Source organism: Balearica regulorum, chromosome 2 (assembly GCF_011004875.1).
Source record: "Balearica regulorum gibbericeps isolate bBalReg1 chromosome 2, bBalReg1.pri, whole genome shotgun sequence".
Lineage (NCBI taxonomy): Eukaryota > Metazoa > Chordata > Aves > Gruiformes > Gruidae > Balearica > Balearica regulorum.
Window position 1 is genome coordinate 103,482,460 of NC_046185.1, and position 72,089 is coordinate 103,554,548.

Here is a 72,089-nt window from a genome sequence, read left to right on the forward strand (position 1 = left end):
GCTTTTCCTAATACTGGCCTGTTTTATTGGGTTTCAGCTCAGGTGACTTGCTTTCTGGAATTTTTTTTTTAGGATGAACCTCAATGGGAGACACCTGTCCGAAGAAAGTACCTAAAAGACGATATTTCACCAAGTACCTCAGATTTACATAGAATTAATATTTTAGTGATGGATAGTATCAGACTATTTAGGTAACTACAGTTTAGATCAAGAGGCAAATTCTCTTCATGGTTGTTTGGTTGGTTGTTTGGTTGGTTTTTAATGCTCTTTAAAAGATAGCAAGTGTGGGTACACCCCAAAATGCTGTTCAGTGTGGCCTGTGAAGATTCAAGTTTTGCAACAGTGGGAAGTGAAAGGCACATATATGAGGTTGTGCCTTTCACTGTGGGACCACTGCGGGACCACCGCAGCTGCATTGCAGCTCTGAGTTCATCTTACCAAACTCAGAATTGGAAATTGGTGACAGTTTCAAATGTCTTTTTAGCAGATTTAGAAATTTACATATCCACAGGTAGTTCTTACGCTTTTCTGTTTACTGCCACCATTTCTTTCAAATCTGTAATCAGATCATCAACTGTTTGGCTCTCTGGTCTGAGTACACAGATGGAATCTGGCTACAAGATTGATGTGTTGATGCACACAGACCTTGGGAAAGCACAGAGGCTAAGTTTGCACTATGAAATGAGGGTATTGGTAAAAATGAATCTGGAAATTTTCTGTGCTGATTCTCTATAGTATTGCTCCCAAATCTTTGCAATGTCTTTGTAAACTTTGTTAGGTACTACTTTTAGTGATATATTTCCTTCTTGCATCTGAAGAACTTAATTTCCTGCAGTTACAATACATTTGCCAAAGTAATTATATCAATGCTCTGAAGATTGGTCAGTGACCCCAGTGTGCCAAGCACATATGTTATTGCTGTACTCTTGGCAATAATAAGCATACAATCACTGCTCTGCTCTAGAAGCATTATGCTTTTTTTGGTTATTTTTTTATTGGGCACATGAGAGCATTCATATTGTTCTAATGTCTTGCTCATTTATAACAGAATAATTAAATTTATAATCTGCAGCTTTTAATGATACACTAATATATAAAGAAGTTTTCAAGTGACTTGTTAGTGAAACCAACTTCTAATTGAAAACAAGCTTCACAGTGTTTGTGGCATAGAAGCCTGAAGCAAAACATCAAATGAAAATAAACAGTTAAGGGTTATTTTTCTTTTTGAAAATGTGTGATTTCTTGCTTCTTGTTAGATAACCAAGTGTAGAATCATCTGGCACATAATCGCTGAACTTCATGCATGGTCTGAAAAGAAAAGTTTCCTAAGGTAAATAATCAGAGAGAAGCTTATTTCAAAGTCTACCTGGGTAAGTCTACAAGTCTTAATAAACTGCAGCAACATGCCTCCATGGGACTTCGGTTAATTCAGTTTTCAGTGACTACAGGTTCACTTTTACCATTGAGACAGATCCCATGCCAGAGAATGGTAAAGACTTGCTGTAATCAACTTTAATTCAATGCTAAATCCCACGAGAGACCCAGTTCTTCTGCAAGGTCTCCAACATGCTGCAGCAGCTGTCCTCCATCCAAGGGACTAAAGGCACGTCGTAGCTACCTTTTCCCAGGGTTTGCCTGGGGTTTGCCTGTAGCGGGGGGTTACAGGAGTGTCTTCCGCCAGAAGTTGCTAGAAGCTTCCCCCATGTGCAACAGAGCCAATACCAGCCGGCTCCAAGATGGACCTGCTGCTGGCCAAGGCCGAGCCCATCAACGACTATAGTAGTGCCTCTGGGATAATGTATTTAAGAAGGGGAAAAAAACCAAACCAACTGCACAAAAGCAATGGCAGCTGGAGAGAGGAGTGAGAATATAGGAGAGAAACAACTCTGCAGACACCAAGGTCAGTGCAGAAGGAGGGGGAGGACGTGCTCCAGGCACCGGAGCAGAGATTCCCCTGCAGCCCGTGGTGAACTCCATGGTGAGGCAGGCTGTCTTCCTGCAGCCCATGGAGGATGATGGTGGAACAGATTTCCACCTGCAGCCCGTGGAGGACCCCACGCCAGAGCAGGTAGATGCACCTGAAGGAGGCTGTGCCCCCATGGGAAGCCCACGCTGGAGCAAGCTCCTGGCAGGACCTGTGGATCCGTGGAGAGAGGAGCCCAGGCTGGAGCAGGTTTGCTGGCAGGACTTGTGACCCCGTGGGGGACCCACGCTGGAGCAGTCTGGTCCTGAAGGTCTGCCCCCCCGTGGAAGGGACCCACACTGGAGCAGTAGAAGTGAAGAACTGCAGCCTGTGGGAACTCAAGTTCATGGAGGACTGTCTCCCATGGGAGGGACCCCACACTGGAGCAGGGGAAGAGTGTGAGAAGTCCTCCCCTTGAGGAGGAAGGAGAGGCAGAGACAACGTGTGATGAACTGACCACAACCCCCATTCCCTGTGTCCCTGCACAGCTGGCGGAGAGGAGGTAGAGAAATCGGGAGTGAAGCTGAGCCTGGGAAGAAGGGGAAGGTAGGTTTAGATTTGGGGTTATTTCTCATTACCCTTCTCTGGTTTGATTGGTAATAAATTAAATTAATTTTTCCCCAGTTGAGTCAATTTTGCCTGTGACGGTAATTGGTGAGAGATCTCTCCCTGTCCTTATCTCAACCCACAAGCCTTTTGTTATATTTTCTCTCCCCCGTCCAGATGAGAAGGAGAGTGATAGAGTTGCTTTGGTGGCCACAGTTCTTCCAACCAAACCAACTAGACCAATGTTTTCATCACTGAGTACTTATAAGTTATATTCCTTAGTTAATTAGTGTTAAACCACATAGTTGTAGTAGTTTAGTGTAGCTGAATATTAGTAGTCTACCTCCTTTTCTGATACCCGCTTTTATCTTTATTTTCTCCTTTGTTTGCCCCTTTACTTCATCATATGCCCATGGAAAATTAATAACGATGCTCTGATGCACAGGGTTTGATGCTTGCCGCTACTGTGGATTGGGTTGGTTTTGGGGGCGGCGGGGGGGGGGGGGGATGTTGCCTTTTCTGTATTGCCTCTCAAGAAATATTTTGAGAAGCACATGTATTTCATCCATATAAAGAAAAAAAATTGATTTTCATGTTCATGTTTGAGAGCTAGACAGAGGACTGAGGAAGATGACAGAGAACTGTGATCTGAAAAACAAAGTCATGCTCTTCAGCCTTTTGTCAACTGTAGTACAGCTATTTTCTTGACCTTCCCAGATGTAGATGGCTTAAGATAAATTTCAGGTTTTCGCTCTGTCCCTATCATTGCTCAAAGTTTATATCTGCTGGCAATAAAGTTTTAAAATTGTTTAAATATCTGAAATTGTGTTATATTCTTCTTGAAGGATGAAAACTTTGAAACTTCCGTAGTAGGAAGAGTTATCTCAAAAGGCTGGTAACAGAATAGAAATTTCTGACACAATTTTATCTGCGTGATGTTGACTGAATGTGGTGCTAAGCTGACAATACAAATAGAGTTCTTCATGGACACAGGTATGCATCATAAAATACTGTTATCAAACTTGCTCCTAATCAGCACCTTTCATAAATGGCCTTCCCATGCACTTCTCTACTGCTCTTTTACAGCATTTCTTGCTTTGGGCTCAATTTGACTATATCTGATATTTTTTGTTCATGAATGAGATAAACATTTTATTAGACTCCAAGGTCTATGCTTTATTGTCCTCTTGTGCTCCATCTGACAAGGCCAGGAGATTAATTATGTAATAGACGCCTGCATGTTCCTCTCTTTTCTTTTGTCTGATGATACCTTGAGAATTGTCTCTGCATGCAATCAAATTTCTGAAAGAACCATTAAGGCAGAATTCTGCCTCCATCCAAAGAGATATTTTAGTGAAACTGCTCTATGAGATCAGATATATCATTTGCTAAACTTTTAGGATAGATATTAACATTTTTTTCTGTTTCTAATTTTGTAGAGCTGTGTGTTTATTTAGAATGCTAACTAAGGGAACTGTGTATTCCTTTTTACTTGATCTTTGGCAAGGAGCTGTTGACATTTTATGCACAATACTCCATCCACACACACTGGACACCACACAATTGTGATTTTTTTTTCCCCTCCTCAAATATAGGAGGAATTACTGCATCTCAACAATTGCTATATGCTCTGTATCTCAGAAAATTGGTGATTCTCTATATCCCCATGAAGTTATTGCTGGCAAATGATGGCAATTTAATTTGTAACCCATAAACATGTATATTGCACAGTGTAAGTGCCTTGGCTCTTATGTCTTTTTATCCATTTGTTGCTCTGCGCAACAAACATACTAATGGTGGTAGTGTTTCACTTGTATTTGTACTACCATCCTCTATTAATAATTGTATGTATTCAGACAGACATATACTTATTCATGATTTGGACAATATAAAATCAAATGGTCAAAAAATATGTAACAAACCTTGTTAAATCTTTGAGAAAAAAATTAATATTCAAAATATATAGATGGATAATCCCACCAACTTCTTATGGATATTGACCAGCACAATAGAAAAAGACATGTACAGTCTCTGAAATGATAATGGAGTATATCCCCAATGTAACAGTAGATTGCAAAAAGGAAAGATAAAACCTAAAACACCCAATGAATTTGAAAAAGCCCATTTTGCTTCTCCTTCTATTACTTCAAAGGTTAAAACATTGAAATGTTGTATGGCAGATGAGTCCTTAGTAAAGTGGAAGATGTTTTCTGTTCTGATCATCCTCATTTCTTTATGTAACTTCCTAAAGGTTTTCACTGAACACAGTTTCATATTTCACTTTCTTCTTCAGGCATGGCAACTTATGCCAAAGATCAGAAAAGCCACTGACTTTGTCAATAAGACATTTTGAAGGCCCTTGCATAATTAGAAGACAGTGACAGCAAAATTAGTGAAGAACATTGGTAGGGAATGTGTATTTGTTTAAGGTTCCTGAATCTTGGTCCTGTGGATTGACCAAGTAAGTCATATTGAGACCATGTCATCCATCATATGGTCCTCTGTATTATTTTTGAATACTTCAGATGTCATGCATACTATAATCAAGTTAGTCAACTGGCTATTGTTTTCAACATCAACTTTTCAGCATCATTTACTCTGTAGCTTCCTTGATGGAGTTTCTGCAGACTATGATGATTTGCAGCTCCACTGTGATGTTTATGGGCTCAATAAAGAAAAGGTTCTAAAAAGATTATGGGTACTGAAAAAGGAAATACAACCTTTTCTGCAGGAGCACAGAGCAGAACAGACTAAACATTTTTGGAATTTCTTGCCTGCCACAAACAGATGATGATTCCCTATAGACATTCTTACTCAGTTTATGCCCTCAACAAAAGTCTTTAGGGCTTGAATAAAATTTTCAGATATATAACAAGACATCTTCTCTTTACACAAGAAGTTTGATGTTTTGTGGCAAGATCTTGGAAGACAGGGAATATCTTATTTTCAAACTTTAAAGAGCAGCAAGACATAGTTGTAACTGATATTTAGGCATAGCTTTCACTAGAGGTATCAGTGAGCTAATGCAGACCTCAGACTTTCCTTTACTCCACATGTGAGCTCTGCGTGATACTTGCCTGGTGTTAGTTGCAACTGGAGAGACAGATCAGGGGAGGACTTAAAAACTTACCCTGCTACAGATGTAGTTTCTTCCAAGTGATTTGGAATTTAAATTGCAGTCTGACTATGTAAGTTTCTTGCACCTTATTTTCATGTCTTTATATATTTTACTGAACACACACACGTCCCCCTCCCCCCACTGTATAGCTTCTTTCATCTTCTGAGATTTAATTAGTCAAAGCAGTTACGGGAGACTACAATAGCTAGATTTACCTCCTACATCATCCACAGTTCTTTTGGGCTGCGTTTATAATAGACAGTGCCATGAAGGAAGGAAATCTCAGTTTTGACCTTTCTTTCCACATTGACTGGGAGAAGGGAAAAATGCCTTTACTTGTGAACTATGTTGTTGTGGAATATTTTTGAGATAAGCTACAACCAAATGTGTTTCTGCAGAGTCTGTTTTCTGTCTATGGTCATATTTAAATGGATCAGGTTATTCATAAGATTGTCGGCAAAGTTACACTGAGTTTCCTAAGCTGTGATGTGATTTGAACTGCTGGCACAGTGGTCCTGAAGGGTGTATGGTCATTTTCACAAAAGGTCATGCCTATGTTAAAGGTTTTAAGTGCAAGGTTCTCAGTGATCCCTATACTCTTGAAAGCTAGAGGAAAGGTGACGGGACCAAGATATCCCTCTGCCCAACTCCCACCTGCTGTGCCTGTTGGCAACAGAGGGTAAATATATACTGTTGGAGAAAGACCTCAGGAATCTGGGTGAACAAAAGTACCTTAAATCAACCTCAGCAGCCTGAAGAGCTGTTACGCTTTCCATTCTCACTTACATACAAAGATAAGGGCCCAAGACATTCCTGTATTTTCATCCCTTCATCTCCCAGGACCTGCTTTCTCAGCCATAAACCGTGAGCCAAAAAGCAGGCGCGCCAGCAAAATTTCTGACAGAGCATTAGAACCAGCAACTGTCTGGGACTGTCACCTCTTCTATAAATCAGTTCTTAACACTTAATTTAAGATGCATTATTTTCTTTTGCAGTTACAAAGAGGCAAGATTTTTATATACCAAAGTTACCACAAACAGATGTTATCGATATATTATAGATGATACACTTTCAACATCATTTTTTGATCAATTTAAAATATATATATTTAAACTATACTGATGCTATTTCTTCCCCTCAGACTTCAGATTTCACCGAGTTCTTCAAAGCTTTGTTTGAAAATGATGCTTTTGATTTTTTACTACTTTAACACTTGATGTTGATTATCATAATGCTTCTAGTGTCATGTTCTTACCTAGTTAGATAACCTCTATGCTCATATATGAGCTAAATTTATGAGACTCTTTTACAGTATTATCATCAATCTGCAGCCTTGATAATTTTTTTTCCTTGCATTTTTATAATTTTTTTTAAAAGTCTTTACATGTATTTCCAGAGTAGGAAATTGTGTTAATGTGGGGTCATTGTACATGACATATCAAAGCAGATGTCCTTTAGGAAAATGCTGCATCATGACTTTGAATCGTGGCATAGTGATGTAATGCCATATGAGCCAGGAAAATGTCAGACATGTCATGCTGTTTCTGGTTTATGCAGTTCTAATGTTTGTTTAAACCGTAAGGTTTAATCTAGTGTCAACGACTACAGAAGGATACACTTAATTGGCATCCTAGAAAGACGACATGCACATTTTAAGTAGGATGATTGCTGGGGAGCACATTCCCAGCAGTACATATCAATTATTCTGGATAAGTGGCACACCTAGTTTGTCGAACTGATGTGCCTATTGCTGTCTGTGGTACCGCTTCTGCAGGGCTCTTCACGAGCTGGTTTGCACATGCCTGCTGGTGAGCAAACACGTAGCAACAGGGGAACTCCGTGTGCGCAGGCAGCTGTACATGCTTTACATGTGCATTTCTACTTGCCAATGAGCATTTGGTGGCAGCTTTCTGTGGGAGGAGTTCCTATGGAAACAAAAGGGATATTTGGTTTCTCTGCCTTGCTCCTTCAGTTTGCATGAAGTTCAAGTGGTTTAAAATTAAACTCTTAATAATGTCAGCTCCTATCTCAAAATCTACTCGTAGTAGATTATGGGCGTGAAACAATATTATTGTAAATTCATATTATCATTGTTATTATGCAATGTGCAGCCACGTATTTCCTTGGTGATTCACTCTGAGAATGAATTCAGTTGTATTTATTAATTTTTTGCTTTTAAATCTTATAATCTTTAACTTTGTATAAAAATATATGTATCCAGGATTGTAGTCACCTATTAATTTCAGCTATCGCTGAATGGACAAATGTCTTTTTTCACATAAATAAGTATTAAATGGGACTCTGCTTTCTTAACTTGAGGTATTGAGAATCTAAAGTTCCAATACATCATTTATTAATACTAATAAAGTAATATTATTTGAAATAATTTGTGTCACATTTGTGTCACATTTGTGTGATAACCTAATCCTTTGCTGCACAAATGTTTCCGTTAAGTGTCTGCAGATCAGAATGCATTGCATGATATTAGTATGATACATAGGAAGTGTTTTTCAAATCCAGTATAAAAAGTTAGTATAGTGTTAGAAAAAGAATTGTTACTTACTTTTTCCTTTCATTTACTTAAGCTTAACAGATTGAAGGAGTGTGTCAGGTTTGGTTTGTTGGGGTTTTTTTCCAGGAAGATTGAATATGAATCTAGCATGCAGATGGCATGTAATTGCATTTCCTGCATTGTTACTGTATGGGTTTCATTACTTTTTCACAGCAATGCTCTGAGATTTAATCACCCAAGGCTAGCATTTGCTGCTAAGATGTGTGTATATAGCGGTCTTGCTCAATGGTTAGAAAGCTTACCCCTTGCCTCATACACTTCCTCCATTATTACTGCACCATATGTTCTTTGCAAATCCAAACAGAAGAATCATAAGCACTAAATTTACCTGGGAACAACAGCAGACTAAACTGAAGCATTTTAGGCAGTTAGGGGGAGGAAAAAGAAAGGTAATATTTCTCTTGCCATCTCATCCCAGGCCATTTTTTTGCCTCTCTTTTTTACCCAAGTAGTTATCAAACGTAACTTCTAGAGTGCAAATTAGGGTTACCCTTTTGTTGAGAACATACTTGCTCATTCTGACTACTGGTGAAATGAACTATGAAATTTGCTTCATCTCCCCTGATGTTTACACAGGCGAGAAAGATTTTCCCACACTTGTGTGTATCTATGATTTAACTACGAATGACATTGTACCTCTCTAACATTAACCCCTTAATCTAGTACATTTCTGCAAATAACCACCTGTAGTCAATTCTTTATTCATAAGCCTTATCTGTTGTTACAGTATATAATCTGTGAGAATGCCCTAATTTTTATCATTCTCTAAGCCTGTCATCATGGCTGAGACAAGGCTTATCCCTCTGAGCAGATGAGATTAGTCGATCATGTTGAAATCAGAAGAGGGATTATAATGCTTGTAATACACTGAGTCAAATTAAATGCATTTTGTTTGTACATCAGAAGATCTTGTTGCTAAGGCTTTCGTGTCTTCTGCTGATTGTATAAATTGCCAATAAAACATATGAAGGCTGGGCATGGAGATGAAAAGTCAAGCAAAAAGCAGAAACCAAAGATATTTGTTTTGTTTATTCAGCCTGATAAACTAGAGGCTTAACTGCTCTGATGTGACCATCATATTCTAAACACAGGGTTTTCACCAAAGACGAACTCTGATCTAAATTGCATGTTATTCATTTTAATTTATCATTGGCCAACTCTAAGGACATATTCTGAGTAACTTCTTGCCTTTTTGTATTTCTTCTTTTGTCCTTTCCCAGGCATGTTTCCTTTGTCCTGACTGTTTTGTCAGTATGCAGCATAAACACACATGCTATTTATGGTCTGCGATCCATAAGGAAGGACACTGCTGATATATATATATATATATATATTTCAGAAACTCAGCCATAAAATTATGAATCAGTAGGTCAGGTAATTCTTTCTGCTGCTCCAGCTGGTGCTTCTGTCATACCAGAGTGGTACAACAACAAGAGAAAGAATCCATTTCCCATTAATAGTCCACTAGTTTTTATTTGGATTCCTCTGGATAAACATTCAAAAGCTTGGATATTTATCTCAGCCTTCTCAGAATTATCTGAGACACATGAATCACAAAACTGAGATGGAAATATCAAGGGAACAAGATTACTCACTCTATTTCAAGCACCTCTGGTTCCAAGTCCCATTCACAAATTTGAAAATGAAAAATATTATAAAAAATAATCATGAAAACCAAAGGTAAGAATTAGTTGCAAAGTATGCATGTGGTAGGAGTATGTCTTCCCTTTTTTGCCTTGGGGTATAAGAATGGTCTATTATTTGGGGTTTAGGTAGAGACTAGAAGATGTGTTATCTAATTCAGTTCAAATATATCCAATTCAGAAAGGACAACTAGATCAAATGTCATGAGAAAATATTAGTTGTGCTTGTAATAATTTATGACAGTAAATTTAAGCACTGGACATCAACTGAGGAAGTAATGTCTAAATTAAAGGGCTTGAGGCTTCTCCCAAGTTTAGAAATCCTTGAGTTTTGGTAGGTTCTGGTGGAATGCAATCCCCCGCATGCCTGTTGTAAACAAAGGCTCTTAATTATCTGAATCTCTTGGAGCCTATAATACAATCCTTGTGGAGCTGTATTAAATATGTGAGAGCTATGAGATTTCTGCATAAAGTAGCTTATAGGCAGCTTGGACCACACAGGCTTGCTTTCATCTCAAAGCTCCTGCCCTGCCACCAGTATAACACCCTAGTTGGTGACCAAATTCATCCCTTCATGGTGCTTGTAATTTTAATTTTTTTTTTTTTTTGATAACTGAAAAGCTGTAACAATGTCTGTGCCTGCTCATAGATTTTCCAGAAACTGTCCTCTAAGGCCTTTCAAAAGCTAATGATGTGCCTTATATGCCCTAGGCAGAAGTAAGGAACCTCCTCACTTCTTACCTGAGTGACTCAGCAATAGCTAGCCTAAATAAAAATATGGACATTAACATTAGGCTACTGTTAATTTTTTTAAAGTTTTTGGTTATGGATCATTCTACTCAGAATCCCTGAGTTACACTATTGCATCACATCATACTGCATCAGAATTATTCCTGTAATGGGACCTGGTTTTGTTATAGTCTATGAGAAGTACTACATAGTATCTCAGGATTAAGTTGTTACAAAAAAGTGGGTTTTGTCAGCATTTCTGAGAGAAAGAAAACTTGTAGCAAAGGTCTGAATGAGTTGCAGCATTTCCAAATTTTCTGAGAATATAATTTACAGGTATTTCGTTAAATACTTTTCAAGATACTGAAAGTATGTCCTTCAATAAGCCCTGACCCTGAAAGAATGAAGCAAACATTTAACGTCATACCTTGTGAATAAACTTGTAGACTTCACAGATTTCCTTTGTTTCAGCCTGAGAGTTTAGTCAGATATTGCAGATTTATTTTATTTTTTCCAGCTGGAGCCAGAACAGTTGATGCTTCAGGTATCTGTTTTGCTGCAGTGGTGCTCCTCTGCTAAGAACGGGCACAACAGGAACCACATGGGAGGAGACAGTTCGTAGTGCCCAGTCCTGCACAGCTTTTTCGCTGCTTCATTCTGTTTGTTCACTGCTGCTACTCTGTTCATACCTTTAGTGAACTTTGCTTTAGCCTTCCGAACTCTGGCATTCTTGTTCCTCCTCTACTTTTTTTTTTTTTTTTTACCCCCACTCCCCAGTCACCTCAGGGGCTTAAATTTAACCAAAATGAAAAACATTTTTTTCATTCGTCATATTAAGTGAGGTTTTATTTGATACTAAAATTGCTTACACTGCATTAAGTGAAGTAGATACAAAGACAGAAAGATGGGATTCAAGATTTTGATCACTGAAAATGGGAAGACTGACAGGAAAAATATTATGTGTGTTTCCTTCCCCCCTCCCACCTCACCAAATACATGCATTGCCTACCCTACAAATTGTTTTTCATTGCCATCTCTATATATGTGCTGTGATCTTTCAAAGACGACCGTAAAAAAGATTTCCATCATTAATCTGCAGAGGGTTTACCAGCTTTGACTGTTCATTCCTTCTTTTGGAAGTTTATGCAATAAAAGGGTTGCTATAAATTACACGATATAGGTCAGTCTTAAAAGATGAATGAAAATAAATTTATATTAGTCTAGGCATTTATATGAATGTACAATGACCTCTTTGGTTTCATTAGTTCTAATACAGAAATGCCAGGGATATAAATCTTCACATTTCGGCACGTGCATGGTTCATTACCTGAGGTCAAGATGATGATTTCCTCCATAATGTTTAAGTATACAGTTAAGTACAGTTAAGTTTGTCACAGAAAAACATATTTTAGTCATAGGTAAGAGACCAGATACTGGTTGTATATATACATATATCTCAAGTGCTAATTTCTGTCACTTGATAATTTTGAGCTCCTTCCCAATTCACTTCCCTAGTACATACTTGAGACATGTCTGTAAAATATTTTGAAGACTCATGAAACTGTACTGCAGCATGCCAGAACTTGGGAAGAACAAAGATTACTTAATAGTTTGGTTACTGACACAAAAAAGATGACACCGTGCTAAAAGTAACGTACCAGGTGAGACTGGCTGGAGGATCACAGATGGTTAGAAAGCACACAGATAGTGAGGAACTGACATTTCTACTGAGTGTTTTCTGTAGGATCTGACTGTGAAAATACTGTGTATGCTAGGCTTGAGGAGGGAGTGACATGCAAGTGTCTAGTGGAATGACCAATGGTGAAAGCAGGTAAAACCAAATGCTTACAATTTGATATGGAAAAGAAAAAACCAAAACAGCAAACCCACCCAAACCAAACCAAAACCTTTCGGGCAGTAAATTGCCTTTAACAAATGTGTTGGTTTGGTTTTTTTTTTAAAAAAAAATTGGTGTCCTTGACCTAAACAACAAATATGCCACATTAATGTTTATGCCCAGATTCTCTCATGCCTTCAGCTCTTCTGACAGCTGCTGATTTCATTCACATCCATTTAAAAATGTCACTCAAGGAGGTACGCAGAATTGGCTGTTCTGCCCATCATACTCAGTGAACAGATGGCAAGCTCCCTGTCTTCCTCTTCCCAAGCTCTTTGAAGGCTTTGGCTGGGAGAGCAAGTTTCTCTCTCAACCCTCAGAGAAAATATTTGAACTATTTTGCATGGGGCAAAATAGTTCAACTCTGTTTTCTGCTGCACTGTAGCACAGCAGTATGCTGCAGGGATGGGAGGGGAGGGGAGGGGAGGGGAGGGGAGGGGAGGGGAGGGGACAGGATGAATGCCTTGCACTCCTGACACAGAGCACGTGCAAGGCGCTGTTAAGTGGTGGCTTTGCCATCAGGTGCTGTGAGGAGCAGGGGCACAGCAGTTTCTTCCTCTCGTTGCCTTGGCTGGGCATAGCTGTGAGCTGCAGGAAGGAAGGATGAACCTCTGGCAGATGAATGTTACCTGGTAATATCTGAAGTGCCTTATGTGGGCGAGCCAAATGCAATGTTAGAGTCCAGTCGGTTCAAATTAGATGCTTTCTGGTACACGTGCAAACAAGAATACCGGTCTACATAAAAAAACCTGAAGTACTCGCAAGATCTTTTTAAGCAGTCTTGTGTGACAAGAAGCCCAAGTCACAAAGGTCCAATTCAAGTCCTAATGTCAGTTTTATGGTTTGCAAATCCATGATTTTGGGCAGTGTGGATGTTGTATAATATTTAATTTTTCCACTTGACTCCGTATGATAAAGAAGTCTTTCTCATGAGACTGGTTTCATGTCTCTTGTTTTAGGGCAAGTGTTTTCTTCGGTTTTGGAACTATATCTTCAAGAGCTTTACTCCACAATGTGCACACTGTGAACATGTGACCTTTCTAGCACTGGAAGAAAAAACATATAATCCAGAGAAGGGATATTGGTATGTTTAGTGAATGGCAAAATATTGCTCTTCACTACATCATTAGCAGTGGTTTATTTTTTACTGTAGACTATTATGTGCAGTAGGTTTTAAAGGAATGTTCTTTATAGAGAGGAAGGGAAAACTGAACCAGGCTTGTCTACCCAAACATGGCAACTAAAGGGATGTTTCAAAGGGTTTCTGTAACTCCACAGAGTAACAATACCCATTCTCGTCTACCTCAGCAGCCTCTCCATAAATAGTTTTTTAACTTTCTTATGGAGGGAGATACTAAGAAAAAAAACTTTAACAAATTAAAGCAGAGTTTAGCATCTTCCACAAAAAAAAAAAAAAAGAGTGCATCTTCTGGAGATAAGGCAATGGAAATGTAAATAAATCAGTTTACAAATTGCTTTTGGTCCAACATCACTCACTTCAACAGCCACAGCTATGCTAAAGTATCCGTCACTGTCATTTCTTTTAGCATGCATCCCTTTCAGTCCTGCTGTCAAGCCTCCAGTTTGCTGATGACATTTTCCCTTTGCAGTGATGGGCATTTTGAATATGCAGAAACAGCAGTAATAAAGTGTAGTATGGATTTCAAGGGGATCAGTCCAAAGCAGCCATCAATAATTTCTGATCTGACAGAGGTGATAATTGAGGTAAGCTGTATAACTTAAGATTTCAGTTTGGTTAAAATCGCCCTATTAGCTGCTTAATAGTGTTATTAGTCAAATAAATTAGGCTAGGATCTTCCAAATAACCTTGGCACTGTGTATATTAACTATGCTCAGTCCTGTACTACATCCACTCTAACAGTGCATTACCAGCAGAGATGGTTGTCATATCGCAAAATATTCTGCAAGTGTTTGCTTTTGGGCAACAAAACATATTACAGATTTCAAATAACAGAGCATAAATCTGTTTTCAGATAAACAAATGACAACAAATCTGGTGGTAATTTATGGTACAAATGGTAGGGAATATCAGTGACTTTTTTTTTTGATGTTTTCACTTAGAGCTATAATGACACAGCCTCCTTTTAGCTTGCAATCTTGCCAAACTGCTCAATTCATGCTCTCCATATCAATATGTTACTAATGCACAAAGCACTATATCAGTGCTTTTCAAGTTTAGGAACAGATTTTAGACATGGTCAGTGACCGCTTTAAAGTGCAACCATAAAAAAAAAGACCCTAGAGAAAGGCAGTAATTTTTCATATGTTCCTAAGAGGTGATTCTATTCCTGCTGAAATCAGTGACAAAAATCTGTTATTGTATGATCTCTTAGCACCACGTGCTTAGTATCTCACAAGAGACATGTTCAGCACTATTCAGTATCTGACCTGGTACCTCAATATTCTAAGGAGAATCCAACACCAAAAATGCATATATTTTATGATGAAATATATTTATCTAAAAAAAAAAAAAAAAAGTGTATTTAGATTGTTTCTACTTCCCTTAAAAAAGACCCTCCAACATAATGTCAACTTGTGGGACTGGTTGGGAACACAGGAAAAGGAAGATTTTAATGCAAAATATAAAAACAAAATAGAAAACTAAACACACGTGGCAGAAATGAATGCTCATACCCAACATTAGAAAGCATCTGTATGCTAGCTGTACAAAGAATAAACATGTGTGCTGCCTTCTTAAGTATACAAAAGGATTTGTTTACAGATAAAAGAAGGAAAATGATATTTTACATCTTAGTTTCATATTATGTAGCCCAGTATAAAAATATATACAATATAGATTGTAAGGCTTCATTTGTATATTTGCATAACTCAGTGAGAATGGCAGTATTTTTCTTCCAGCCTTTACTTAACGATGGCTACACAAGCACTTTGAATTTAAAACTCTGTACTGTATGTAAAGTGAGGTGCGTGCTTTTACCGCTTGTCAAAACAATCCTGAAATCCCATTTTCCTTTAATAAAGTATAGTTTTGTCCTCCAGATGTATGCTTGAATAAGATGTCATAGTCTGTTTTTGTTCGGGATTGCACCCTGCTGATGTTCTTAGGCAGCAAGAAAATTACCTTATTGAAACATATTGCTGGTAGTGACTATAGTGCCAATTTTTGCATTGGTATTACACACATGACATATTCAGAGACCTTTGAGTAAGACCATGAATATCAAGTGATTGAAGAGATTATACATGCTTTTTCTTTGGGTATAAAAGGTTGTGGTTCTGGATGAGTGTCTTTCAGATCAATATAATTATGTCATAAAAACATGTAACAAAATAGTTACTTTGCAGCCTTTCACACTTGCCTGATTTCATACTAATTTTATTCTGAGCAGAATTGTTTTCCTTACATTAGTTGCACAGTTGTTATTTTAGAGGAGTGGGGGTTGTTTTTAAAATAGTTGCATAATTGTAGGTCCTCTGCTAGTATGTGAGTATCCAGATAGGTAATAAATGCTTTATAATGTTTGCTTTTCTAGAGAAAAGATGTGGACACTTAAATTACAATCATGGAGTTACATACCTGAATATTTGTACACAAACGCATACATACAATTTATATATGTGCACCCAAATTCATATCTGCCTGTATGCACAATGGAATGAATGTACTCTTTATGAACCACATATAAACATTTTAAGAGTGCATATGTTAGTACTAAAATGAGGTACTATAGAGGTCTAGTTCACTTTGGATAAAAATCCCTGAATTTCAGGCTGTAGCAGGTGTTTGGAAGCTGCAAGCAGTGTGATAATATTAAAAATTCATGATATCTGGGTTAAAAGTGTTATTTGAATGGTGTATTTTTCCCTTAGACAAATTTAGTTATGCATGCGCTAGTTTTGTGACCCTACAGAGTGATAACTCACTGCCAAAAATCATCAGAGGCAACAATTTGGCTGGCCTGGTTGGCAAAACACTGCCAATCTAGGAAGAAAAGTTATGATAGTAACTCCTGCTGGTCACTGGAGTGGCATCAGAGAGAGAAAGCGGTGATTAGAGAAAAGGGAATTAGAAATTTTAGGGGAATTTAGAAAAAAATGAATATAAATCTGATAAAACCACAGCTAGTTGCAGGTGAAGGATGAAGTGCTGCCCAGAGTGCTTCCTGTTAACATTTCATGTGCTAGAGAAGCAAGTCAAGATATCAAGAATGCCTTATTTTTCCACTAGCTTCATTTCTTTTAAAAGAGTTGAGCTCTTGACAAGCAATCCCTCCTAATACTGCAATGAAATTATTCCATAAAACACTCATGTAACCCCAGCCTGTATTTATCAAGAGGTGAGTGGGTGCCCATAATCCTACTTTGGGCTTCTCCAAAATTTGGACAAGAGGTTTGAAACTGGATCCAGAATTTGCCAAAGGGCTCATCATGGCTTTGGATCCCCTGGGTTAAGCACCTGCTAGAACTTGTCTGATATCTAAACCCAAACTGTCATCTTCGATATGTAATCTGGATCGGTCTCTGACAACTACTGGAGATGCTCCGGGTCGCTGTTTGCTAACAGCCTTCCAACAGGGGCAGGGCATGCAGAACACCAAGGGCATCTGAGTATAAAACCTTCATCTGTGGGTAAATAGGATTTCATGAAATGGTTTTCCATGATGTGTACAAAACTGAGTCAACACCCCAGGAAATCCTTTCCATAACTTTGTTGCTGTACACAGGCTGTAATGCCAGGAGAAAGGACGAGCCAGCCTTTGATTTTTTGTGAGCATTACAACACTGCCAGCAATCTGTGTGGAATGGCTTTCTAGGTTTACCCTTCTGAATGGTTGCATCTATTCACATTACAGTACTATAGTGTTTCAAAGCATTTAATTATACTGAATTTATGGAACATTGAAACACCTCACTTATTTGTTCACTCATCGCATAACACAGATGTCCTCAACAGACTTAGCAGAGAAAAAAAGTTAAGATTCAGATGTAGGGTGCACTAAAGAGATTAAATATAGTTTAATGCGGCCTCTTCCAAAAGTATGGAATTTTAGAGGTACAACTTCTTGTTTAATGAAATCCATTTTCATGCTTTGTAGTATTTTACTTAAAAAGCACATCGCTTCACTAAATTGCAATTTCTGTGCTGATCTCTGCCCTTTTATTTGGACTACTTATTTACATCAAGTGTCATCTAGCTATCTCCTACATATCCTTTGTATCTGAACTCTGAAGAGGAAAATTGTATACTAATATATGCAGCATGGGGAATAAACACAATGAATTAGAGATCTTTGTGCAGTTGCAGGGCTGTGATCTTTTGGGAATCACAGAGCTGTGGTGGGATGGCTCCCATGGCTGGAGTGTTGCAATGGGGAGGATACAGGCTTTTGAGGAAGGACAGGATGAAGGATGGGGAGATGATGAGAGGGAGTCTCCCTTTATTTGAGGGAGCAGCTGGAGTGCATGGAGCTCTGCCTGGGGATGGAAGCCAAGTGAGAATTTATGGGTTAGGATTAAAGAAAGGACAGGTAAAGGTGACATCATAGTGGGTACCTGCTATAGGCCAGCTGACCAGGAAGAATAAGATGATCAGTTCATCTACAGACAGGTAAGACCAGCCTCATGTTCACAGGCCCTGATTCTCATGGGGGACTTCCATCACCTTGATATCTGCTAAAGGGACAACACAGTAAGACATAAGCAATCTGGGAGGGTCCTGGATTGCACTGATGATAGATAACTTCCTCCTCCAAGTGATCAGAGAAGCCAATGAGGAGAGGTGCTCTGCTGGACCTCTTACCAAAAAGGAGGTACTCATAAGGAACAGAAGGTCAAAGGTAGTCTTGGCTGCAGTGACCATGAGATGGTGGATTTCAGGATCCTGAGAACAGGGAGAAGGGTAAAAAGCTTACAGTCCTGGACTTCAGCAGAGCTGACTTTGGCCTCTTCAAAAATCTGCTTGGAAGAGTCCCATGGGATAAGGCCCTGGAGGGAAAAGGGGCCCAAGAAAGTTGGTTAACATTCAAGGACCAGCTCCTCAAAGCTCAAGAGATTTCCATCTCAGTGAATAGTAAGTCAGGCAGAAATGCCAGGAGGCATGACTGGATGAACAAGGAGCTCCTGGCCAAACTCAAACATAAAAAGGAAGTGCAGAGGGTAGAAGGAAGGACGGGTAACCTGGGAGGAGTACAGAAACATTGTCTGAGCACCCAGGGACAAAGTTAGGAAAGCTAAAGCCCAAGTGAAACTGAATCTGGCCAGGCAACAAGAAGGGCTTCTGTAAGTACATGAGCTACAAAAGGAAGACTAGGGAAAATGTGGGCCTATTGCTTGAGATTCCTGGTGGGCACCAAGTTGACCATGAGCCAGCAACATGCCCTTGCAGCAAAGAAAGCTAATGGTATCCTGGGCTGCGTTAGACAAAGTATTGCGAGAGACTTGAGGGAGGTGATCTTTCTTCTCTGCTCAGCACTGGTGAGGCCACATCTGGAGTACTGTGTTCAGTTCTGGTCTCTTCAGTACCGGAGAGACATGGACATGGGCCAGAGAGATGATCCAATGAAGGGCCACAAAAATGATTAAGGGACTGGAGCATCTTATGAGGAAAGGCTGGGACTCTTTGCCCTAGACAATAAAAGGCTTAGGGGAAAACTTGTTAAAGTATAAAAATACCTGGAGATAGGGTGCAAAGAGGATGGAGCCGGGCTCTTTTCAATGGTGCCCACTGACAGGACAAGAGGCAATGGGCACACTGAAATACAGGAGGGTCCCTCTGAACACCAGGAAACACTTTTTTACTGTGAGGATGACTGAGCACTAGCACAAGTTTCCCAGGGAGGCTGCGGAGTCTCTATCCTTGAAGATATTTAAAAGCCATCAGGACATAGTCCTGGGCAACTGGCTCTAGATGGCCCTGCTTGAGCTGGGGAGGATTGGACAAGATGACCTCCAGAGATACCTTCTAATCTTAACCCTTCTGCAATTCTGTGATTCTGTGAAAAAGCAAAAGAGCCAGCATGAAAAAGGACTGTCTGAAGAAAAGCAACAGTAGAAGAGGAAACGAAGCAGAACAATAGACTGGCTTAGTCAGAACATGGGATAAACTCTGTCCTTCAGCAATGAACATGTTAAGTTTGAATGAAAATGAAAACTTCAAGGACCCTGCCTACATCAGGTCCTTTTGCCCTACTGTGAGGCAGTAAAGGGCAAAATGGACCAGTCACTTGTCCTGTCTGTGTTCATAGGTGATGGGATGATGATCTTGGGACACTTTAGAAGGAATTATCATCAGGACTGGCATTTAAATATTCCTCCAAGATTTCCGCTCAGAGGAAAAATTCAAGGTGAACCACAACAGCCACAAAGTATGCAGTCTGACCACCTCTAAAAGAAGAAACTCAAGGCATTTTTGGGTACTTCTCCATGTCCATCATTAGAGTAAACCTGGAGGTCATCTGCATAAAACCCTGCCCTTGCTTGGTCCTGATATCTATGAACTTTCTCATTAAGAATCTGGTAGACAGGGACACTGCTTATTTCCTTGTCCTACTTTGGGTCAACACAACCAGATACGACAAGGGTGAGTACATTTTGGGACTACCATCGCCTCTTTAGAAAGGCTTCTGATGAGGGCAGTAATGAAGGCAAGGATCAGTGTCTCAGAAGCAGTGATCTTCTCTTTCCTCTCATATGTTTTACCCTAAATCCATTCCTTCTGACTTGCAGAAGCAAGAAAGGACTGAGTCTAACTTAAGAGTGTAAGGCCAAAGGAGACCACTAGACCTGATGGCTCAACCTTCTGCATAGTATAGGCCATAATATCGTTCTGCCTCTCACCCAGTAAATCTCTGTGCCAAACCAAGAACTCAAGCTTATGCTGAGACGTTTTGCACAGGACTGGCTTTTGCCTTTATGGTATTGTTTTCTTTAGAACTACTGTTATAGACTAACTTAATATACAGTTAGTCTGATAATAAGGCTCTGTCAACTAGGTCACTGATCTAATAAGGACTTTGGCTACATGCAGAAACCCTACAAGTTCTCAGATTGATTCATTCTCTGTTCTCCATTTTATTCAGTTTGAGGTCCTGACTTCATCATAACCGTCGTTGTCCATATATTTTTATGGTAGTAATTTATTTTTGGTTATCCAGTGGATGGTATGGGGCAAAATACAGCATCTGCAACACCTGGACCAAGGAAATCATTGTGATGACCTTTAATATTGATGGCTCAAATGCCCCGCAGCTTCCAAGGAGCAGCCTGAGTTTGCTTCATGTCCTTACATGCTCGGCCAGCCCTTCATTTTTATATCATTGTCATACATTTTCTTTCCCTGACTGTCATTTCGCCAAACTGCTCAGAGGGGCAGGTCTTTACTAGGTAATATTTCTGGCGAGCAAAAATTAATAATATCATTAGGTTTCCCACCATTGTACTTCCTGCACTGTTATGAGTTCACTACTTTACAAACCAAGACCTACCATGCTTCCTGCTTCTGTAGATGTGGAAATTATTCCTTTATATGTCCTCCTCTTATAAAAGTGGATCACTTCACTGTATTTATTTCCCTTGTAAATATGTACCTCAATCTGTAATATCAATTCCTGTGCATTTATTATTCCATTATATTCATTTTATATAAATTTAAGTTCCTCCTCACTTCCTCTGCAGCAAGGAGATCAATGCACTACATGACAATTTTATTACATCAGTGTATTCATTTCCTTTATAAAAATAAATCACTCTTGTAGATTCACTCCCCCACAAGAAGGTACTCATAGATCACTGCATTACATTAACTCCCTGCATAAATAAAGACTGTATCATTTTGCTCACTTACTCTACAGGTAAATGTGAAAATACTCTCCTTTACAATATATATTTAGATGGTATTTTGTTCTTAGCCACTTCATTCAGGGGCTAATATGGCAGTGGAACGTGCTTATTTCTTCATAGCAGAATAATGATTCTCTAGAGAGCTGCAGCTAGTTTTTGCAGGACTTTGGACAAGACATACATGCACACTCTGCAGCTCCTCTCCCTCTTTCCCTGCTTTTGCTGCCTTTCTCCTGGTTTTTTGTTATGTTTTGGTTTTTTTTTCTCCTTAGCTTCCCCTTGCCGGTTGCCTCATTGTGTTTGCTTGTTTAGTTTTGTTCATCTCACAGTTTTGCTGAGAATTTAAATGAGGGCTGAGAACGACAGGAGAAATGGGGATCTGGACCTGAAAAAAACCTTTCCTGCCATCTCTGAGCTGGCCCCTCATTTTCATTTAAATTCCCTGTCCTGTTTGAGAGTGATGGCACTCGCTGAGGAGTCAGCCGTCCGTGTTGTACCGTGCTTCACCGCACGTGAGTCGCACCCTTCCCTCTGCTGCTGCTCCTCCATGTCAGTGGACGCGTCCGGTCCTCTGTGGCACACAACAAAAAGGGGAGCAGATGAAAGCATATTACCCTGCTTGAATCTTTTTTCTTTCTACTTCTCTGCCTGCTCCTCCAAGCCTTCCTTAAGCTCAGTCCAGCACAAATACACTCCTAAATACAGATTTCTGTTATACGGACCTGGATCTGAGTTAATATGGATTGATTACGTGTATTTCACATCCTCCTCCATAATCATAGAGCATCCTAATGTATGTGCTGACCTCAGGAGAGTCGCAAACCATCAGCTGATTTCAAGTCACAATAAGGTGATACAAACCCTCTACTTAAGTCTGGGAGGAAAGAGAGGCACATTTAATCATTTCAACAAGCTCTAACAGCACCAATGGAAAAACAGCTATAAAAGGGTTAAAAGTAAGCAACCAAAGAAAAGCATGAAAATCAAGCAACCAAATAAAACCCTCAGTCCTTGTATGTCTCTCTAGGGCTGCACACAGTCTGCCCAAGATTTTCTTTTATCCCGAGTTTACTACGTGCTCCCTTGTGTCTCCTTCCTGCTCCGTGAAAGGTCATATGGCAGCATGATGCCATCTCTGCAGTCTCCCTCTTCTCTAAGTTTAGGTCCAATGATTTCAGCATGTTTCAGACACAAATTGTTCTAAATTTTCTGAGATCTGAGAAAATGTAATACTTGCATTTCTCTGTATTTTGGTAACTGTCAAGGAAAGGTCTGCTCTGTTGCAAATTCTTCCAGTGTCTCCAGTATAAATACTGAACTATGCTTTTGCCGATCACAACATGAGAATTACAGTCACTCACACTGTATTTAGTTTAGCTTTGTTTGCACTGTTGCAGTTTGATAGTGTGGTATTTCTACACCTGAAATTCTGACACTCTTTTTGTTTGGTTGGTTTTAGCCCTTAGCAATCCCTCACAGGTTGAGGCAAAAGGTACAGGATCAGCATTCTGATTCTCTTCAGACAAGTACCACAGAGTCTGAGGAAGAGGAATATATTCACAGGAAGACATTAGTCATATCAGTTAAACTTTCATAATGTTTTGCAGTAGTATTGATAAAATTGCACTAAAACTGGAAAGGTTTTTTTCTGATCTCTTTCCCTTAAAGCCTAAGTGCATACAGAATTAACAGGCAACATGTGGAAAGCCAGAAGCATTCCTGTCCCTTTATCCTTCTAACAAGGCGGTGGGCACAGAAGAGGTCCTAAACAGCACTTGAAGCCTGCTACCTGTTCTGTTTCTATAACTGTTGGCAGCTGATGATTATTTTTTAAGTAGCTACTTCTGTTGGTGGGTATTCTCTGCCTTCCCATTTCATGCCATCACAAAACAAATAAACAAACAAACAAAACCCACCAAGAACTGTGGTCAGGAACCCCACCTGGGTTTTTGTGGGTTTTTTAGCCAACTCATCTGCCTTGTGCTGTATTTTAAAAGTATCATTCTGCCTAATTCATACAGACAGCCAAGTTATCCGCTCAGTGCAGTAACAGGTAAAGTAGCTGAGCCCTTCCTGCAAATGACACGAGAAGAGCACCTGCGTGCAAGGTGTGCAGAAGTGCCAGGTAGGAATCAGAGCCCCCAAAAGCCACTGCACCCCTGCCCTGGAGCCCCCGGTCCATATGCAGTGTGAAAGGGAGCAAAGAGAGGAAAGTAGAAAACTGAAAAAGAAGGTCTGTGTGGCTTTGTCTGGAGAGGGAGTTAAAAAAACAAACAGAAACCAACAACCTACAAAAGACAAACATTCTACTAAAAAACTACAAGACAAGTTCAAGCATTGGGGCCCTCACAGTAGGAAACTGGTCACATGGGTAACATCATGAAATTTTACTGCAAAATATCCTTTTTTTTTTCTTATTTGAAAAGACAAATTATTAGCATTTTTAAACAATTTCAATATGTTTAATGGCTGAAAGTTAAGCTCAAACTGTTCCGCTTACTGAATAAAGTGCTAGGTCTGTAAACAGGAATCTTAAGTTACCCCAAGAGTACACTCATTTTAAATTTTACTTGAAAGCGGGATGTACGTTTATTACAATTTCAAACAAAATGCTAATGCCATTAAACAAATGAGGTTTAGGCAAATTAACTGCATTTTAATATTCTGAAAGCCTATGATATAGGACATTGTGTTACGAAACATTGGCTAGAAGTATCAGTTGCAAGTGGGATTTTCATTGCTGTGAATCTCAGGAGAATATTTGTAATTAGTATCATTTGCCTAATACTTCAGGTTAATTAGAATATTTAATTGAATAGCTGTAATCTTCAGAGATGACTATATTATGATCAAATTAGTACCATCACAGCACACGCTGATCACTGCTGCAGCCTGCCTCACTTCTGCTAGCTATTCAGCCCTCTGGAGCGTTCAGCAACATAAGAAAAAATCTGTTTCTTACACTTTTGAATTTTAATGATCCATTTGAACTCTGCCATCAACATTTAATTATTCTAGAAAAAAAAAAGTCCCAACCATGGCTCCCATATGGCATGTTGGCAAATACACTTGCCCACATTGGAGTCTGCACCTCTCCAGCAGCTCTGTGAAGAGATTTAGCTTTTTTTTTATTTGAATGCAAGAAGGCCTTTTTTAATAGTGTTTGCAAATACAGACCATATGAAGCTTCACAGAAGAGGTTACTAGGATACTATTGAAACACTATTAGGAACAGATGAATTGATTTTTAGAATGTTACAATGGATTTAATCCTGTAATGTCTACTACTGGACTTTTGTATTGTGTCCAAAAGGTTTGAAGGAGTCAGGTGCCTCTGTAACTAAACCTTGTTAGCTAGAAATGCAATTAATTTTGGGGGGAGAAGGGTAAAGGAGGAGAGGTAGAACGGATGGAGCGTGCATACTAAAGTCTTTGCAGCCAAATCACAGATGCCGAGTTCCTGACCTAACCAGTTGCTGTTGCTCCTTTTTCTATAAATACATATATTTAGCAGCTGCAGATATTGTAGGGGTTAAACATTCACCGCTGTGGCAGCACTAGGGCCAAAATCTTGTTACGCTAAACTAGCTAGATCTCCCCATCCAATTCCTCTCTCGTCGCACAAGGGTATCACACACACACACAGACACAAAAAAAAAAACATCAAGAGAGCAAGCTGGGCATGCTACAAAGGACGTTGTTTACATAGAGGGGTCCCAGGGCTCGGAAAAGCTTTCCTCTGTCTCCCCCCCTCCACAAGCTGCTTCACGATATGCAGCTTAAGAGGTCAGTTCTGTACAATTCTGTAGACCAGCAATGTAAAAACTGATAATAGTTTTAAAATTCAGAATGGCCTTTTGTAAATGATGCTATGCTGCAAATTTGTCCACGATGAATAATCGGGGGCTGGGGGCGGGGGGGGGGGGGGGGGGGGATATAAATTTTAAGGCAGATGCCTGCAAGTGAAGAGAAGAGAAATATTTCCAGTTTTCCACTTGACAGAAACATGTTGCTACATTATACTTCTTCAGTGTGGATGTACACTGGGGTACATAAAGCTGAGACTTAAGGCTTAAATCTCAAGTATTGCTGTCCTACCGAAGACAGCAGAATAACAAAATCTTCATGGTTCTTTGTGGGACCATCTCACCTGTTGACATATGAGTGCATAAAAGAAGCTTACAGATGTTTCAGGGAACTGAGATGTACACAAGACAGTGTAAGTAAATCCTGCATGAAAAGTTTATCACTTTCAGTAGATAGGTAAAGTTAGCATAATCACTTCTATTAAAAACAAAATAGAAACAATTTTCAGGAATGTTTTTTGAAAACATTCTCCATTCTGGTAAGGAGCACATCTTTGCCTTGAAATTATCAATGGATTTTGTTTTACTGCATTGTAAGCACCATATTTTATTTATGCACTTATAAATATTTATTTATGCACTTACAAATAGTCATTTATAGATTGAAAAATTGTAAGAAATGCAAAAATGTTCAGTTTTATTATTAAAAGCATTTACATTTGTCTCACCCCCTCTCAGAAAATTTGCCTGGTTTCAAGTTTGCTGTGAGATATGGAAAAACCTTGAATCATGGTTAGTTTAGTGTTCCATTAAAAACATGTTGCTCAAGTTTAGCATCCAATAGATGTTTCATTCATAATCAGTAAAAATCAATTAGATATAAAAAGGCAGTCCTGTCAAACTACTGTCATTAAAACAAAAATTATAAAAGCTACAAATCCTATGTTTAAAAATTAATGTTAAGATTTCACTCATCTATATTTGATCTCTAAAAACTAAGCAGGAAAAGATGTTTAATTTTCAGAAAAGGAAAAGCTTTCTGTCTGGGCTAAATTTATCTTCTAATAAATAATGACAATAATATTAGTCAGTATTAGACAATAATACAGTCTTCCTAAAAACTAAAATACATTGAAACAGGGCAAAGAAAGAAGTTGTAATCCTAGGAAGAATGCTTTATTATCTAAGCTTTTGTTTTCATCCACCTCCTAAATGATGATTTAATATCCATTCTTAATATGCAGTTTAAAAAGCACCTTGAGAATTCACTTTAATGGCTAGTGTACTGCATAATTGTGGGCTTTCCTGTAAGAAAGCTTGCAAAATTGCTGATTACAGAAAGAGATGAAGAGTGTTGTAAGTACCCAGACCTATATATTGTGCTGCCATGAAAATTGGTCTTAAAAACCTTCCCACAAAACCTGCTTTAATATTCCAGATCTAATGCTGTATTATCTTTTTTTTTCCCTTTTTATATATATATGTGTGTGTGTGTGACTATATATGTGTATCTTAAAATATATATATTTACTTCTGCATTTTGCAAGCATCTGCTACCAGCAGCTATAAGCAATCACTAATCTTGAATAGCAGCATTGTGATGTACTGTTTCCTTCATAGAGGTGCTCCCTGAACATGAAAAACTCTTTTAGAATTAAAAAATCTGCTTCACTAATTGTAGAACAAATTTTCAACAGCCCTCTTTGAGAATCCCAGCTCTAAGTATTCTCCCATCTATTAAACAGATGGCAGATAAGATTGTAAACATATTTGCTTCATATTGAATAGATAGTTTCTGGCATAATACTAATTAACAAATTAAATGACTGACTTTCTGCATCACATTAGAGTTAAAACCACTTCGTAAGTTTGTCTTTGGTAGTTATTTACTTTGACAATAGCGTGCAGTGAAAAACTGTTAAATGTTTTCTTAGCAACATTATGCATTGAGTAGTTTTCTTTTTTAAAACTCTATATTTTATTATAATTCATTTGACTTTCATTACAGTCACTCATTATAAAATGTATGTGCATTTAATCCATTTCCAAGGGCTGCATATTTTTCCAATCCCATTCTGTATCACAATGATAATGTCTTTGGTGTATGCAAGTATGCATGAAATTTAGGCATTGTCTTTACTCATTTTCTGATAGTTTAGCATGGACTGTTCTGAAAGGAGGAAAGCTAACAAAATGCTATCATCAGTGGCAGATAAGAATATGGAGAAGGTTTCATTTTCCTTCCTCTAAAGAACTTGCATTGTGGCTATCTGTTTTATTATAAGTACAAATAGGATCATCTCCATGATGATGGCATGCTATGCTACGATGTGAGATTAATTCATATCTTCTTTGTTCTCTTCATTAATTCACGTAGAGAGCTGGTCACACCAGAAATTCCAATTCTAAATTTCTTTTCCACTAGGCTGTCATCAAAGCAGAGAGAACAACTGCATTTCCCATTTTGGTTTTGGAAATACTAGCATGAAGAAAAAGAGTTTGCTTTCAAAACCAAACTTGTCATCTGTTGGTGAAAATAATATCTTCATAGTCCAATTGTAAATATATACAAAATTGTTGCAGAACTCGTAAAAGAATCGGAAATTTAAAACTTTCTTTCAGAGGAATTTGCTGTTGTCTCTGTCTTCAGACAGAACATACCAAATACCTGAAACAAAATATAGTATTTTTAAACTTTGGAACTCACAATAAAATTTCTTCAAGAACACAGCTGTAAATGCTGAAACAGGTCAAACTCATTTAATTTCCTTCAGAGGTATAATAAAAGTAAACAGTTGTATGAATAAGGCGATTAATTCATATATGTTACAGCTCATGCCCAATGTTATTCAAAGATTAAAATACACCATAGAAGGCAAAGATGATAGACACCTCTTCCCCCTGCTCTCCCTCCCCTCTTCACAGCAGCTAGCAGTAGAAAAAAAAAGGATTTTTTTCAAATAACCAAAGCATGTTGATAGTGATGTTGAAAAGAATTCATTCTTCAAAGCCAAAACTTCTTCCAGGAAAGGCTTGGTATAATTTTAAAAAAAAAAATAATAGAAAATTAAACAAACAAATATACATACATAACTGTGAGAAGGCTTTGAAATTATTAGCATTGTTTTCTTCTATCGTTTTTGAAACTATAAACTACCTATTTTGACATGTAAATTCAGTTAAAATATACTTAAGCAGGGCCAAAATTAAAGTGAGATCTTTGAAAATTATTGGAAAAAATACTCAAGTTGGCTAATATCTAATAGTATCTAAAGTTGATTTTTTTCATGATCTATTTTTGAGAATTCAACTTCTTATCCTGCCTTGGTATGAGAAAACACTGATATCTGAACAAGTCTCACACACCAGCAAACTGTTTTCTCACTCCCTGAGGTTATTAGTTATATTATGAGCAACAATATTTCATATTTCATGTTAATATTTCCTATTATTTCACATTATATTTAGTAATTCAGTTGTTCTAAATATACTGTTATGCATTTTGAGTTTTAGAGTTATCTTTGTTCTCTTCTCTGTCATACTAAGAAAAACTAAAAGCTGTAATTTCTCAAACAATGTAATAGTTTTAGCCAAACATCTTCCAGTTTAAATCAGTAGCCTTGTTTTCAATGATGAGATATATGCTCCTAGGAATAATCACAAATTTATTACCTACAACTACAGCCCTGATTTTGCTATTGGTCGGCTTAAACTAAGTGTTGTGAATCATCCTATTTGACTTTGCTACTGGAAAAGCAATCAAGCATGTGTGTATTTCTCCTATAGTTTAGGACATAGTACTGCCTTGGCTTATCCTCCAAATAGAAGTTTTCTGAAAAATTATGACGCGTTGAGGTTCAGCTTCCTTACACATTTCTTTTCCTGGATGAAATCAAGTAAAAATCATTTCATCTGGCTGTGATACAAATTCATGGTCATTAGAAAGTTTTATAATCATGTGGTGTAGTCTTCTTGTAAAAGTGACACTGCATACATAGTGTGGCACCATTGCAGAGCCACTGTCTGAAATCCCAGAGGCGTTTTACCTGTGTTAAGGACTCAGGTTGAATTAAGCAGCAATTTCCTTATTCAGGGCTACTTAACTCTGGTACAGTTGTGCATCAGTATAACCATATTGCTCCTGGTTCTGGAGCTACACTGGATGTAGCTCATCACTACCTGTTCTCCAGGCAGGTAGGTTGATGCAAAATGTAGTCTACTTCTGGTACACAAAACCACAAGCTGATTTGAAAATGGTCTTTTTTACCCTATATTGCCTTAACCTCTCACACATGCAACTTCTTGAGGTGCACCAAATGTACCTTATAGCAGTTCAGAATCAAATGCTCAATGTCTGAACAGTTATGGGTGAAAAAATAATTCAAATTTGATCTTTAAGAATGACTTAGGTTGGGAACCAAAAATCTATCATGTCTGGGGATATCTAGTTCACTCTCCTGATCAAAGCAGGGCTAACTTGCAAATTATATCTTATTTGCCATGACCTCATACAATCAAGTTCTGAATATCTCTAAGACAAAGTTTTCACAACTTCCCCAGGGCAACCTGTGCAATTGCTCAACCCCTCTCACAGTGTAAGATTGTTTCCTTATATCTAAGTGGAATTCCCCTTGCTATATCTCCCTTGAGTTGCTGACTATGCTTTTGCTAATGTAGTCCAGTATGTTGTGGGCCTCTTCCTTGCCTTGAGAAAAGAAAGCATATTCAGTTTGCTGTTCAGGACCTTCAAATTCTTTTCTGCAAAACTCTTTTCTAGCCAGCCTGCACCGAGCATGTAGTGTTGCCTGGAGTTAGTCTGGCTCAGGTGTAAGACCTTCTATTTTCTCAACTTCATAAAAGTTCCTGTAGGTCCATTCTTCCATCTTGTCCCAGTTTGTCCTGAAGGCAGTCCTGTCCTCCAGTTATCCACCACCTTCCTTGATTTGAAGCCTTTTATGAAGTTTCTGAGGGTGTAATCTGTCCTGTTGCCCAGGTCACAGGCGAAGTCCCAGTACTGATGCCCGAGGAACATCACTATTGACCAGACACCAGTTATGATACTCTGAATCATTGGTCAATACCTTTTGATCCTGATGGCTGAGCCAGTTTTCCATGCCCTCATGCCCTTATACTCTTATTACCTCCCCAGCTCATTTAGAAGGAGACTGTGTCAAAAGCCTAGCTAAATTTAAGATAAACAACTACCACTTCCCTCCCTTTATCTACAGATCCAGTCAGAAAACACAACTAGGTTGGTCAAGTACCATTGGCCTTACTTTCTGCCTTACAGGTGGACGTAACATTTACCTTTTTTCTACTGAAAGTCACTGCCTTTCAGTAATGATGGAAAATGACTTTACTATGACGTTAGGAAGCTGCCTCAGCACTGCTGGATGCATCTCACCCAGTCCTATGGATATGTCCAGTTTACAGAGTAGTCCCAAACCTGGTGATCCTCTACTGCAAACAGTAGTTCTCTCTTGAACTCTGCCACTAGAGACGTGGGAGGCCTAAAAGCAGATGTAACATCCCAAGGCACAGAGGAATCCTCAGTTTCTTCCATATGACACATTGCCTCAGTGACCCTCCACATTCTTTAGTGGGCCCATGTTTTCCTTTGTCTCTTGATGTACGTGAAGAAGCCCATATGGTTTCCAGTTCCAACTCCAGCCAAGGTGTGGCCATCCAAATAGCATTGCTGCAGGTGCACAAATTGTTTCTGTATTCCTCCTAGGTAGCCTGTCCCCGATTCTACCATTCATGTATCTGAATTCAGTCAGGATCAGTGTTTCTGAACGAAATATAGTACATAGCCTAAAAGGAAAGAAAAAGAGGGGAAAAAAAAAAAGGTTTGTTTTTTTTTAAGTAACTTACATTTTTTCAGTCTGGCTTCTGTAGTTTTCAGGTTCCAGCTTGAAGCCTTTGATAAGTCTTAGTTTGGTCAATGCAATTTGTACTGTCTCACTCAAAGTAATTGCTTATTTGCACCTTTTAAGATAAGGTTAGTCAATGAGAAAAACTGAATTTAGTTTATTGTCAAACAGTTCTAAGACATGGACTAGAAAGATCAGGTGGTGAAACTAGCACAGAACTTAAGCAGAAGTTCCTGTCTTATATGGGTTATGTGCTCCTGTTTAGAATGAATTCAAGCCTCTATATAGCCTATATAAGCCTGTATGAGTTTATAATATACAAAAGTCTGAGGTGTGGCTGAAGAAAAATGAAAGAGAAATTCCTAGTACACATCAAAATACATCTCATAACAGTCTGTTAAAGTTCTCCCACTTTTTGTTTTGTTTTGCTTACAGTTAATTTTTATGTTATCAATCAGTTGAATAATGTAAAATTCAGATGCTAGATTACTAACATTGTGGAAGACAAACTGTCTTACATCAGATGGAAACGACCAGATATAACTTGTGTCTACCTTATTCCCACTATGAATAACATTTGACATACAAAATATTAAAATACTGAAGGTTCATGATTCAGGTTGCAAGATTGAGCAAAAAACACAGGACACAGAGTATCTCTTGCCCACAAGATTCTACTCTGTTTTTTCTACAAGACCTAGGATAAGCAATGCTCAAATTGCTTAATACATTACTTCCCTGTCTGTATGTGACTCCCAGATGTTACTGCATATGACAGAACTACTTACTACCTCTTTGGATTTTCTCATAGCAAAGCTGTATGAATTGTTCTTTGAGATTCATTAACTTCTTGTGAGATACATGGTTCTTTATCATTTCCGTTCTACATACAGATACCTAATGCTCAATAAAATTAAATTACAGTGTGAGATAATCTATGGATTTTAGTGTCTTGATTTAAGATGCAGAGCACCTAAAATTATCAGTTCTAGGCATAGCTTAATTTAAGTTCCATTATTCACAGTTTCAAGTTGTCATCTGAAAAGAAGGACAAAACCTTTAACATCTCCTTGGAAAATGTATTTCAAGTGACTTGGCTTGCATCATGTAGAAACTGTAGCAGCAGCAGTCTAGTTCTATATGGTAGTACTCGGTCTACTCATAAGAGCTAGTCAGCTCATCTAGAAATAAGAGAGGTGAGAAGACAGCCTTTTCCATCACAGCCTCCTGATTCAGCATGCCAAGGTCCAGAAGAAAGAGCAATTAATGGCTGCACCACATTCTCACACATGCAAGGAAGCTGGATTATAGTTGCACAGACAGCCATTAGTTCTGAGTTTTACTTCTTTGAAAAGCATACCTTGAAAACTTCGTAATATTTCAAATGGATTGTATGTGAAATTACAATTTGAAACAAAACTAAAACATTCTGTCTTGTGCTCCTGTAACAAAACACTTGTCCTGTCTTCAGCAGGACAGAATTTCTGCACCCATTGCATGTAAGATACAGGCATTAGTAAATTTCTCAGTAACAGATTATTTATTTGGATTACCACTAGAGCAGGACTGGTTCCTTGAGAACATTTGCAGTGGCATGATGTGACTCAGAGCTTCCACTTTGTTTTCTTGTGGATTTGGTGTAAAGAGGAATTGTCTCACCTCTCCTTGAAGTGTGATCCTTTTTTGTCTCACCCTTCTGACCTGTCCTATCCACACTTCTTGTATTTGTCAATGGTTCCTCACCCTGTTTTTTACTCACATTTAGTCAATCTCAGGCATCATGCTCTTCATCCCTATGTAATCTTCTTGCCCAAACAGCCCTCTTCTCATTCCTTCAAGTTATTCCAATCAGTATATTATGCCATAATTGGCCTGCTCCTTCTACTCATCTAGTGTCGTGGTTTAACCCCAGCAAACTTCCAGGCCACATCTCTGACCCATCATTCTTTTCTCATTTCCTCTTCCTCAAATTGCTTATCCCAAACTCTACCCAGTCCATGCCAGTTATCCCATTTATTGCTGGCATAGAATAAAAGTATTTAATCCTGAAGCCCGGTGTCCTTGCTTAGATAGCCCTTGCTTCTACCTGCCCCCAACCAGCTTCACTTTGAAAACTCACATGCATCTTCTATACTGAAAACTAGAAAATACAATGTTTGTGGTCAAGTTTAATTACTATAAAAAGAGTACATATGGTAACATACTCTACATCGTATATTGATTGATGTCTTTGTATTAATGATGTTAATCTTACAAAGCACTTATAAATGTGCGTAATTCTCAGCATTCCGAATAGACTCAGTAGAAATAGCCAGCTAAGGTCAATGGTAAATAATATTTCTGTTCAGATGTTCAGCTGTGAAATACTTAAAATAGAACATCTCAAAAATGTTTTTTAATATTAAATTAAGCAAAATGACCAGTTATACCATTATACCAGTTTACAAGAAATTTATGTATCATGGAGTACAAAGGAGATTTTGATACATGTATTTTCTTCTATATATGTACATGTGGTCCCAAAGCATCATACCAGTTATTAGTTCACTGAAAAGCATGTTTCCAAAAAGAACAGCTTAAAAATGTTGCAAATAAATAATATGAACTTTTTGCAGACACATGTATTAAGTCCTAAAAATAGAAAAAGACCGCGCAGATTCAGACTCGTTTCTGATGACTGAAATGTGTTGTTTAAAACAAGTAAAGGTTTAATATATTAAGGTTGTCCTGATACATCAGGACCTTCTTTAAATGCTGGCCACCTGAAATGTTTTCAGAGACAAATTGCCCTGTGAGATTCACAGCCCAAACTCTCGAGTCAGCTTGAGAGGTCACTGGCAAACAGCATTTCTGCATCTTTTCAGGTTCTTCTGTCAGTTCTGTAGCCTGAATACTTTTACTCTTAGCAGTTGCTACAAGGGCAGATAACATGGCATGCAAGTTGCTGGGAGATTGTTGGAAAGTGGGACTATTTTGTGGATAACTTCAGCTGCATGCTTTTGATACCCAGATCTGTCATGATCCTAATCCAGATTATGTGACCAAGTAATCATTGATTACTCCACTACTTCTGCATTTATCTTTTTTTATTTTTCTTTTTTGAGATGCTTCAGCCACTGACAGGGCTACTTTTGCATAAGGTCTTGACTCACCTAGTTACAGACAGGAAAAAAATTCTTGGGAAGATCCCTTGGCTCTTTTCAGCTTTGAAGTACCTTTGCAAATCTGTCTGTCAGGCCTCAATCATGCAAAACATACAGTATGAATAGGCCCATTTATTTTCAGTGCAACAATAAAGCTTGGTTTTAAGTCTCATTGAAATCAATCATAGGCATAAATGGATTGGCTGGACAGGAATGGACTGTTGAATTGTATTAAATACATTTTGGTAATTAATCATGCTGTTGCTCACCACATGGGGGAGGGAGTCAGCGTGCAGGTAAGACAACTGAGGCAGTTTTGACTCATTAACTTTTTGCAGAAAGCACTTGTCTTTCTCCTTGCACTGTTCCATTTACACAGAACTGAGTACTTGAACATGGAACAACTGGTGATGTAGTACACTGACAAAGTAAGGCTTCCCTAGAGGGGGGAGCGAACTCGTTACTCTTTCAGCTACGGTCAGTGTTACAAGGTGAAGGACCTTTCAAGAACCTTCCTTCTTTTTGCTTCTTCCCCATCCCCCTTATCTCTAGGTCAAAAATATGATTCCCTTTCCAGAACCATGATATACAACATTTCTTATTATGTTTAATGAGTATGGGAAATATGATTTATAGTTCCATATATCAACAAGTAATATGTATTCATACTACTGTAAATAGCAGTCACCTCTTAACATATTAAATGACTTTTACAAACTCAGTACTTGCGTGTATATTAAGAATTAGACAACTCAGTAAAGTGTATCTCTTAAAAGCTGTTAAGTATTAAATTACTTTCTTACAAAGCTGAATAAAAACCAAGTTAGTCTAGAGAAAAAAAGAAGATATTTACTCAGTATTGTGTGTCATCTGTCCTTATGCTTTTCAATTAAAAAAACCCAGTATTTATGGCATATTTTATTGTGACATAGATGTGAAAAAATAACAAAATCTATGTGACACAAGATAAGAAAAATGTAAAAGAAATGTAGAAGCGTTGATATTTAAAATGTTGCAGAGACAATTTCCAAGTTTGAAAATGTCTTGCCCACCTTCACAAATACAGAATTTCTTATTTTGAAAATCAAATAAATTTTGGAATATAAAGCCCCAGGAACTGGAAAACTTGTGTTGCAAATTGATCTTTTGTTCATTCTAATAGGAGAGGGTCCCATTGTTTATGCATTCAGTATACTGGAGAAAGTGAAATTATGCCTGGCACTTAAAAATACTTTCACACGTTGCTCACCCTGACAAGAGCCAGGCATTCCTGATGATTGAACAGCAAAGTTTCACACTGATTTCAATGTGCTTTCGATTTTATCCTTTATACATAAAATAATTTTGTGTATGGATATTGGATAGGAAATTCTTTCTGGTCTTTAGAAATAAAAAAAAAATATCCTTTAGTAAGAGCCAGAGGCTGTGATAATGAGATGAGGCAGAAGAACCTGGCTCTTCATGGGCTTATAGTACTTTACAGCACTACTGACACACTGGCTTGTGTATGAGGAGTACATGCCACACTGGTCTTGTTGACCACCTGTATCTGTACACAGAATTAAATCTTTTCTTAAAGAAATATGCCTACAGTTTCTGTAATTTAGAAAAGTCTGAAAGAGTGGTTTGAGAATAAAAGTGAGTATCTGCAACTTGTGAAGTTCTTCCTTCATCACACTGAAAATAGTTCAAGCTTTGCCAAAATTTCTCTTGGATACCTGGGGATGAGTCGAAAACTTGAGAAAAGTGTAGGTTTTAGGAATGATTAAATACAGTAAGAAACAGATTGACTTCTGCCACTAGAATTATAGAAATGAATCCTGCACCCTTTGGAATAATAAGGAAAACTGTAAGTTCTCAAGAAAGTTTTGAACATGAATGAGGTGTTTCTGCGCAGTACTGTCTTCATGCTCTGAGCTGTTTAAATGCGAGCTGCCCTCAGCATCTGCATGGAAGCTATGCAGAAACCATGAAAAAGGGGATGTATTTAGCTCAAGCACTACCTGATCAAATCCTTCCACGTGACAAATGCCTTCAATTTGAACACAGAAAATTACACCTGTATAACTACAGACATAATTTTATTTATTTGTTTAATCTTTCCCCAGCCTAGTTAAAATTCCAGCAGTTGCCTCTGTGTTACAAGAAGGTAAGGTGTGCATTACTTGCATAGTAATAGCCGAAGACATTATATACAGAACAAGTATAGAACATGACTGTCTTCCTTTAGAAGACCAGTGGGAATATTATATCCAGTCAAAACCTCCTATTTCATATTTAGAAAAACAAATGTTTTCTTTCCTAGTGTGAACTTTATGAGTACTTGGCTGCCGTGCAAGGTGTGTAGTTGTTGCCAGTCTTCAGCTCATCAATACACATCCACGTCTTCCACAACAGTAACAACTCTTCTTCCTCTTGCTGCATGGAGAAAAGATCCTTCTCAGAACACAGTATGTCACACAAAATAATAAGAGAAATAAAATATATGCAATTTAAGAAAAGAATCTTCATGGTAATCAGTATTACAAACACTTTATCACATATTTACTTAATTTTTCATCAAATATTTGTTGGTTTATATTGCTTGTACATAGGGTTTTTACTTCGTTTTATAATATTAGAAAAACTACAAATAATCTTAGCAATGTAATTCCCAGGTTATATGCCACAGTGTTCATCTATGTGGAATTGTTTCTGCACCAGAGTAACTTTATGAATGCTAGCATGTCTACTGTTCTAAGTGAAAATTCCATGATGAAAGTCACCTAGGCATATTTCTTTAATAAATAAGGTATAACACCAATTTTTTAGACAACGAAAAGAAGAAAGATGTTATTGGAAGGTTTTTTGGTTTATCTGTTTCTTCCTAAGATTCTATTCAAGAATACCCCTTGTATGAGGGAAGAAGACTTGGCATTTTGTGTCAAAATTATTCTAAAAAAAGTATATATGTAAAACTAACATCTTTCTTTGATAGGATTCAACTATCCACATGAGAGTTTCCCATATGTCATTTTTGTGGGAATACTGCAGGTAGCAGGTTAGGTTTAACAGAGCTTACAAACCCTCCCCCAAGAGCTATAAAACTTTTAACACCATAAACTATTACGTTGGACTGAGGACCCTGGCAATGAACCCCAATGAATCTGGGATGAATATGGACCATTGAACTTGTTTACACAGAAGGAAGGGGACTGAAAAAGACATGGGGGAAGAGAGTTAGTTCTGGTTTCCATTTGTCAGTCCTGAGATCTAGGGTCTGTTTGCTCATATGGTGGCCACACACGAGACACTAAAAATAGCAGCATTCTGCAGTAGTATATCTAGCTCTTATTTATCCTCTGGTCTCTGGCATAATACAGTAAAAAACACAAGCTATCAAAAACAAAACAAAGAGTGCAAATAACACGATTGGTTGAAAAATGCCAGCAGACCTCTGTGAAATACACAGATTTTGAGTCATACAAACTGCAGGCTTGAAGCAGTGGTTTTCCCACTTCTAGATCCAGCCATTTCAGTTTGGTCTGAATTTGTCTGGAGTTTCAGCTTCCTATGGAACCCAGAGACCAGTCAGGCGCCACAACGTAGTTCGTAACTCTTTAGTTGAGCAGCTCGCTCCCAATGTCCCCCGGGATGGTCCCTCCTCCAGCCTCTGGCCCACACCCACCTTTCAGTCAGAACTGTATGTTCCTCTCGTTGTCTGAAAGGAGGGGTAAAGCACTCTGTCTCCCCCAAAGCAAAGCCCACCTCTTGACCAGCTAGCGCAGAAGCATGTTGAAGTCAGTTGTTATCTGTAGAAAATTGAGGGTCTGTTGGTACTCAATTAATAATGTATATTGCATCTCATCGAATTGGTAAACATGTTTCGAGAAGCTAGAGGCTCTCCTGGATGACGTTTTTTTCCCTGGATTTTCGCTGACTCCTTATGTGATTATAGCCATTCAACTGATTAACTGTCAGCTGTGCATCAGTTTGTACATGTTCAATGTAAAAAAAAATCAGCATCCATTTCAGAGAAACTTGATACAGAAACATTTATGTTTAACTGTGAAATTGATTTGGGAAAGAAGAGAAAGATACAATACAGCTAGGACATCTGTTGAAAACTCTTATGTGGTGGTTGCCTTAGATTTAGAATAAGGACAGAGACCCATGAGTCCTCAAGGAGTAGGCTACCCAAAAAACTTCTGAGTTGCTCTTTCTTCTACCCATGAATATTTAATTACCTACACAAACTGTTCATAACAGGAGAAACTGAGTAGAGCAGGCTCATTGCATATCATTTCTGGTGTGTGCTTTCACCCATTGAACACCCTCCTTTCCAGTTTTCATTGAAACTGATAAATTCTCACAAAATGTATGAAATTAATCAACATTTTTCAACAGATTTTACTTTATGCAAAATACTTCATTTACCCAGAAAGACATTTTTAAAAATGGCTAAGAAAACTGGAGGATTTGATCCCATGGGTGCTATCCAGGAGTCAAAATTTACTATGTATTCTCATCTACATATGTGTAATCCTGAAAAAAACAGAAATAATTATATTTTTTATCTTCAGTTCTTCCATGATGCCAGTGACACCCTGTATAAATATGGGGAAAAATGTAAAAGAAGAGGTATTTTTTATGTGAATACTGTGCTTAAAATAGACAATGAAATATTTTTGATAAAAATTTAAATTTACATTACTAATTTTGCACTGCAGTTCTTCAAAGTGTTTTTTGTAGTCTATTAATATTTGAAAATGAAATTATTTTATTTCAAAACATATACTGTTAGGCTTTTAGTATTTCCCTACACACCAGTGGTCAAATTTACTGCTTGCCACCCACAACATAATTTTTTGTTTACACTGTACTGAATGTATACCAGTCTATGGAGACATCATGTCCATTTTCAAAGCCTTTGTTCTGGAAATACGCAACATGACTGCTACTGCAATATAATGCTTTCGGTCTATTTACGTGCTTTAGATGAGTAGTACAGATATAACTCTGTTTCTTATTTACAAAACAAAGGACACATATTGTCTGATTTCAAAATTTATTCACCCCCACATTTATTTTAAAAGAATATATACAAGCGAGTGAGTATTTCCTAGTCCTTTGTCAAACCACCTTCTTCCTCTAGAAGGTTTTTTTTTGCCATTATTCAGAAGTAAATAACTTATTTATTTAATTCATATACCCAGCAATATTTTTCATATAGTAACTAAATGATGCATTATACATTGTTATTCTTGACAAGTGAGTAAGTATAGTTTTCAGCAGCAAAATAAATTCAACTTTGTCAGGTTTTAGCAAAATGTCCAGAGAGCGAGGTGAGAACAGAAGGCTGTTTCTCACAAATTCAGAGATTTTGGAAATCTTAGATCTCTGATTAGATGACATATGTTGTGGTGATTCCAGTAATAATAATCTATTAATTCACCTTGACTGTTCTATTGCATCAGTGAAAGTCTTTCTCAGGTTTCAGCCAGCGTGTTGGAAGGATTCTAATTTATACCTGATGTCTGTTACTGCTGCTTTTAACATCATTGCACAGAACAACCCTTTCTCCAAAACTGAATTGGTTGTAGCACTACTGCACATGACAACAAATATGCTGGTGCATTTGAAATTTTTGAAAGGTATTTTTTAAAATTATTTTTGAATTTTTTAATATACAGGTAGGGTTTATTTATGAACCAACCACCACCTACCTCCTAAATGATAAATGTGGTCAGATTTCACTGAAAGCAAAATGTCAAAATGAGCTCAGAAGCTTGCAGGAGCTCTCCCATGTCTTTTTTTTTTTTTTTTTTTTTTTTTTTTTTTTTTTATTATTAATAAATTGATAAAAATTAAGTGGGGAAAAAAAAAAAAAAAGACCTTTCATAGCAAGAAGAGCCATCTTTTTTCCTCACCCAAAGGAAAAAACCATCCATGTTCAAAGACATCACATATTCATATCTTACCCTCCAAATCATTTTACAAAACAAACCCCACACCCATACCTTTGTTTTCTCAGGGAAGAGTACTTTTTAATCTCTGAAAAATTCTTTTCATCTTCATGGAAAAGGGGAAAAAATCACGAAAAGAACCTACCTCGGGGTGAGTCCCAAAATATCTTTTCTTTTGGGAAGAGAGTAATTTGGGGGGAATGCCATCCTTATTGATTGCCCTAGAATTGCTATTATAATTATTTATTTATTGTGCAGCTAAGAAAACTCTCCGTGGGTATGCTGGATCACCCTCTGTGATGCGGCAGTAGGCATAAAATCAGTGGCTTTCTGTAACTCCCCTGCTTAACATTCAACAGACAGGGAGAGGATCTAAATGTAAAACCTGGCTCCGAAACACCACTGTCAACTTCCTGCCCTCCGATAAATGGTCCAGAGCTACTCCACATCAGGATGGAAATGTGTTAGGCACTAAAAACCACTGCTTGCATGACATCATTCCATAACAGATTACACTGTAATGTTAGGAATGTAATCATTAGCATTTAAACATGCATAAAATTTAATTAACCTACTTACCAGTTTGCTTAGAACTTTTGAAGGGCTACCTAGAGTCCTCTCTAAGCATTTTATTGCAGAGTTTTGGAAAGCTCACAAAAGAGAGAAGTTCACTGGGATTTTTCTCCCTAAAGCTGATGAGCCATGACAGATGAGCAGATGACCCGAGTTAATTATTATTGAATTCGTTATTACTGCTTTGTTGTCACCCAGCTCAGCCAGGGTAAAATGATGACAGTAGGTATCTCATTAAAACAGCTGTTTCAATTATGTAGCGGCAAATATTTAAAAAGCGGGCCTTCCAAGTTTAAAGCTGTTAGCAAAGTTTGTTTGTGCTGGTTGTGCCAAGATTCTTTGACCGAAAAAGGAGGGGAGAAATATCGTGTCCGTCTTAATTGGTTGGGGTAGGAGAAGAGGGATGCTAAGCAGCAGAACATAAAAGGTTGAATATGAGCTCCATACAAATTTCCAGGGTTTGTGTGTGAATTTGTTTTTTCTCATCTTTGGCTAAATTCAGTTTTGTTTACTGTACATCAGTTACATTTAGACAGTGCGACAAAAGAGCAGTGTTTGTGTTGATTTCTTTCCAGCTGGGGGAAGTGATATGACTGTAAGGTTTGTTTGGGGTAATTTTTTTTTGTTTTGTTTTAAACTGTTTATTGTTTACTAGTTGCCATTCATATTTATTCATTTTAAAGCATTAGAGGTTTTACTCCTTCCTTCATAGACAAGAACAAGTCCTGTCTCAGATGCTGTTTCAAAGTCTTTCAATAGCCATTTTGATCTCTAATAGGAACAAAAAGTTAATTTTATTGCACTAACAATTTCCCTAATATGGTTTGCATGGTCATGTTCAGCCCCTTAGAATCAATGCATTTCTCTGCAATGAGTGCAATGACAACTCTGTGAACTTTGGTTTTACACCTTTCTGCCTTATTTCTTCAAGATGAGTATAAAAACACAGAGATGCTTGATATTGACTTGACTTGAACCATTCTTTGAAGAACATCCTACAGGTTATCATCAGCTAATTTCTGATTAAGACGTGTTCTGTAGTAATATAATTCCTCTGACAATTATATTACCAATAATAATCTCAAAGTCATCATTATTGAAGTAAATGGCCCAGTGTCTGTTGAGACTGAGTCTGCATTTGGCCTAATGTATCTACCCAAGGTGGTGGGGAACTGCTTCAACAATTTCTGTAGCTGCAGCAATCAGTTGCATGCACACAGCGACCTGTTCAACCAAAACCCACTTGCCTCCCTGGAGTTGATCAGAGCGAGTTGGGTGCTAAACAGCAGCATGCTGTCCCAGCCATGCAGCCGTATGGATTTTAGAAAGGCGAACACTGCTGTGGCATGATGCTTCCTGTTGACTACAGCTACCAAAGTCAGGATTTCCTCATCTTGTCGTGTTTCCCTACATGAATTCTATCTGGGTAGAAAAAGAATTTTTGGCCACTTTATTGGACAATGAACAGCCCAGTTTTAGAAGTTACTGAGTTGCTGGCAGCAAATTCTAGACAAGTGGTCACTGTGAATATCCAGATTATCTCAACAGCTTGAGCATGGTGTGTCCAACACGTCCAGAAGTCATGCCTAGGGTCAGGATATCAATTCATGGTAAATTCTGTGTATCCAGACGGCATTGGACTTACTGAAAATCGGGCAAATGCAATTAGTGCATTTAAACTAGCCCGTGTAGAAATATGACACCCTAATCACAGTCTCTCTGATGTTAGTTCAGAAGGAGCCTTATGAATTTTCCAACTCATAGAAACACGTAAGGAACATCTTTTGAAACTTATTGTGCGTAGATTTTACTGTCAGCCCAAAGGAGTTGAGGGAATGGTGTCTTCTGTTAAAAGGAAAGTCATGTACTTCATCAGAAGATATAAAGGGCCATGTATAATAATCCTGAAAGCAGAACTGTCACTGCTGTTCTTCTCAAAAAATGTGATCACTATTAAAACATAAGTATTTGTCAGAGGCAAAATAAAATCATGTTTACCATTACCACTTTTTTCTTTATTTTTAGAGTAAAAAATGCCTGTATAACTCCCATTTGGCATGTGCTTAATTGTTAATTGTTTCTGTTTCAGAGAATCTAATGTGATTGCTGCTGTGTGGCTCTTCTTTCCCACCAGTCCTGTTTTGTCTCTTAGGAGGAAAAAAGCATTCTCGGCCAAGATTTTTTTTTTTAACCTGTATATAAATTTTGTCACTGCAGTGAAAAGCTCTTACCAGGTGTCCAAGCATCTAAGTTAATTATAGCTCGAGGATAAAGCTCTGTATTCATAAAAGTTATAAACAAAACTTGGGCGTGAGGGGGAAGGATTGTCTTACAGGTATCATCATGTTGAAGCAGCTTTTGAGCTGAAAAAGAACATCTGAAATCTTCATTAGGAATTATAAATTTCCAAGTCTCATCATTCCAATTGCAGCCTTTGGGCACAAGTAAATATTCCAAAATGAAGCTCAGCCACTTTCCTCTGTTTTCTACACAGACTTCCCTATGGTTTAATGTGGTTCTTAGTAGTAATCACCATAATTCATCTCTCACATGGTAGCAAATATGCTGTGCATTTGTACTAAATTCAGGGGGGTGGGACAGCCTTTACTATATAATAGGAAAGAATTTGGCCCCATCTAATCCAAATTTTTATCTTTCAGAACCCTCCCAACTGAATAGCACATACAAGGTTTCCTTTACAGGCAGAAAAATTGCTTCATTGCAAAGAAGCCCTACAAAGACCTTCCGGGAGCATGATGTTGCTGGAGACTGATAGTAATGGGATAGTAATGTACCTGCCTTTCTGCTGCCTATGTACTAAGCAGGAAGGCAGCAATCCTGGGTGGGATTGCTTGAGGCAGGAGCATGCTGAAGAGAAAGGGCCATGCAGTGGGAGCATCGACACCCAGTGCCCTTTGCTGAGGAGCTGGATAGACAGACCGCTATCCCTTCCACTCCTGTGAAACAACCCGTTGTGAGAAGAGGGGGTCAAAGTCCCAGAGCAGTCAAGGGAATTTGTACCACTGATTGAAATGGGAACTTGGGCTGCTTCTTCATAGGAGATGCAGTCAGTTTTACAGTTTTTTTGGTTTGTTGTTTTTAGGGGTTGTTCTCCCCGGGCCAGTTCCCAAGAAATACAGATATTAGAAGCTCTGTAGAAGAATGGCAAAATGTAAAAGAGAGCCAAGGGTCTCAGAAAGAACTCTCAGCTCTTGCTTACATTTGGAAACCTGTGATTTTGTGTGATTTCTCCCAGGAATCAACTCAATATTTTTGTATGATCTCAGTTTTGAGTTCATTTGTTCCCAGCAACTTCAAAGTAGAATCTCAGGGATTTCAAAAGCTGTGGGATTTTGAAATAATTGTGAAGAGATTTAGAGATAATCTAAAGATTGGGGGGAGGAGGGGGTTGATGCTTTGTTGTGATTTTTGTTATTGGCAGGGTGTTCTCTTCCTTTTTATTTTAGTTTTGCACTTTCCTCTCTGCTCTCTCCAGTTTCCCAGTTATGAATTAGGGCTGTTATGGTCAAATAGGCATGTTTATTGGTATCTGGAATGTTATTATTTCTTATCTTAAATAGATTCAAAGCTTAAATCGGTATTGATTTTCAAGTTAAAAGTTTTTTTTAATGGTTTCATTCGGCCATATATGTACATTGATCTACAACTACCCTTGTGTTTTACCTGACACCTTTCTCCAGTAAAATTTCCCGTAATATTTTGGATTGGGTTTTTTTATTATTATTTAGAGGGCATCAACATACATATGAGTGAAGAACCTGCTATATTATCCAATCTGTCTGTCTCTTTTGCCATGACTGGTCTTTGTTTAAAAATAAAGAAAAGAAAAAGATTTTTAACAGCAAGCTCATCACATTATGGCAGTTTTACTTCTCAGTCTTCATTAACTTCTCTGATGAGTGTTTGGTTATTGTTTCCTAGTAGTTTTCTTCTGAAAGAATAGTGACCTCTAAGAGAAATTTTCAGAAATGTGTATAGGACTGAGAATTGTAAATCCCATTTCCAAAGCATTTTAGAAAACACTCAGGCTCTCAGAAGTGTTGTCTTTAGGAGGCATGCTTTGGTTTAGCTTGAGTAAGTATCCAAAGGGCAAGTACTCATCAGAATAAGTAACTCTGGGTTTAAAATCAGGTTAGCTATTTTATTTTTTGAGATATTTACAATTTCATTCATATAGTTTGATTAGCCTTTGTCTGAGTTTTATATTCTTATGTACAAGAAGAGCAAGGATGGCCAAAACTTCATCTGCATTAGTATTTTCTTCTTTGATCACTGCACATTTGTTTGGTGTTACTTTGTCAGAGATTTCAGTAGCACAGCAGTAATCGTGTGGAATGACTACATCATTCGGCAGGAGCAGAAGATGCAAAATTTAAAAATCAAACTGTTGTTGGTAGCACTTTCTTTCTACCACTTTATTGCTGCCTCTCTGCAAAGATGGATTTTACACATTAACAATGGTTTCAATCACATTGGTAAAATATTTAAGAGTTAAGTTTATTAATGTTTTACCAGTGAAACCATTCAGTCTGCTGAGTAGGTTTTTATGCCATATTTCCTAATTAAAGATAGCCCTCTTAGCTATTACCTCAACTGGGTCATGTCAATAAAGTTTCACCAAGCAACTTTCACCTTTCATCTATCAGACCCCAGCTGTGGGCCTTCACCTCACCTTTGCAGCCTATCAAACATCCACCTAAAATCTCAGATCAGTTCAATGATGCCTACCTCTATATGCCCTGCCCGACCTTTCATTTCTTAAATTTCCAAACTTGATTAGAATTATTTCAATGTTTGTTTAAATTCACAGCTTTTACAGTCTAGTCTGAAGTTGGAAAGATAGTCCCTGTGTATCCCTGTTCCTTCCTCTGAAAGCTCTGGGAAGCGTTAATCAATTTAGGATCTGGAGTGAGCCTCCGTTCCAAAGTCCAAGTGCATAATCCAAGTTTAGGCCCATATCTAAACTTGGGTTTACAGTGTGAGCATTTCTGCAGCTTTCTAATATTAACAGCATATTATACAGTAGAAGCAGAATCTGTGCAAACACATCCCCCTCCCAATTTGTATTCATACACAACTTTCACAGAAATATGAAATATCTTGAGTGCCAGGAAATTACTGAGGAAAGACATTCAATACCTTAGAAAGTGCAACTTATCAACACAGTTAAATACCTCTCTAGGAGTTTACTACATGCCAAGCATGGAGAAATTGTCAGTTATTTCAGTAGCTTCTACCTCAGACATATTTTTCCTGATATTTCCTCAATCTTGCTTTCTAGTTCATATTTTGATCATGTGCTGATTATGCCCCATGACAGCAACCAGATCCCATGGAGTCACACTCCTTCACAGGGGCTGAGTGCGTCCACCTTTGTCTCAGTATCGTGTACTACAGCACCAGTATGGAGCATCTCACCCCCCTCCTCCCTTTTCTGTCTTCCTCTGTTCTCTCCCTCCCCTTGCTCCCCAGATATTCCATTCTCCCAAGGAAGCAACCATAGCAGAAGTCTCTCCTGATTCATTACCATTTCATAGTAAGAATGGTACTTTGTAAAACCATAGGCAAGCACAAATGTTGAGGAAAGGACATAATACATGCAGATTTGTCATGAGTTTTGTAATTACCTTTGCATTCTTCAAGGAATCCCAGAAGCATAAGGAAGGAAGGAAGTAGTGTTGCTTTGGCCCCAGATGACTTTAAAACTATGGTGCATTGCATTGCGGGATCCTATTAATAATTAAACTATCTGTCACTTACCAACAACATACATTCCAAATTAAATTTAAGCAAAAGGAAAAAAAAAGATCATTTGGGACTGAATTAGCGGGCTTCAGAGAGAAATAAATAATAATCAAACATCTGTGTTCTAAATAGTACGTGCTTTATCAGACAAACAACTGTTACCATCTCATTGTATAAAATGGCTTGGGGAAAACACCGTAGCTCAAAAGCAAAGTCTCAGTTAGAAAAGGGAAAAAAAAGTTCATTAACAAGTCAGGAAGTGATTGAAAGTTGCCATGTTGCTGTACTGCCTTTTTCCTCCGTTGTCTGCCAGCAGTAAAAACATATTTATTTTAGTACTCGATTCAGTGGACAAATGACAACTCGAAAACTAAGGAAAAAATGCTAATGGCATACATTCACGAAGTACAGCAGCTGAAACTTCCAAATATTCTGAGCATCGAACTATGATCCCATCTTGCTTACTTGCTGAGTTTTCAAGCACCTTGTCTCCCATGAAGGTTTATTTTTGCAAGGGAGCAGATAAAGGATATTGAATTAACAAATAGGTAAAGAGGGAGAACTTACTATTACCTCCACGCTGCCAAGACATGCTGTTCAGGCATGCTGCTGACCAGACATTATGCGCAGGGGGGGAAAAATGACCCAAATAAAACAGTAATAAATAACAATGCAGTACACTAATTAGCCTAGTGTAATATTTCATAATGCAAAGGCTATTTTTGTCCTTCCTCCTCTCCTTACATTCATCTTTCTGCCTCTGGGAAGCCATTGGGATAGCATGAGATTGCAGGATAATAAACCAAATAAACTAATCATTTGGACTATAACAGGATGACTTTCTGTGTGTCTCCTACCATTGCATACCCTTTCTCCACACCAAATCACACTCCCAACTGTATCACTGTGACTGAGGAACAGTGGTGGATAGCTACAAATGATCCATGACAAGATCACACACAAAAATCTGATGATAATACAGAGAAAGCCTTGAATATTTCATATTGTTGTTAGGAGGGGTTTTTTCCCTTTTTCCTGAACTCCAGCACTTGATTGCTGCTATGCCTGCATGTCTGCAGGTTAGGATTCTGCTACCTTTTGAGCAGGCGGCTGTCTGTTTGTCTGCTCCTTAGGTAACTGTGTTAAAATATCCTATTCCAGCTGTAACACTTGTTTTACAAGAGCCCTGGTTTTGTCTGACACAATATGGAACAACATTTGTCATTCGTTATCAGGGGTGATATATTTGTTAGCCTGCAGAGAAACATCTGCTGTGCTTTAATCTCTAGTGTGCAGGCCAATATTCATAGGATACAGCTGCATAAAATCACAGTATTAGATGGGGCTGTCCAGTCTGACATGAAGGCTAGCTGGCAGGCAGACAGAAACAGATTTTATTATCTGCCTTTTACATATTTATTTATGTCAAATATTTCTGAGAATCCATACATTATAGCCCTTTTTATGCATTGTTGTTTTGCAGTGACAAGTCATCGACAGCCAAATGAGAAATTTATGTTACATATTTAATATGGACATCTGAATGATTATCAAATCTATAGAAGCCAAGCCTGCCCAATCACCCCTAAATAATGGATGAGAAGTGGATGTGACTCAATTTGTTCAGTATAAAACCTAGACGACCTCTGTCTCTCATTTCATCACTGCGGCACTGTCATTATTTGCTTCTATTCATCTCACTTGGCATCACTCAATAAAATCTGCACATGATAAAGAGAATAACCTTGGTCAATAGTATGAATGCAGGGGGAGGAAAAATGATCATTTCCTCTCCTCACAGGTATGGTGCCATGATGTATGCCATCATGGCTATCTCAACTTCACAAGGATGCTGGTATGTAGTCATAATAAAAGAGAAGACAAAAACTTTAATGAGATGATTGGATGTAGGGAGGAAGAATGGGCTGGATTAATGTCCTTTCATTTAGTTTGTGGATTTATGGTGGGGAAATTTTTAATAGGGATTTAAAACAGAAGAAAAAAGTCACTGGAAATATGGCTTTATTTAAAATAATTACAGAAACATTCTTGCAAGGGAAAGACAATGCAAGTATTTTATAGAAGTTGCAACAAATTCCTCTGCTGTTATCCAGCAAAGGTTTGATGGCCTCATGAAATATGTTTTTCATTGAGACTACCAAAGAAGGACTTGTAAGAACAGCCTGTGTTAAAATTACAGGTCATTGTAAAAATCTGTCAAAGAGGAAGGAGGGAGACCCGGTCTTGCAGATCAGATTTTGAAAGTAAATCATGCTCTTTGAAAATATTTCAGTATGCTGCCTTTGATATTGAAAGCTTCATATCTAACATTATATATTTACATTCCTTTTCAGAGGTCCCATAGTTGGGTTGATATGTCAATGAGTGAATGCAGGAATGACAAATGTTAACTTCATACTCATCAAGATGAGAAGGCTTCTGGTCACAGAAATGTCCAAAATGTGTCACTGGATTTCATGGCAGCGAGGAAGATGACCTATGTCATGCTCTAATAGCTCAGTAGAGCACACTGTAATTTTATAACTGATTATTCATACAAATATCCTACAAAAGAGTTACAAAAATGGACAAAGCTATAGAAGGTTGCAGTGAAAAATGATAGGAACAGAAGATTAGGAGGGATATAAAGAATAGGAAACAGTAAGCAAAAAGCAGGCAGAACTGAGCTGCAGTATGCTGATTAAAGATTGGGTTACTGCTGCATTTAAAAAAGGAATGGAGTCAGTGAGTCTGAGGATGTTGGCTAGACAGTTGCAGACTGTTGGTGCACAAGCAGCAGCAAAGCATCAATCTGTAAGTTTGGAAGGGATGAGTAAGAAGCATAAGGAAACTAGGTAGTAAAACAAAAAAGGGAGCCATGGGAGAATAAGGGAGATGGGATCATAATAGGTCAAAACATAGGTATAGCATTGAATCAAAGACTGAAGAGGAACATAAAAGCAGCCTTGTGTAATGTACAAGATCTGGCTTTATATGAGTGAAAAGTGACTGATGTGGCTTTGCATACCCATATTATGTATACATTTATCATGGGATTACCCAGTTTTTTTCTCAAGTAGTTCAGCAGACTGAATTGCAAGTCAGTGCCACATGTAAGGGAAGTTGTCATTCGGCAGTATTGCGGAGCAAAGCAACCTGGTTTGCAAAGAACTCAAGGCTGACAATTTTAGATGAACAGAAGTGGCTCACAGCTGAGGATAATGTTTGAAATGCAGTTGTCTTGCCAAAGAGGAATGTGTTTGCTTCAGCAAGAATTAGCTGCAGAGGATGAAGTGGAAGGCAGGGGTCAAAATGTGTGTGGCAGGAGGAAAGGAAACAGGGAGATGGGACCATGAGGATCAGAGAGATGTGGGTACCTGTTACCCATGAGAAAGTCAAAGTAAATTACAAAATAACTTGGCAAATGTAGGAAAAGAAGCAAAGAAAAGGGAAATCCCAGCTTTGGCAAACGTCTAGACAAAAAGACAAAAGTTAGCAAGCTGTTCATCTAAATTCAACTAAACTAGCAAGGAGGTGGAAGATGCCCCAGTCTTCAAGATTAACTTCTATGAACGCTTCACAGAAGAATAAGGGAGCAGGGGAGGTCAGCAAGGGAGACCAGGCCTGGCAGGAACATTAGCATTGTAAAGCTAGTAAGTAACAAAAAGGGGTTAAGTAATGAAAGAGTATTTGGTGGGAGTGTTCACAGACAGAACCTGCCAGAGGAAATAATTATATTTAGATGAGAAAATTATGTTGAATACTTAGCTATGTGGGCAGGTGACAGTGTGGGTCTTTTGAGAAGGGGGGGACTTTGAGTTCTTGAAATGCAGTAGATGCTGCCATAGATGACAGCTGTACTGGAAACAGGAGGCAGAGATTAGTAAGTAAAGTGCAGGTTAAGTACTGAGTTTTAAAACTACTTTTTAATGCAGTAAAGATCAGAGAGAACTCATCTGCAGGATATCTTTAGGGGGTGAGAACACTGGAAGAACTCTCTGTATTAATGAGAGAAACAAGATACTGGGTCGAAGAAGGAGAGGAGGTTGAGGAAGGGATGAGAATTTTCCCGTTTCTTAGAAATGATAAGAAATTAAGTATGTTATTTGAGGACCAATGGCTAGCCAGGGAATAGACAAAATTCCTCCTAAAAAAATTGAATGAACAGTGAAAGTAGAAAATGTGAAGAAAGATTAAAATAATGGGAAATGTTGAACTGACAACACAAGAACTTCTGCAAAAATTTCTTGCTAGTCTTTAATGGGGCAACAATATTTATACAGATGTATTGAAGTCCTTGAGCTTCTACATCGGATTAATTTATTTCCTTTTCTCCATATAGACAATGTTATCCTACTATTATAAGTCAAAATTAATGTCAAAATTTAAAAGATACCACTTTCCTTCTTTTCACCCCTATACATACAGATGCTAGAGGTGTCTGTAGGTTGAAATGATAGGGGCATATTAAAAAAAGCATATATAACATGCTTGGTTGTCCAGGACTCTGTTCAGATGAGACCTTTTGTTTTGTTTCTCTTCAGAACTACAGAAATCAATTTGACACAGCATTTCAGCATATTTAGGAATTATCTGCGAAAATCATATGCAAAGGCAGCGCCAGTTAGGAGTGGTGAATTGCTTGAAATCATTTGTAATAGTCGCAAGCAGTTTGATCGTTTCCCCAGCCTTTTGAAGCCGTGTGATTTGTGCTGTAAAGCTAATGCTGGCAATAAAGAACCCATGCCTATCTGTTAATCAGGTTGAAGATGGCAGCTGTTTCACATCAAGAGGATTTTAAGACAAAAGCAGAATAAAATACAAGACAGCCAGAGAAAGGAAAATTCTATTCTTTATCAGAGGCTAAAATTAATTGTGATGATTTAAACAATTCCAGTGAAGACCTTTGTGTACACTGAACAGATAGTGGGGAATATTGTGTTTCATTGATGAAGCATTGATACAATCAGCTTCAGAACTCACTGCCTTGAAATCCTTTCTAATTCCTTTACTTTTAGAAGTCTCTAACATTTTGGAGAAATTTATAGTCTTGTCCTTTGTTGCCACAGCCTTCAAAACGGCATTTATAATTGTGGCTTTTCTTCTTACAGTTATATGATGATACAGGTTATTAGATATTATCTTTCTGTCATTTAAAGGAGGGGGGTTTTTTTAAATCTAGCAGAAGATTTCTATGATTTATTCCAAATGTTTCTTCTTTTATATCATGTGCTGACCTGATAAAGAGACCCAGTAGGAGAAAGGACACTTCTATCTTTTAGCTTAGATGAAAAGGAAGTCTGAAAGAGCTCTGAAGTAAAATGCAGGATTTCAGTGGGGAAAATCCTTGTCTCTTTGTAGTCAGTAAAAGTTTTTCTGTTGACTTCAGCAGAGCCTCAATTTACATCCTGTGCCCAAGGAAGACCCATGCTGCGTTGGTTCAGATTTGAGCAACTCCAACAAAGCTTTCTTATGTTGGTTTTATTGCACCAGGCAAACACCTTTAGATGTGGTATTCTGGTTTTAGTGCTCACCATTCAAAGACTGTACAGGATGCCATTTCATTAATATATTAATGAATATTATTTGATTCTAGCAAAAATTAAGCAATTAAGCCATACTGGTAAATAGTTAATGTACTTTTCCTTCCTTACCCAAAACCATCTCTCTGGTTTCTCTGTATGGAGGGACTGTTAATTTTATAGGTAAATGATGAATTATGGAACGATATCATAACAATGTCTCTCTGCCTAACACATCTAGTCAGTGTCTGGCAATGTAATTTGAGACTCACCCTACTCTTCAAGAAGCCTCAAACAGGCTAAATAATCAACTCCACAATATTTTATCTTTTTGCTTCCACAAATTGCACACAACCAAAGGCTAAGACAGGGTAACTTTACTGACAGCTTTCCTGTACACAGAAACATTAGCAGTTCTCAGTCTTACAGTATCAAATACATAAGGCTTTAACTGGAACTTTAAATGGATACTGGTGGGAAGGGCACGGGCTTGCTCTTCAGTGAGACCCACAACGTTTTTTTTAGTCCATCAATGTCTCAAGATTACAGACTTTAAGTTCATGGTAGTTTAGATTTTTTAAAGAGGGCTTTTATGACTCTCTCTGGGTTTTGTAGAGTTGGACAAAGGCACCTGGTTTTGCAGATGTAGGGAAGTGAATAAATAGTCCTAATAAAAATCTTAAACACTCATCAAGAATTTCCTGAAATATTTCCTCAGTAACATGCTTGACACATATTTGCATTTATTTACTCATGTACACAAAAAATACGGTGCTGAATATCTACACTGTGCTGTGTCTTTATAAATTTACCATGTACTTATTAAAATTAGCAAAAAATACAAGAATATCACATATGCAGTCTCTGCAGAGAAAAAAAATTAAGCAAATGACAATATATGTTATCAACATACAAGGTTCTACCTTATACATTGCTAAATAGATTTAATATATGTTATAGTTAGTGCAGAAACACACCGTGGTTAAACACTAAAGACATTGGTGACATTTTATCTTTTGTTTGTATCACAGTCGTATAAGATGCATTAATGGTATACTCATTTATATGCCTATATTGTACATTCAGATGTTTCATTGTGTCTTTTTTACTTAAATGAAATGTTTCTTTTTGTTTTCCCATTTTGCACCACTCTGTTCCTGTACCTTAGTAAAGCTAGCTACAACTGTTACTGTAGCTGAATACATGGGCAATTATTTTCAAACAGCTGGAAACTTTTTAAGGCTCATTTTTCTGCTCTGCGAGGTATTAGTAGGTAGCTCTTCTTTAATGATGGATTGCATGGCCCTGCCTTAAGACTACCTACATTTTCAATCTCCTTTTGCTTATACTTAACAGTGAAAAGGTCTGTAACTTGAACCACACAACTATCAGGTTCCATGCAGGAGCCTCACTATTTGGCAAATTATTTGCCTTTGTTGCATTCATTTTTGTTTATAAAATACTAATTACCTCTTTTATTGTTTGAAGAGATTAAAAGTTAATAGGAGAAACTAAATAAACAGAATGCCATTCTGCACAAACTATATAAGCTGGTAATTAATTTCTGGCCTCCTCTGAGCTAATTAACTCATATAAAGAAATGAAGTTAATGAACCATAATTCTAGTCATACAAGTGTAGATACAAGCAGTTTGACTTAATGAATTAATAAGATATTTCCTTTCTTAGAGGTTTTTCAATTGTGTTCCTAGTCTGTAGGCCTTCTTAATGTTTCTTTCTGGCTAAAATATTTAATAAATGGCAGGGCAACCTGGAGACGGGACTTCGCAAATTCTACTGTCATGTAGGAGACCACAATTTCAGAGCAAACAGGGAATTCTAGCTCAGCTGGGTGATGAATCTTTGATACGCAACAGACATGTTTTATTCCGACTGGAGGTGATGCAGTAACCATCTTAGACTGAAAGTAACGGTTTCCAAAAATGCAGTCGCTTTGCTTTATCTGGATTAAGGCGCAAATAAAAATGAAATAATTAATAATTATAATGATATCCCTTTGGCTGAGTGAATGGATCGATTGTTAGTTTAGACTGCTGACAACCTCATTTCTATCAGCATTTCATCTGTAATTTGCACTGTTATCTGAGCATGCAGTAATCAAAACTTGAGTCGGATGTATAATTCTTAGTTAATCCTGAGAAAAAGATTGTTTATCTCATGCTCCCTGATTTCTTCTAGAAATAAGACTTACTTTGCCTGTTTTGCCACAGTACCAATACAATGTTAGTTTTTACCAGACTAAATTGATTCCTCATCAAATAGACCCTGCCTTAAAGAAAATAATTTATCCAGTGGAAAAATCCTTGGAAAACCCTACCCCTGCGGCTCGGATTTGCAAGCCATCCCCTCTGTAAAACTTTGCTCTGATGTTACTAATACTCCCCCAATGAAGTATAAAACAAACAAACTTCCATGGAGTACAGTTTTCTGCAAGACCAATTTTCCATTCTTACTGGTTTTCCCTAATTTCATCAGAGGAAATATGATTGTATAGATTGCTTTATTCTTAATACTTTACAAACATTTTAGGATTATTTATCAATAAACAGTCTTCAAAACATGCTGCTCCTAACACTTTAAGAAAAAGGACCTAAGCAGACAAAAAGAAAAAAAAAAAAAAAAAAAAAACCAAACCATGTTGAAGTACATGGAGTACAGGACATATTTGGACATCAGTTATGAAACCTGGATCTTCATGAATCAGTGAAAGTCTTCTGTTAATTTCAGATGGATTTTCATCCCTAATTATTTCATAAGGAGAAAATAAAATAGCAGGTAAAAAGTCTTTACATAACTCTCAATACCACTCTGAGCTATAAACATATATTCCTTGCTTCTTTTTCCTTTTAGATGAAAACTTCTCTTACCCTATTATTTTAAACATGTCATTTACCTAAGTGTCAGCAGTCTCTGTTTCAGACCTTTGACCTTGGATTGTGACCAGGTGATCAATTTTGTTTTCCTTGGGCCTGAAAGCACAGCTGACACAGCTTTAGAAATGTATTTCATCTTGATTTAGTAACTTTCATTTATCCGTCTCCATTATTTACTTAGATGCTAAAAGTACATCCTTTCTGGGCTATTTGTTTCTAATTGATGAGGTAGACATACATAAACATGCCGCAGTCACTGAAAGTAAACAGTGTCTGGCTGCTGATAGTCTGTACATAAAATGACCAGGTTTTTTTTAGATTGAAAAAAAAATCTCTTATATGACCATGACAGCACTTGTTATTAATGAAAACAATGGCTGCTTAGTACCACCATGCAATCTAATTAAAAAGCAAGATTCCAATAAAATCTGTTTCAAAGCAATTGGTCAATATAAAACCTATGAAGGAAAACTTCAGCATGATAAAACATAGAATCATAGAATCATAGAATGGTTTGGGTTGGAAGGGACCTTAAAGATCATCTAGTTCCAACCCGCCTGCTGCGGGCAGAGACACCCTCCACTACTCCACATTGCCCAAAGCCTCATCCAACCTGGCCTTAAACACTTCCAGGGATGGGGCCTCCACAACCTCTCTGGGCAACCTGTTCCAGTGCCTCACCACTCTTAACAGTAAAGAATTTCTTTCTAACATCTAATCTAAATCGACCCTCCTTCGGCTTAAACCCATTACCCCTTGTCCTGTCACTACACTCCCTGATAAACAGTCCCTCACCATGTTTCCTGTAGGCCCCTTCAGGTACTGGTAAGCCGCAATTAGATCTCCCCAGAGCCGCCTTTTCTCCAGGCTGAACAGCCCCAACTCTCTCAGCCTGTCCTCATAGGACAGGTGCTCCAGCCCTCCAGTCAGCTTCATGGCCCTCCTCTGGACTCTCTCCAACAGCTCAATGTCTTTCCTGTACTGGGGCCCCCAGAGCTGGACGCAGTACTCCAGGTGGGGTCTCACAAGAGCGGAGTAGAGGGGCAGGATCACCTCCCTCAAGCTGCTGGTCACACCTCTTCTGATGCGGCCCAGGACACGTTGGCTTTCTGGGCTGCAAGCGCACACTGCCAGCTCATGTTGAGCTTCTCATCAATCAATTCCCCCAAGTCCTTCTCCTCAGGGCTGCTTTCAATCCATTCCTTGCCCAGCCTATAGCTGTGCTTGGGATTGCACCAACCCACGTGCAGGACCTTGCACTTGGCCTTGTTGAACTTCATGCGGTTCGCACGGGCCCACCTCTCCAGCCTGTCAAGGTCCCTCTGGATGGCATCCCTTCCCTCCAGCGTGCCGACCACACCACACAGCTTGGTGTCGTCAGCAAACTTGCTGAGGGTGCACTTAATCCCACTGTCCACGTCACAGACAAAAATGTTGAACAAGTACCGATCCCTGAGGAACACCACTCGTCACTGTTCTCCACTTGGACATTGAGCCATTGACCACAACTCTTTGAGTGCGACCATTCAGCCAATTCCTTATCCGCTGAGTGGTCCATCCATTGAATCCATGTCTCTCCAATTTAGAGACAAGGATGTCGTGCGGGACAGTGTCAAATGCCTTGCCCGAGTCCAGGTAGATTACGTCAGTTGCCCTTCCCTTATCCAACAACGCTGTAACCCCTTCATAGAAGGCCACCAAATTTGTCAGGCATGATTTGCCCTTAGTGAAGCCATGTTGGCTGTTACCAATCACCTCCTTGTTTTCCATGTGCCTGAGCATAGTCTCCAGGAGGGTCTGCTCCATAATCTTGCCAGGCATGGATGTGAGACTGACCGGCCTGTAGTTTCCTGGGTCTTCCTTTTTACCCTTCTTAAAAATGGAGGTAATGTTCCCCCTCTTCCAGTTGGCAGAAACTTCGCTGGACTGCCAGGACTTCTCAAATATAATGGAGAGTGGCCTGCCCGCCTCATCCGCCAGTTCCCTCAAGACCCGCGGATGCAACTCATCAGGTCCCATAGACTTGTGCACCTTCAGGTTCCTTAGATATTCTTGAACCTGATCTTCTCCTACAGTGGGTGGTTCTGCATTCTCCCAGTCCCTGCCTTCTGTGACCTGGGCAGTGTGGCTCAAGCATTTGCTTGAGGCAAAGAAGTCATTGAGTACCTCAGCCTTCTCCATATCCTGGGTAACCAGGTCACCCGTTTCATTCCGGAGGGGACCCACATTGTCCCTCATCCTCCTTTTATCACTAACATACCTATAGAAGCTTTTCTTGTTGTCCTTGATATCCCTGGCCAAACTAATCTCTGTCAGGGCTTTGGCTTTCCTAACCTGATCCCTGACTGCTTGGACAGTTTCTCTGTATTCTTCCCAGGCTACCTGCCCTTGCTTCCACCCTCTGTAGGCTTCCTTTTTTTTTTGTTTGACTTTGCCCAGGAGCTCCTTGTTCATCCATGGGGGCCTCTTGGTGTTTTTGCTTGACTTCCTCTTTGTCGGGATGCATCGCTCCTGAGCTTGGAGGAGGTGATGCTTGAATATTAGCCAGCTGTCTTGGGCACCTCTTCCTTCCAGGGCTTTGTCCCATGGTATTCTACCAAGCAGATCCCTGAAGAGGCCCAAGTCTGCTCCCCTGAAGTCCAGGGTAGTGAGCTTGCTGTGCGCCCTCTTCGCTGCCCTGAGGATCCTGAATTCCATCATTTTGTGGTCACTGCAGCCAAGCCTGCCCTTGAGCTTGACATCCCCTACCAGGCCCTCCCTATTGGTGAGAACAAGGTCCAGTATGGCACCTCTCCTCATGGGCTCCTCTGTCACTTGGAGGAGAAAGTTGTCATCAACACATGATTTAGCTAACGAAAATATTGGTGCACCATTTCACATTCTGCTCAAATAAGAATGTAATTTCTTTTTTTTTTTTTTTTTTGTTCCTGAGTCCATTATGATTCTGTGATGCTGACTGTTACAGATCCTAATTATTACATTAAAATATTTCATCTATCCAAATCCACACATAGACAACTCAGAGCATTGGCACTATCACATGATGTTCTACCATAGCCTGTACGTGGAAGATATCTGCACAGAAAATGCTACAGGACCTTTTTGAGTAGGCAATGGCATATTATATATTATCACAAGGCCCCATTTTAGCCCTCAGGATATGTGTACATTTCACCTAGAACGAATTTTTACTTATTTATGGAAGGAAGGTAGGCTGGTGCTCTCGCTGAACACAAGACGGCTTTTAGGAAACAAATGTTATTTTTATCTTCAGTTCCTTGTAATGGTGCATGAGATGCTGATGGTTAAAAAGTCATGTCCTATCTTACAAGCTGACTGTACTTCCTTAAGGACAAGCAATGGACTGCTATCCAGAGCAGCCTCCAACTATAACCAGGTGCCTCACAGTATTTTTGAATGATCCTGTCTATGCCAAATCAAATTCTTGTGTTTTCCAGATCACGCCAAAAACAGAGAGTTCAGACATTGTCAGAGTTCATCCTTGATTAGGAACCCAGCTGAGGAACATATCATGCTCTAAAAGTTTCTGATTAAGAAACTCTTCAATGATTCTGTTTGGTAGGCTTCACTGCCACTAGTTTCCTGCTATAAAATGCTTCCCATCCTTCTGTCTTTAATCTTTTTTGAGATGTATCATAGTGCTAGAAATATGTTACTGAGCATGGTTATGCTCAGAGCTTAAACTACAGATTTCAGAAGGCTAGTCCCATTTTTAAGTGATAGCTTTTAATTTTTTATATATATTATAGCTAATCTTGTCTTCCTTCAGAAAAGGTTATGTTTTCAACATATGTTAATGAACAGTATGAAAAATCATCCTGTTAATGGATAAAAGTAAATCCTAGTGTACTTGAGAGGAACTGCCAGAACAAATTAAAATTAAACTGTGGCTTCCTGTCTACGCTATGAATTAACATATGGGTGTTCTGTTCCAAGCTTATATCTTTTTTCCTTGGTTTGTTAGTAGGCTTGATTATTATTAAAGATTCCAAGCTTATATCTTTTTTCCTTGGTTTGTTAGTAGGCTTGATTATTATTAAAGACTAAACCCTATGTTTAAGACTGTGCAAGTTAATACTCTTGAATTAACTTTTAACTTTTTTTTTCTAGTCCATAATCAGATAATCTATGAGCAGGACTGTCTAATAACTTTTAATTTTAGGAATTTTTTTTAATTATCTAATAACCTTTAATATTCCCAGCTCTTATTTGGGTGATAAAAGGAATTACTTCACATTTCATGTCCTGTGTTGTGCTCTTTATAGTCTGTTTTACTGCCATATAGATGACATGCAAGTATTTGGATACTTTGGTTTTGATAAATACTTTAATAAGACCAAGGAGAATACAAAAAAGACAAGCGTTCCTGAAAGGTGATACTTAGTGGCTGAGTTTATAGAAGAGAGTCATATTACCCAGTGGTGCTGCTCTAGCCATGCTCCAGTTCAAGTCTGTTTAATGTAACTGCCTGTACACTTGACCTGCACTTATATACTTGAGCATTTAATTCCAAATCGTACCAGAAGCAGCCCACCTTGAATAGGTACTATGCGACACATCTACAATTTTTTTGGATTAGATACTTATATGCAGAGAGTTTCCAACAGTTTTGGCACAGGGAATAATTTTACAACTTGTGACTACCACATTCCTTCAACAGTGGTTGTCTGTCAATGAGGATGGGTGGAGCATAGAAGCTAAAGGAGGGTAGATTTAGATTAGATATAAGGAAAAAATTCTTTACTGTGAGGGTGGTGAGGCATTGGAACAGGTTGCCCAGAGAAGTTGTGGATGTTCCCTCCCTGGAAGTGTTTAAGGCCAGGTTGGATGAGGCTTTGGACAACATGGTCTAGTGTCCCTGCCCATGGCAGGGGGGTTGGAACTAGATGACCTTTAAGGTCCCTTCCAACCCAAACCATTCTGTGATTCTGTGATTCTATGATTCTAGTCTAAAAGCAGATACCTAAAATCCTGGCAGTCTTTTCCCACCATGGTTCATGCAACACTGGATAAGCATGTGTTAGCCTTCTAAAAATAAAACAATGGTTATGACCATTACTGGGAGGACATAGTTTTAGCAAAATAAACTGCTGTTAGAAGATAGCTTTAGTGACATAAACATATTAATGCTGAGATATAAATCACAGGGTCCTTCCACATTTTCATTATCTTACTCTGAGGATTTACTGTGCTATAAATGAGATTCTATAGGAAATCCACCCATATATAACAATTTATAGTGTGATGTCAAGCATATAAGGATTAACACTGAAATAATTATATCTATATTTTAACCATAGTTATAATCAATTATAGTTATGTAATTTTGATTTTTGTCAGTCCATTTTTAATATACTGTGGTTGCGGTATTAATACTTTTTTGGTTGTTGAGAGGAATAGCAAATGGTTTCTTAAATTAGAGGAAGAAAAACATTGAATTCTTAAGCAGATAAAAAAGGCTTAAATACATCATGATTAAACCATATGTCTTGTACGATCATCTCTTAAGTACTATAAGTCTTTACAGATGTACTGACCTCTTGGATTCCACAGCACAAATGAATCCCATTGCAACTGTGATATATTAATATTTGTCAAAGTCCTCCAAATTGAAAAGATTTTCTTTTCCTAGTACATGGGATTTCTTAGCTGAAAATTAAAGTTCTTGTACAAATAGAGCTGACATTTTGTTGCCTTCTATTCTGGGAAATTTCTCCCTCTTTCTGTTAAATAACATTTATTGTGTTTCATTTTTAATAGCATGAGAGCAATGCAGGCATATTCATAGTTGTTGGAAAATGCTCCTTGCATCTTTGGGTGTAAATGTAGTTGAGAGTACCTAAGCATCCTAAAGACTACCTCACCTGCACATGTAGCTTCTCTGACATAGCCAAGAAATAAGGGTAGAACATGTGACATGATTATTTTCTTGCTTTCCACTTTGTTATTCTGTTAAGGTGGCTAGTTCAATCACCAAACAATTTAACATTATTTGGAGATGTTCTTTGTCTTGCAGAGGTCATTGAACATTGTTTTACCTTTGTAATATTGCCATTTATGGGGATTGTCTTAGATTTGAAAGTTAGAAGAATAGGGATAGAAATGATGTCTGTCATCGGTACTGTTGCAGGCTCTCTGCAACACAAGGACATGTCATGATAGCTAAACTTCAAACAGCAGAAAACAGGTATCTTTGAAACATAAATAATGTAGATTGATTTTGGAAAACTAAAGTTTGCAGTCAAAAAAACAACTGACTCATTCATCCTGTCCACCATAAAACAGACTAATTCAGCCCCTAATCTTTAACTCGTGTGGAATCTAGCCAACATGAAACAGGTAAGCTGGAAGCTTCTAAAATAATTGAGTTAATGCAAACATTAGGCAGAGCTTATTTTCAAGTTACATATGAATGTGATTTATGAAAAAATACCATAATTTTAGTTTTATCACCTAAGCATTTGGTTTTGGAGTTTTCCTGCAAACATTGATACAGAATTAACAGACATCCTTATTTTTTGATAGTGATATTTTGAGCCTTAGGACTTGCATCTTTACATACTTCTTTAAATTTTAATTCTGACTTTTTAATGTCTTTTGAACTGAAGAAGGAGGGATTTTAAATCATATTTTTCTTTAAGAAAAATAGTACTTTTTGTTGGATTCAGAATGAACTTTCAATACTACACTGCAGGAGACCTAAATTAAGGACATCATAGAAAACTGAGTTACTACCAATATAAAGAAGTGTCTGCCTTGAAAATACAAGGAGCAAATGTTGAAAAATTTAATTCCCAACAGCAAATGGAAAGTGATCAGAAGATTGCGGATTAATGATGGTCTCTGCATAGTATGCAAGAATCAGAAGTCTATGGGAACAAGTAAGGCAATTTTTGAGCTAAAGCTGTGAATTATTAATTCTGCATTTAGTGGTGTAATTGCGATGACTGAAGAACAGAATAACATTTTGGTTGATTTAACAAAAGACTCTTGCAATCCGATAAACACAAGTGATTTTTTCTAAAATGATGGGTATAGCAGAACATACACAATAGCTAAATTACATCTCTAGGAAGAGATAGTGCATAGAGTAGCAAAGTGCATTTACAAAAAAATTTATCTGATGCCTTTTATCAGGTGGATGACAAGCATAAATAGAGAGGGACAATCACACACAGTAAAATAGGCCATTTGTAATACAAATATCAGGTTATTGGATGCATGTCACCAATTTTATGTATTAAGTTATAAAAAATTCTTCATAATTCAAGTAAGTGTAGCTATTGTACATTGAGAGAGAATCTACAACAGCCATGTCAGTTATCCCAATGATCACCTGTCTTCCCTGTTAAAAATATTTGTATGGCTTTTAGTTTGAACTTGCCTAGTTCTGAGTCCCAGCTATTGGATTTCTCAGAAAGGGTGGGGATAAGGGGGAATCTTTCCCAGCTTTCCCTGCAGAAGTGAGCTATTACTTCAGCAGAAAACTTCTGTCAGGTTATACTTCAATAGAACACAGTAGATAGAACATATACAAATAAATCTCTGTGTGTCTCTTTGTATCTCTCAAAACCCACCATCAAAAACTGTTCATGGAGGAAGGCCAGTGGATATGCAGTATACTGTGAAAGAAGAGGAAAGCTGTCAGATATTTAACGTGAAAATAAACACAGAAGTAAAAATTCACTTTCCACTTGGTCCCCCAAACATGAATGGATCAAAATAATAATGAAAACGAGAAGCAACTTTACTTCTATACAACAAAAACCAGTCATGGTCAATAGCCTTCAGTCCTGAGAGGATATAGGAGATGTGCAGGATGGTTACAAGATGTGATTATTCTAATAGAGCATTGTTACTGAACCAGTAGTACAGATTGCACCATCTCAATGGTACATCAAGAGCAGAGAATTTTGACGTGCAAAATAGTATGCTATGAAATAGGATCAGACTTATAGTAATTATGGACAGATGCCAGAACGTATGCGATTGCTGTGCATATATGTGAGATCCCATAACAAGAGCATTGCCTTGTTATGTGGTGTGGAGCCATTTCTCTGGATTCCTAATTTGGGTACCAGGAAGCAGACTCAATATAGATGGTTAATTTCTAATGGAATTTAATACTTTGTGAGACATTGTGTTGGTTTTGCGTGGCAAGGTTTTGGTAGCGGGGGGGCTACAGGGGTGGCTTCTGTGAGAAGCTGCTAGAAGCTGCCCCTGTGTCTGATAGAGCCAATGCCAGCCGGCTCCAAGACGGACCTGCTGCTGGCCAAGGCCAAGCCAATCAGCACCTCTGTGATAACATATTTAAGAAAGACAAAAACAGTTAGAGAGAGCTTTTGCAGCCAGAGAGAGGAGTGAGAAGATGTAAGAACATCTGCAGACACCAAGGTCAGTGAAGAAGGAGGGGGAGGAGGTGCTCCAGGCGCCGGAGCAAGATTCCCCTGCAGCCCGTGGTGAAGACCATGGTGAAGCAGGCTGTCCCCCTGCAGCCCGTGGAGGGAGGATGAGGGGGTGTAGAGATTCCACCTGCAGCCCATGGAGGACCCCACGCCGGAGCAGGTGGAGGCACCTGAAGGAGGCTGTGACCCCATGGGCTCCTGGCAGGACCTGTGGATCCATGGAGAGAGGAGCCCACGCTGGAGCAGGTTTGCTGACAGGACTTGTGACCCCGTGGGGGACCCACGCTGGAGCAGTTTGCTCCTGAAGGTCTGCACACCGTGGAGGAGACTCACGTTGGAGAAGGCCGTGAAGGACTGTCTCCCATGAGAGGGACCCCACGCTGGAGCGGGGGAACAATGAGTCCTCCCCCTGAGGATGAAGAAGCGGCAGAAACACCGCGTGAGGAACTGACCGTAACCCCCACTCCCCGTCCCCCTGTGCCGCTGGGGGGGGTGGAGGTTGAAGCCGGGAGTGAAGTTGAGCCCGGGAAGATGGGAGGGGTGGGGGGAGGTGTTTTTAAGATTTGGTTTTATTTCTCATTCCTCTACTCTGTTTTGCTTAGTAATAAATAAGATGAATTCCCTCTCTGAGTTCGGTCTGTTTTGCTCGTGATGATAATTAGAGAATGATCTCTCCCTGTCCTTATCTCGACCCGTAAGTTTTTTTTTCGTTGTACCTTTTCTCCCCTGTCTAATGAATGAGGGGAGTGATAGAGCGGCTCTGGTGGGCACCTGGCCCTCAGCCAGGGTCAACCCACCACAGACATGAATACATTCACTTACACACCTTTTGGCATTTGTTACAGCCTTTAGAACACAAGGGAAAGCCAGGATAAACTACTCATGATCGTAGATTGAGAGGGGATCTCATCAATGTTTATAAATATCTAAAGGGCCTATGCCGAGAGGATGGGGCCAGACTTTTCAGTGGTGCCCAGTTATAGGACAAGGGGCAGTGGGCACAAACTGGAACACAGGAAGTTCCATCTGAATATGAGGAAAAACTTCTTCTCTTTGAGCATGACAGAGCACTGGAACAAGCTGCCCACAGAGCTTGTGGAGTCTCGTTCCTTCTCTGGTGATATTCAAAACCTGCCTGGACGGGATGCTGTGCAACATGCTCTAGGTGACCCTGCTCCTCAAAAAAAGGTTAAACAAAATGACACCGGTATGTTTGCTTTTTACCAAGATCAACAAACGTGGTTTACATTATTAGAGTTCCTTTTAGGTAAAAATGAGTTTTAGTAAGGCTACCAGTAGTATTTTCCTTTTTCAACATATCGATTGCGGTCTAGAAAAGCAACAGTTCAGACTTAAGGACTCTCTTATTGCAAAAAAGAACACCAGCAGTTTATATATCCAGGTCTCTTATATTCTCAGAAAAAAGACTGTGAAGTGTGTAAAAGAAATATATTCTGTTGTAGTCAACCATGTATGTTTATCGACATATTCATGGGAGCTGAGTAGCAATGGAGTCTCCAGAAGCAGCAATTGAAAACACTTTCCTGATGGCACCATTGGGACAATTAATTATTCGGTTTCACATGGAGAAATATGTTAGTGTAGCTGAATGCAGACAGGAGAGAACACAATACTTTGAACAAAGTGTTTCTCACTTAAAGCACAAATTCATGTGCATAGGTCTAGTTCACTTTTGTCAGCAAATACGCAGTTTCCAGTACCATTGACTGGTAAAAATAGGTATGTTATTGACAGAAGCAGAAAACAAAGTATTCAGTAATACACATACCTTGTCTTCTACAGCTCTGTGTCTGTGTGTGTCTCTGTAATTTTCGAAGATTGAAAACTTCTGTGTTTACTTGTGAAAAATATTTTGGATTTGGAAAGAGGTAAGTACTTGAGACACGCTGTTTTGATTTCATATTAATGCATAAATGTTATGATCAGTATTGCAGTATAGATATTAATGGCAGTATATCGAGTAGTCAAAAAAAGGTAAAAGCATGTATACAGCATTCAGGTGGCTTAGATGTCAATATGTGATCATAAAAGAAAAATGAAGGTGTGAAGACTTTACCTAGACAAGAGAGTCAGTATAAAAACATTTCGGCTTAAAAACTGTCAATAACTAAAAATTCAAGAAGTTACAGTATGTGGTACCCTGCAAAACTTAAAACTGAATTCAGTTGCATTTCCTAAACACATGATAGATTCTGTAAACAGAGTATATTATATTCATACCCAGAGAGGTTATTACCGGAATCATAAATAACGATTATACTTGCACACCCTGGGACTGCAAAAAATAACATGCACAACAATGAAAAGAATGGCTCCTGCAACTTTCTCCCCACACTTCTGCAATCAGGCAGGGCCAGCCATTAATTTACATAGGCTATTATCTGTTGTTCATAGAGAAAATTCACATATTCACAGTATCTTCCAATACACAAACAGAAAAGCAGATAAACAGCCATCAGGAATTAAAAGAATAAAAATTATGCTTTTTCATTACATTTTGATGCCCCCGTCATTGATTCCAAAAAACACTGTGAAGTATCTTGAATTTTCTTACAGTTTTTTATGCTCTTCTCCCACATGCTTTTGTATCTACATAAGCAATCCTATTTCAATATTACTCACTTTAGCCCAATATAATCTGCCCTCGAGAGGAATTTATCTTCCGCTTTCAATGCTAAACTAAAAAAACAAAACATACGCCCAAGCTTCCAGACTTTCCTCAGTAGTTGAATGAAATTTGTTTTGTTTTTAACATTTTGAATCATACGTGATTTGTGTTGTAAGTCAATGTCAACCAAGAATTTCCCAGAAATCTTGGGGAAATTAGATGTTCTACCATTCTTCTTTAAAGGTGAGGAATTATGACTTTATAAAACTTCTAACTCAAATTATATAAAGAAATATCAAGGCTATTTAGCATTGTTTTATATAGCTATTTTTGGCATTAGGAAAATAAGTCACTTAGTATGCACTGCATTATTGTACTATTGTGCTGGCACCAATTTGTTTGTTTACTGATTTAAGCTAATTTAGCCAGTTTATAACATGTCAGAATTTTTCCAGGGGTTATAGAATACATGCTTTTTGGAGGCTTGCACAACCACTGATAATTAGAACATTAGCCCTTGGGTTGTTTCCTTTCTGTTTTTCCAAAATGAATAAAAAACCACCTGGATGTATTAAAACACCTGGGTAATTTATATGGAACACACACAACATACACATACACTTTCTTCTCCAAAACAGTAGAGCTTCTGTTTCCATGCTGGCAAGGAAATGATTGACATAACTAACGACTGATGAAGTAAAACCACTAGCTGTTAATAATTTTGCAGTAAGCTTGTGTCTGTTGTTATACAAAATAAGGGCCCGATTCCTATGTGTATTCTTCATTTACACTGTACAGAGATAGAAAATGGCATCTTAAACTGACTTTTCTGGTACTTCTGTTAAGAAAGGTTACAACATTATATCTAAAATTACCTATTTTAGATTTGCTACCAAATATTTTCACAGAAAAATTCTGCTTAGGTAATTGAATAACATTTATGAAAATTATTTTTAAAAAGCCACAATCTTTTTCCACCTCAGAAGGGATTTCCAGTTTTGAACACAATTATAGAACCTTTTGATGTGAAAAGACCCTTCTCCATCATATTCCTGAAGTAAATTTAGCCAACAATCAAAAATGTCCTAATTGTCACACATACCTTTTTGGGGAATGAATTGCTTGATCACTCACTGGAATTTTAAATGACTGATATGTTGGAAAGCAAAAAATCAATGTTCATTTGGAAATCACTTGCAACAAAACCGAAAGTTTAATAATAGTTTGCAAATTAAGCCAGGACAAAGTACAGTCATACCTACTAGTAAATGAATGGGAAAGTTTTTAAGCAAAGAAAAGTGTGACATTTTCTTTGATTTGGTTTAAAAGGTATAGACTGTTCACATTACTCTCAGTAAATTAAATAGGACTTCTCAAAGTTGTAAAAGGAGCAGCATTAGAGCCCCAGTAGAAATGATTTGTGGGGGTTTTTTTGTTTTTTGGTTTTTGGTTTTTTTTTTGAAAGACAGTTTCTATATCTATTGAGAAAGCAGCATGGAATGGAAAACTTCAAATGTTTCAAAGCAGCAACAAAAACTTGGGGTGAGGAGAATACAAAATTACTTATCTCACTCTTTCTTTTCCAATAAAGACTTAAGGCAAAGATGCTAAAGGTTTTTTGCCTTGTCACCTTTCCTAGAAAAAGAAAAAAATGAAAATTAAAATAACAAAAATTATACATAGAAATTTCAGTGAAAAATTCTTAATATGTATTATTTCTAGGATATTTATGCCTAATAACTAAGTAAAACAGCAATTGCTTCATCATTCTTCTCTTCATGATCTACGACATATAAGGCTTGTGAATATCCAAGTTGTAAGTTCATGCAGGTAGCAATGGGATCTTGGAAATTTGGCTATGCAGCTGAGCTATTACAGGCAGGGTTTTGTGTTCATATAAAGCAAAATTTTACAGTCTTTACTTGTGGAAAACCACAATTTACCAAGAATTTTGCTGCAGGATTCAAGTATACAAACTACGTAACACCCCTAGAAACAATTAAGAAAATTCTCCCATCAAACTATACATGACCAGAAAAAAAACCCCAAACCACTCAAGCTTAAAACATAAACATCTTTATTCCAAAAATGGAAAATATTTGTCTGAGCTGAACCATGCAGTGTATCGCTTTGGCTAAAAAGCATTTTCCATGCCAGGGCCAAACTGAGGCGCTGCAGGTAACTGCTGCCAGCCCTTGGCCGCCGGCTGGCCCAACCACACCGCCTGCAAACCCCAGGTGTCTTGAACACAAAATTGATGCTGTAGAAGACTGCATCATCGATTTTATTTTTATTATATTTTTTTAAATGCTGTTAAAGTCTCATAGCAGAGTTCCCTTATCCTTCACCAAATGAGGGAAAAACTTCCTCACTTTGAGGATACCCAAGCACTGGAGCAGGCTGCCTAGAGAGGCTGTGGAGTCTCCTTCTCTGGAGATATTCAAAAACCCACCTGGATGCAATCCTGTGCAACCTGCTCCAGGTGATCCTGCTGTAGCAGGGGGGTTGGACTAGATGATCCCTAGAGGACCCTTCCAACCCCTACCGACCTGTGTGAATCTGTGTGAAGTGATTGCAGCCCGCGCAGCCTTTGTCTTGCTGCTGCTTCTAATCGTCATCTTCTAGTGACCCCCCTAATCAACTGCTTAGTCTTGGTCTGCCTTCACCCCAGGTGGAATTTATCTTTCTTGAACCCGAGGAATGAGAAATGCCCATAGTGGTCCAGGTGAGTTCTCACCAGGGCTTTGCACCATGCTTGCCTTTCCTACACAAATATCTTGCCTGACACACAAGGCGGCCTTTGCCTGTGTGGCCTCGGTGGCTCATGGTTACCCTCTCATCTGCTCATGCTGCCTCCAGGAACATTTGCCTACTCCCATGTTTCCAAACTGGAGCAGAAAGTCGTGGCGCTCCACCTGACGTTGTGTTCCCTGTCTGTGCAGTGCAGTTCTTCATGCGTGGATTCTTGATGTCGGGGCTATCTCTTTCTGCTGTCAGAGCTTCAGCTGATTGGATTCAATTCAATTTGATTCTCTTCTTCTCCCTCTCTCCTTCTTTCCCTACCAGTCCGTGCTGAGGAGGAAATCTCGCATGACATTTCTTCCCAGCCCTGCCCTAGCAGAAGGGATGCAATGGGTAATCATGTCCCATCCTAGCCATTGGCTCTGTCACTTTCTGGGAAGGAGGCAGGTACCTTCTGATGGGGGGGGTGAGAGCTGGGCATCGTCTCGAGATCATGTGACCACCTGAATAAAGCTGCAAAAAGCATGCCTGAACTGCGGTTCCTGAGGGTCTTCCATGGTCACCCAGTGTAGCTGGGTTTCCACCGGACGGCAAACCCCCGCTAGAGCCTCTGACACTAGCGAGGCTCAAAGATCAAGCCTTTGGTCAGAGGCAGGAAGTGCTCCACAACTAAATGGCTGCCAATGTTTGTGAGGTGACCGAGACCTCTTCATTTCCCCGTGGATTTGTTGGGTTTGTTTCTCCTTGGACTCCTTTTGAGAAACGCCAGAGCTGTTTCCCTTGGGAAAACATGCTGCACCAAAAGAGCCAGAGAACAAGAGTACTCCATCAGAGCCAAGGTCCATCTGGCCCAATGCTCTGTCTCCACAGTGGCCAACCATCAATGTCTAAAGGAACGCAGATGAGCAGTGCGGCTCTGCTTCTGCCAGGGGCCTGGGGGTGCTCATAGGCCTCAATGGCTGGGACCGGCCTCCCCTGGGACCCCCATCCAGACCATCTCCTGCCAAGGGCCCAGGGGACGGGGTGTCTCAGCTCAGCCTGGGGCCTTCAGGCCCCGCCTCAGCCCATGTGGTAGGTGTGCTCATCTCTGACCCTCTCTCCTGCTCCTGGACAGGCCTGGGACGTGCAGTGCGAGAGTTGCTCTCCTGGGTGGACCCCTCAGACCTAGGGCAGAGCTTGTCAGGCTCAACTTGATGCATAACCTAGCATAACTAGTCTAGTCTGGCCTAGTCTAGTCTAGTCAATTGCCGGCACTCACCAGGAGTCGAAAAAGATGGAGACTCTTATTTGCCAGGGGGGTTTCCGCTCCAAAACCATTTTCAAGGACACAAATCAGAAAGGTTACAAGTGGGAAGAGGATTTTATTTTCTCTTATTTTAGGTGATTGTACGGGATTTGCCTGAATCGCGTCCAGAGCCAAGGTTCACAGGCATTAACACAACGCGCCACAACACAACTGATGCCTTCTTCAGTTTAGCTTGCAAAAACATCCCTTGCAGCCTGGCAAAGGCAAGTCTCAGAGCTGCAGAAAGCAGTAGCAGGAATACAGGCCAAGCAGGCCCTGTTTCCTCAAGAGTGAGAACTTGAAGCATGAGGATCATGACCAACCACACACAAAAGTGGAGGACGAAGAAGAATAGGAATAGGAAGACGATGAGGACGATGACAATGACGATGATGACAAAGACAAGGTGTGTGTGACCATGGGCTATTTTCCAAAGTGTGACGCCTATCGATGAGAAGCATCCTTTTTGCCCTGTCAAACTTGCTGTGCTGTGCTTCTTGGCCAGCGATGCAGGAAAAGCGCTCTCGTGCCTGCCCCACGCTTGTTTTGCATGCAGGGAGAGATGAAAGGTGGCAGCTCCTGGTGGTGCAGCAAGCCCGGAGCCCTTCCAAGCACCGGCTGTTCTGCACAAGAAAGAAGCCCTGGGGAAACGAAGCAGAGGAAGAGCAGAGCTCACTCCCGCTGCAAACTTGCCCAGGGAAAGAGAGCCCCAGGGAGCCAGGGCACAAGTAGCGCCTTGGAGGCGCAAGAGCAGCTGGCAAGAACCTCCCCGACATGGCCCCGAGGAGCCCTGACAAGGGGCTGTGCTCGATGCAACACAGGACAAGATGCAACCCGTGGGGGCCACCCTGGCTGGGGGCCCGCCCTGGGAGTCTAGAAAGCTTCCTCCCCCTGGGATGCGGGGCACGAGGGCCACCTTCATGGAGCATGAGCAGCAGGCACCTGGCCAAAAGGGCCCAGAGGAGCCCTGGCAAAGCAAAGGGCCATGCTCAGTGCTGCAGAGGAAGGCAAAAACCTCCCGGTGACGCTTGCTAGCCCACCGTGGGGGAAAAAAAGCCTCCTCCCCCCAGCTGCAGGGCACGAGGGGCCATCTTCATGATGCATGAGCAGCAGGCAGTAACCGAGCCAAAATGGAGCGGAGGAGCCCTGCCCTCACAAGCGGTCCTGCTCAATGCTGCAGAGGAAGGCAAAAAACCCCCGGGGACCAGTGCCAATCTGCCCCGGGGGGAAAATTCCTTCCTGACCCCAGCCAGCACTGGCAATCGGCTATTCCCTGAGCATGTGAGCAAGACTGGACTCCTCCTCCTCCTCCTCCTCCTCCTCCTCCCACCGGCTGGTCACGCCTCCCAGGAGCTAGATGCCCAAGCCCTATGCTCCCTCAAGCTGGAGCCATCTCAGGGGCTTCCCAGAGTGGCCTGATCGACCGACCCATCAGGGGCAAGAATCCTTCCCGTGTCCTGCTCCAAAGCACTGGCACCCCTGGCAACATCTCTGCATCCCATTTCTTACAGCTGCTGCCACTGGCTCCCTGCAGGGGATGAGGATGGCGAGCTCTCCAGTGCTCCGCCAGAAGGCATTCCCTTGCTCTGGCCACTGCTCTCCAGCTGAAAAGGCCCAATGGCCTCAGGCACCTCTGGGTGTTGCTGGTTCTTCTCATCTCCAGCAGCCTGGTCCAGCCTCCGGTCGGTCTCCCTCCCTCCAAGGAGTTCCGCCGGCTCCTCAAGGACTTCCTCTCGCAAGTCTGTGGGCTGCCCCCCGGGCCAGCTCTGTCCCCACGATGGGAGGATGCCCCCTTTTATCCTCCCCGGGGCATTGTGACTGCTGCCTGGCTGGGTGGCAGCATTGTGACAGGGATTGTGGGGCCCCTCCCACCCCGTGCACGGCCCTGCCCCCCGCCCCCCCCCCCCCCCCCCAGCATCCTTTGGAGGAAGGAAGGCCTTTGGGGTGCTGGCCCCGAGGACGTCCCTGTGCCCAGGAGGCCCAAGGGGTTCTCCCTGCCCTTGCTGGCCGTGCGCTGGGCACAGCTGCTGGGCGTCCCTCTCAAGTCAGCTCTACCTTTGGGCTCTCTCTGGAAAGAAGGGCATGGCTGCCATAGGCATTCATCTGGTTTTGGGGGTGCCAGAGGGGAAAGACAGGCTTCGCTTCCTTCTCCATCACCTCTGCAGAGACACAGGGAGCATGCATGGTTTCCCCACCAT